At 34.4% G+C, this 54,431-nt stretch overlaps 4 protein-coding genes across 7 annotated transcripts; 2 read left to right on the top strand and 2 right to left on the bottom strand.

The window, feature by feature from the left end:
• The first annotated feature begins 8,131 nt into the window (after positions 1 to 8,131).
• On the top strand, positions 8,132 to 16,089 carry LOC122395658 (ER membrane protein complex subunit 1). 2 transcript variants are annotated; one of them, XM_043393467.1, is made up of 15 exons: positions 8,132 to 8,340; positions 8,480 to 8,595; positions 8,920 to 9,103; positions 9,822 to 9,977; positions 10,117 to 10,453; positions 10,542 to 10,845; positions 11,278 to 11,298; positions 12,349 to 12,521; positions 12,620 to 12,781; positions 12,864 to 13,145; positions 13,218 to 13,413; positions 13,513 to 13,710; positions 13,795 to 13,920; positions 14,044 to 14,271; positions 14,437 to 16,089. In XM_043393467.1, the coding sequence occupies exons 1-15, from the start codon at positions 8,198 to 8,200 to the stop codon at positions 14,595 to 14,597; spliced, it is 2,787 nt and encodes a 928-aa protein (XP_043249402.1). In that variant the 5' UTR covers positions 8,132 to 8,197; the 3' UTR covers positions 14,598 to 16,089. The 2 variants fall into 2 exon arrangements, with proteins under 2 accessions (XP_043249402.1, XP_043249487.1); XM_043393552.1 differs by lacking the exon at positions 11,278 to 11,298.
• A 176-nt stretch (positions 16,090 to 16,265) lies between these two features.
• LOC122404828 (TELO2-interacting protein 1 homolog) lies at positions 16,266 to 20,759 on the bottom strand. Of its 2 annotated transcripts, none has more exons than XM_043409088.1 (13): positions 20,432 to 20,759; positions 20,211 to 20,347; positions 19,947 to 20,124; positions 19,541 to 19,718; positions 19,151 to 19,473; positions 18,864 to 19,075; positions 18,362 to 18,760; positions 18,048 to 18,287; positions 17,422 to 17,961; positions 17,009 to 17,306; positions 16,710 to 16,938; positions 16,498 to 16,632; positions 16,266 to 16,406 (listed from the first exon to the last, which is right to left on the bottom strand). In XM_043409088.1, the coding sequence occupies exons 1-13, from the start codon at positions 20,623 to 20,625 to the stop codon at positions 16,320 to 16,322; spliced, it is 3,150 nt and encodes a 1,049-aa protein (XP_043265023.1). In that variant the 5' UTR covers positions 20,626 to 20,759; the 3' UTR covers positions 16,266 to 16,319. The 2 variants fall into 2 exon arrangements, with proteins under 2 accessions (XP_043265023.1, XP_043265031.1); XM_043409096.1 differs by having other exon boundaries at positions 18,048 to 18,281.
• Positions 20,760 to 21,544: 785 nt separating this feature from the next.
• Positions 21,545 to 50,723, top strand: LOC122395939 (cation-independent mannose-6-phosphate receptor). The gene is made up of 16 exons (XM_043394343.1): positions 21,545 to 21,843; positions 22,089 to 22,320; positions 22,403 to 22,557; positions 22,652 to 22,926; positions 23,024 to 23,177; positions 23,254 to 23,405; positions 23,631 to 23,746; positions 23,853 to 24,094; positions 24,205 to 24,408; positions 24,547 to 24,690; positions 24,795 to 24,968; positions 25,184 to 25,361; positions 25,434 to 25,504; positions 47,606 to 47,732; positions 49,047 to 49,195; positions 50,261 to 50,723. Exons 1-16 carry the CDS (start codon positions 21,787 to 21,789, stop codon positions 50,348 to 50,350), a joined length of 2,520 nt encoding a protein of 839 aa, XP_043250278.1. The 5' UTR covers positions 21,545 to 21,786; the 3' UTR covers positions 50,351 to 50,723.
• LOC122394735 (protein toll) lies at positions 26,450 to 44,183 on the bottom strand. 2 transcript variants are annotated; one of them, XM_043392235.1, is made up of 6 exons: positions 43,912 to 44,183; positions 33,527 to 33,737; positions 30,070 to 31,067; positions 29,400 to 29,718; positions 28,709 to 29,302; positions 26,450 to 28,194 (listed from the first exon to the last, which is right to left on the bottom strand). In XM_043392235.1, exons 2-6 carry the CDS (start codon positions 33,719 to 33,721, stop codon positions 27,067 to 27,069), a joined length of 3,234 nt encoding a protein of 1,077 aa, XP_043248170.1. In that variant the 5' UTR covers positions 33,722 to 33,737; positions 43,912 to 44,183; the 3' UTR covers positions 26,450 to 27,066. The 2 variants fall into 2 exon arrangements, with proteins under 2 accessions (XP_043248170.1, XP_043249023.1); XM_043393088.1 differs by lacking the exon at positions 43,912 to 44,183 and adding an exon at positions 34,243 to 34,738.
• Positions 50,724 to 54,431: the final 3,708 nt, after the last annotated feature.

Raw genomic sequence — 54,431 nt, 5'->3', positions numbered from 1 at the left:
GGGGTAAGTTCCACTTCGACTAATCGCAAGAAAACGAGTTTCTATGAAAATCTTAAAATAGATTAAATTAGGAGTGAAGAAAGTAACTACATTATTTCCTAGTCATTTTTTATGTTTTCTCAAAATCGGAACTTCCAGCCCCGGTCTCCCCTGCGAGTCCCAGGTCCCTCGAATAACATAATCCTCGCACTAAACTTCTTCCTCGACGTTCCACGCAACCGCGTCAGACACGTATTGTTCGACTGAGAAAACCGAGGGGTTAGGGGAAAGGGGACGAGGGTGGCAGGATCGCAGAGAAACGACGCGAGACTCTGGACATCCGAAGGCAATGGCCCTCTTCAGTAACGTAGCTCGAGAGCGAGCTACCCTCCTAGGCCACCGCCGCCTTTACCGACCTACGAACCTACCCACCGCCTTCCCTTTTCGCTCGTTGAATCTAATTACACCCGCCAAGACCCACCCGCTCGAGAGGGAGACACGTTAAAGCCGGCCGAGAGGGACGGAAGAAGAGGCTGGAGTACCGAGGGATGAACAGAGACGGGAACGTACGGTACCGAGGGTGGCGAGCACGATGGAGAAAGAAGGAGAGACACGGAGAAGAGCGTGGAGAAGCAGAGCGTTGCCAGGCGACGGGAGCCATCTTGGAGGGTTGCAGCCACTAATGGCCTAATGAATTTAATGGAGGCTTCCCGGTATAGAGTAGCAGGAGAACTGAGAACCGAGGCGGAGGACAAGAGGTACCGGTAGCGAGGAGAAGACGGAGAGAGAAGGAACGAGGGAAACTCGACGTCGTCGTCGACGTCGTTGTCGTTCTCCTCGTGCGTCTCTAATTCTCTACGACGGAGCGCGCCCCTGAACGAAGGGTTGTGACGAACCGGAAGAAGCGAGAAGCTACGACGGGGAAGAGAGACACCTGATAACCAAACGCCCCTCCGGCGCCCGAAAGACCGAGGTCTACCTTACGACTCTTGGATTCTCGCAATTAAGTAAAGGGTTGAGTGGCCGTCGGAACAAACGAACTTACGCTCCTTCCCGAACCACGGAAGACTTCTATGGTTCCCGAAGTTGGTTACGATTTTTGAGGACGTTGAAACGTATTACTGATTACTTTTATAGTCGTCCGAGGGGCTAATTAGAATTTAATGTTTCGAGAAAATTGAAGAAGACAAGAGCACTGTTGTAGGTATCGTGTTATTGATCCCCGAGTTAAGGGGACCAGGCAGTCAGAAAATCGATTTTTATACTCTACCGAATAAAAATTTGATTTTTTTGATTTAGTCAACCTTGAGAGCTGTTTACTGTGGGCGTAATAAAAACATGAAAAGTAAATAAAAATGATTGAAAAATTTGTTTTTTATTCCCAGAGGATAGTTAAGTAAATTATAGCATTAGATATAACATTTAATTTAAAAAAATTAATAAAAATTTTGCAACGTACACACGAGACTACCCCCTTGTTTGTAAGCAAAGCTACGTTTCCAAGAAGCACTTGGGTCTACCTGTAGTGGCAATATCCCCTCGGAATTAACAAGCTCGTAATTAAAATGCACACGTATTGATAAAAACTTGGATAACCACGAGCCGCACAAATAAGATAAATCTGAATTGGAATACGTGCGTTCGACCGACCCTCGAAAGGGTTGTTTACTCGTTGATAACGGGCTTATATGATGTGAGGTTATTGTAAAGATACCAAAGTTACAGAGCGACAGTTGTAACACATTTCGCCTATGCGTAGGGAACGTAACGAGAGACTCGATGTTTCTATCTCCTTAATTGGCCTGGTCGCCTATTTACGCAGCACTCACCTTTCGTGCAACCCCTGGCCAGAATTATGAGTAAAACGATTACTAATTTTTTTCATTTGCAACGCGCACATGGTCGAGTTTCGAGTAGTTTCGCCATAGTGTACTTTTATTATTTATTATTGAGACTCGATAAAATCCATGAACTACTCAATCCACTGAAATACCGACTAAATACGAGGGTCGTTCGACAAGTCCTTAGAAACTCCAAGACCTGGCGCTCGTTGCATCAGAAATGGTTTGTTTTTAGCAAGCATCATGACTCGCTAGACAACTGTTAAAGTTTCAGTTATATCCATCACATGGTTTCATTTTTATTGTCGATCGAAGCAAGGAACTTCCTCTTTCATCAAGACAATTTACAGATGCACGCCAAAATGCACCACATTCATCGGATTTAGCCTCCAATGACCATTTTTTATTTCTAATTTTAAAAAAATGGCTCGGCGGACAACGGTTCACGTCGAACGAGGAGGTCACCTATGAGGACCTTCCAAAATCTTACTTTTTAGATCGCTTAAAAAAGATGGAGTAACTCTTGGAAAAGTGTATAGAGCTAAAAGGAGATTACGTTGAAAAATAAAAAAACATCTACCTAAAATAATTTGTTCTATCTTTTTCTAAAGACTTATTGAACGACCCTCGTAATTACGAGACGTCTCCATTGCAATATTATAAGAAGACACGAGACCGTTATAAATATTAGAGTTCCTTGTAAAAGATGAACGCGGAGAATTCTTGAAACGTTCAACGTAAAAGCGGGGCAACGTCGCTCTGTTTCAGGGCGGTGATTCCTCGGACGCGGGCCGCGCAGTTTGTCCGGTTTCGTCAGGAAGACGAGCCGGGGCGGAGAAAAAAAGGAGTACGTAAAAGGATGACGAGTCCTCTCTGTTCCCAGGACAGGGGTGAGAGAGTCACGGTAAAGATGAGTCGGAAGAGGGAGGCATTGCATCCGAAAAATAAAGGAAAGTAGCGGCGGTAATCCAGAGCGCAGGCCAGGGTCTTACCGAGGCTTCTACGGATGTTTATTGAGTCGGTACGCGCACGCGCTACATGCAACACTATCATCTCATCTCATCTGGTCTCGTCTCATCGCCCGTGTACCTTGGCCCAACTCTTTCCCCGTCTCTGTCTCTTTGTCCCTGTTCCTCTGATTTCGTTTCCTCCCCGACTGCCATCTGCTATTCTCACTGGGTTTCCTTCCTGCCTCTACTTTCCTTCTTTCTCTCTATGCTCCTTCAATCTCGTTTACCGTCGTTTCTCCGGGGTTCCCTCCATTTTTCCTACCTTTCCTTACCCCAACTCTACGTAGTAGTGAATACGTATGTACATGCGTGTGTTTGTTTCTGCGCCATCCTCCCCGTCGACCCTCTTGCCTCTCTGCACCTTATCCCGCGTCTTCACGACGTCCATTCAATCCTATCTCATCTGCTGCAGGTTACCCGGGACCTCGCAACCCCCCGTCCCCTTTTTCTCGTCGACCAGCCATCCCCCATTCATTTCTGCCGCTTGGAAAAGAGAGAGAAATCGTAGCCAGCCGGCGGAGTCGATTACCAGCGTCATTTTTATATCGCCTCGGCCCTTCGGAAACCACTGGCCTCCCTGTAAACAATGCGAACAGTGGATATTAGATACGATTGGACGCAGCCCGGATTTCCGAATGACTGCCGGTTATTGCCTTCCACCGGCTCCAAATACGAAACCGTCTCTATGAATTTGGGCTGTTTTATCAACAACTCGTGGACACTGACTACCAATGTGTGTGTTCCTTTTTAGGGAGTTACTCGGATTCTCAAGATTCATTTCTTAATTTTTATCCTCTCAACGTTCGTACTAAAGAGATTTTTATTATTCTGTGGAATTCTGTTAAATGACCCGTTACTAAAATAATGCTAGCAGGCCCTGACTTAGACGATGGGACATTGGATAGTCGAGGAGCGTATGCAGGGTCACCCCTGGCAAAAATTTTAATAGGAGATTCAAGAGGCCAAAATAAGACGAAAATCAAGAATATCAATTTCTAGATTGAGGCTTCATTGTCGTCAAATCATTCTGGAAAAATTATTTTTGGTTACGAGGGTCAATTACAATCGTTTTTGATGAATAAACATACCCCTGAAATCCTACGCCCTTTCGAGAAAAAAATTCAAGTAGGTGCTGAAATTTATCAGCGAAAAAAAAATTTCAAATCGTTCTAAAAAAATTATTTTTGGCTGCGGGGGTCAATTACAATCATTTTTGGTCGGTAGACATACCCTCGAATTCCTACACACTTTCGAGAAAAAAATTCAAGAATGTGTGAAATTTTTTGACAAAATTTAAAAATTTCAAATTGTTCTGGAAAAATTATTTTCGGTTACGGGGGCCAATTACAATCGTTTTTGATGAATAAATATACCCCTGAAATCCTGCGCATTTTCGAAAAAAAAATTCAGTACGGACGGAACTTTAAATGTTAATAACTTTTTAACGAAGTCTCCATCAATAAATTGCCATTCTTGATTTTCGTCTTATTTTGGCCTCAAAAATTTTTCCCAGTAATGGTCAAACACCCTGTATATAGGAACGAAGGGTCAGTCGAGCGCTTGCGAGAGAGCGGTGTCCCTCTGGTGGCAAATACGGCAAGTGACGCTACATTCCTCAAATCGCTTAAAGAGGATTAACGCCATCAACTTGAAACAATGAAACATAATAGTACTCCATTAAACGGAGTAGTAGCACGCTAAAAGATAACGCAAGGGTTTACAAGGTGTTCGGGATTGAAAAATAATATCACGGTTTACGCTGCTTCGAACAGTTTGACGACTAGCGTCGTTGGCGATGAGGAAGTAATGTATTCACAGCAGTTGTTCCATCAGGGAGTCGCAACTGTCATTAAAATCTGGGAAAGCAGCGAGCGAAGTACCCAGTAAGGGCAGGTGAACGAGTAAATAAAACCGCTTTTACGGTTAGGAGATTAGTCGTCGGATTTTGGCGCAATCGCGGCGATTACGCGCCTTATAATATTTTAGTACAGGCGATTAAAGGATCCGCTTCACGACTGATTCGAGATTTCCCTCGCTGTTCATCCTACGCGCCTTACAAAGCATAGAATTTCCTTCGATTCCGTGCTTTTCGAAACATTATTTCTCACAACAAAGGGAGCGCGACTTGGTCGAAATGCTGTTGGTGATTTGGAACACCGAAGCATTTAAAAAAACAACTAGTAACGATAATTTGTAACAACGCAAATAATAGGGACTTTTCTCGTAAAAAAAAAGAAAAAATAAGAGCTGGGAGTGTCTGAATTTAAGAAGAGGTTCACGATGATGAGTGGCGCGAGAAGAGTAAAGAAGCAGAGAAGAATAGGTGCCCATGAATGCGAAGTAGGGGTGATTTCGTCGAGGCCTCTAAGTGGTGAGATTAAGTGCTACGTAAATTCTTCCGGCGGCCTGCTCTCTCTCCATTGGATAAAGAATCGCCGCTTGGTTAGACGCATTACCAACGAAGGAAAAGTGAAAGTCCCTCTTCGACGAGAAAAGACCACAAATCGTTTTCCACAACGAACAATATTTTCTAATTCGCGGTACTCTAAATCTATAAGTATTTGCAAATTTATATGTATACATTTTATTATAAAATGTAAGAGCCACGTTCGAAATCTCTAAAAAATCTCGTTCGTAATAAAATTATTACAATTACTGTAACAGTCACGTATACAGTATATAAAAAGGGGAGGAAACTTCGTGAGACTCGGAGTTTATTGTGAATGGCACAGCTGTAAATAGTATTCTGTCATTTAAAAACATACGTATCGGGTAAATTTAAATTTAAATATTTAAGTTTTTCTATAAAACTTATTCGAACATAATATAATGACATCTGTCAACGCAAACAGTAACCAGATACAGGGTACAAATAAATTTTGGTACCATCTGTGTACCTTTATAAATGTTTCAAAATAAAAAGAAACCATAGCTTAAATAACATTTAAACCGAAAATCGCGTGAAATTTTTCATAAACTAACTCCGAAGCTTATATTTATAATAAAACATAATGCTGTTTGTAAGATTACACCGCCATCTACGGCAGAACGTCCAAGTTTATCGAGAAACAGTTCGTTGTTCTTGACGCTAGATTGTGATGTCACAGTTCCAGGAATATCCGACATTTTGGATGGATGAGACGAAGGAGAAAAGCTAAAGTGAATAAGACCGGCAGTGTCTATGTATTTTTTGAATATAGAAACTATTATCTCAAAGGAATAAACACGATCAGAATATAGTTTAAACGAGGGAATAGCGATAATTACTGAAGTAGTCCCAGAAGTAGCAATGCCACTAGTAGAAGCAATTAATATAACGGCAATAGCAATAGCAGTACTTATTAACAGGTGTACATTCTATGAGATACAGGATAAGAAGTATCGTACATATCTTTAGGAATCTGTATGCTATCACGTTACGAAAGCGCAATAAAATCGAAGCTTTTGAAACTTGAACTGTTCTGACCTTAAGCCATAGACTACACTGAGCTACACAGAGTGTGTGCTTATGCGTAACAAATCAAACTAAGCACCATTCGTGACGTGCCTTACGAACAAGGTGTGATAACACATTTTATTGAGAGATGTCAGGTTTCGATTCGATCTTTCTATCTATAGTTTAAGATACTGTGTATAAATGAGATGTATTTCACGTGGGTAGCAGTGATGCCAGATTCAGCATCGAGTGCACTACTCACACATGCCAGATTACGCGTACGTGAGCTCGTGGAGTTTCGGAAAGTCGACAAAGGCAAACTGACACAAGCTCTCTTTCTCGCTTCTTCGAAGCTGCCCGAAGTAATTTCGGACCGCCTCGTGGGAGTCGAGAGAGGCAGGCTCACATTTGCCTTCGCGCTCTTGATCAACTGACATTCGACTTCACGTCGACGGCATACGATTCCAAGTCTCGACTGGCCAGGTATTTTTTACTTTCCGACCTATGTACTTATGTAGGCGCACATAAGCAAAGTACTATAATGAAAAAAAATTTTGTGACATTTTTTCTACGGAAATACACGTTTTAAGACCCCCTGATCATATTTGAATTATTGAAAAAAAATAAATTCTTTTTTATTATTCCTATATATGAGCGTACATATGTATATCACTTCAGATATCACTTCTGATACATCTGGCAACGTATAACCATTACTGCTGGCTACTGCTAGCCTCTCGCAGCCTCTGCTAGCTTCTGCTGGCCTCTGCTAACCTCTGCTGACCACTGCTGACCACACCTGATACTTCCGACAACGTATAACGATTACTACTGGTTACTGCCAGCCTCTCCCAGCCTCTGTTGGCCTCTCCTGACCTCCGCTTATATTTCTGACGACGTCTAACAATTACGACTGACTTCTGCCGACCTTCGCTGACCCCTGCTGACCACTGCTGGCCACTGCTGACCTTTGTTAACAACTTCTGACATGGTATATATGTATTAAAACATTGTATTATGTAAATCTATGGCAATAAATGATATAATTACAAAGAATTCTATGTGTTCTCATCATTTTTTACCTTTCTTTTCCTCTCCAAATCATTACCTTAGTTGTAAGATACGTGCCACCTCTTCCCATATCTAAAATGAACCTAAAACCGCCACCGCCATACCTACCGTCGATAAACGATACTTATTCATTTATTCAGTAACCGTCAGCTCTCGTACTTGCTGCCAGAATCAAAAATTAACTTTAAAATTTTTTTTCCTGTAACCGTCACTCTCGTACCTGCTGGCAAAATCGAAAATTCATTTTTTTCGTCAAAAAATTTTTGCTCGAAAATTTTCCAGAGCCCCAGAAAAATGGGTCGAAAAAATACATTGGATGAAAGGTCTACTCGTATACCTCGTCTGTGGTTTTACTATGTGATTGGCTGGCTAGAGACTTTGTACTCTTATAGACTATTATATCTCGTCATTACAATAATAATTCAGCGTTCTAGCGTGCAACACTATAAGCTTGTTAAAAAGAAGAAAGAATAATTATCGAATGACCTTCCCCTTTGACAACATGATTATTTCCGAGAAAGGGCCCCTATGATTTAAACTTCACTCCCCTTGTTCGATACATAACATTCTCTGCATTTCCCTTCGAGTCTGTAGGTCTAATTATCTTGCACCAAACATCGAAACGTTCTGTGTATGAAAAAGTCGAACAAATTCAAATGAAACGCAATCTGAATAATATTTAAATCATCCAATCAAAGTTGAGAACAACCTACACGAACTTTGACTCGATCGTCTAAAAGTTGCACATAAATTTTACTCGAAAGTGACTATACATTCGTTTCCATTATCGATGGTTGTGCAAGTCAGGTGCGAAGGAAATTTGTGTAAGTGGATGGATTGATACGTTCATAGGTATCGTCATGGCTCCGTTCGTATGGAGTTCTAGAGGGAATGTCAACCGGTTTTTAACTGATGTTCAAATATTACAATGCCTTATCGTGTTAGTCGGACTTTTTAATTTGTCTCTATGTCTTTACGAGGACCAAATTGGAAAATTTGACTGGTAAATTGTTTTGCATTCTTAAACGAGTGTTGATTATATCGTTCAACCTCTTAAATAATGCAATAGCATGCGCCCGTGATTGACAGAGTATTACTACTAGAACCATTCTAAATGAAACATTCATCATTTCACGTTTTAGGAAACAGAATTATGTCGGCAAAATTAAATTCGCCAGCTTTGACACTGTCTCGACCGCGAAAAAGATTATAGTCGCTACCGAGGAAAACGTTATTGCTGCGTTAAATCTTAAATCAGGTAAGCTGCAAATAATAATTAAAAATCATCTATGCGTAACGAATATGCATGATATTCTGAAATTTGCAATCATTAAATTATAATTTAGGAAGCAGCAAAAAACCAGTAAATATTCAATATTTGAGTTTTAGATTCTCAAAGTTCACACGTAATATTCGGTGGGACGATTAAAATATTGATAAAAGTTAATTAAATTTGAATATGGGTGGACAGTGTTGTTAATTTAATATTTGATCGTAAATTTACAACACAACTGATATATAGTATTGATATTAACTATATCTATATAACTCCAAGAATTGAGAAGAAACCTTATTTATTTAGGACAAATATTATGGAGGCGTGTATTAGAGAAAGGATCTGCAGGCCATATTCATGCATTAGGCGGAGTTGCGGATGGAGATCTTGTTTCTGTAAGCGGAGGTGTACCAGCTATCGTTCGCGCGTGGGATTTAGCCACCGGACATATTCTCCACGAATGGCCAATAGCAGAGCAAAATCCAGATAGGTCAATATTGTTAAAATAATTTATCACGAAAAAAATGATTTCTGTTATTTCAGTTATTAGATAAAATTCATTGTTTTTGAAAACAATCTGCAAAGTGTTTTATATTGTTTGAAAGATTTATGCAAAAGTTTAGAAACTAAGTAAATTAATAGCGTATACTATTGGTTTTCAGACGTTTCTCTCCGTTTATATCTTTTTCTACATTGGGATTGTACAGTGCTAACAGGTTTCTTTATCCTCATTTAATGCACAATGAATAATATATATTTTACACGTTAAGCAATCATAAACCTGTCGTGTGTACAAGTTTCTACACTTTGTGTTATTTTTGTGTTATGTTACACTTTTACCATTCATTTTCAATGTGATTTACAAAACTGAAGCAAAATATTACAGAGAACGAGAGACTCTTGAATCGGAAACAAGATGAATTGATTAAGTTAATTTACAAAAATAATTTAATTACTGTTTACGTAGTATAAACAATGAATTTAAAATTTATAAAGTATTTCATACAGTAAATACGATGAAACATTAAATAGTATCTTGTTCCATATTCAAAAGTGTTATATTTTTGTAATATGCTATATTTTATTAAATATGTTGTATGTAAATGTATAACACCATATTTTTCAAAATCGTCAATATATATTATATTTCAGCGAAAATATTTTATGTAATTTGTTTTGAAATTTGTGATTTTTTTTTTATCATACAGGATCAAAGATGTAAAGTGGCATATAAAAGATGGTACATTACATCATATTTTACCAATCTATAGTAGTGGTGTTGAAGTAACGTCTTACGACAGTAAAACAGGAGATAAATTAAAAACAAGAAGAGTCTCCGCACCATTTATAACACAAGAAACAGAGTAAGAAATTATTGTATCGCAAATTATATTTTAACCATATTGTACGATATCGATTCATTTAAAGATATCTTCTACGCTTTGTAAGAAGGTATTATTATTTCAATGCAATTCTAATCATTCTTTTGCTTTATCGTTTCAGTTGTGTTTTAGCAGCGCCGTATTTAGCATGTTTAAAAGGGGACAGTTCATTGGCTATACCGTTCCTGATACACTTGTTTGATGCAAATGCTCAACCACAATCGGTTACAATAAATACAATATTTGGTGCTGGTACACAAGGTCCGTATCACTTGGAGTCTGTACTTGGCGAAGAATCTGTTGTATCGATTAGTGCAGACGGTAATCAGAGAAAACGAATTCTTGTTGTTGGAGAGATACCTATTCCTATTCAAAGAGATATAGCTGGTGATGCTATGCTCTATATTGTCTCAATTGATAATGAAAAGGTGCTTCTAGAAACGACGTATAAATCTGGAGTAAGTATTTTAACTCGATTTATATTGTAAGAATCTTTCAAACATTATTTAATTCCAGTTTTGACCACATTGAACGATCTAATTCCAGACGACTGAAATTGTAGCTACAGAACTCTTAACATCAAATCCGTTGCCACATTTATCGATCAGTATAACGCACGCCTCTTTATTGTCGCCGGCGATCGTGGCTTCCGTTTGTCCACGGCAAGCAAAAGGTGTAACGTGTCGTCATTTATTATCTTCGCAAGACCATAGTGTTGCATTGCTACAACACAATAAATTAATATGGGCTAGGGAAGAGGCACTCGCCAGTATTGTAGCTGTGGAAATTATAGAATTACCTATGTCAGATAGAGATCAAGCAATTGAAACAGAATTCGATCAGAAAGAGAGTAAGTATAAAGTATCTATTTCTATTACATTCATTAAAGTACAGCTGAAACTTACGTAAACTGGTGTAGATAACATAAATATTAATAATTGCAATATTAAAAGTTCCACACGCATTGAAATTCTAGTAAAAATACATCCGTTACGAATAATTTAAATGAAGTCTTACAAAGTACATCTATATGTTTTTAAGTTTAATAAGATACGAAACATTTTTTAACGCGAGTTAGAAATACTAAAGTAACATTATTATTACTATTCTATATTTCCATGTTATCATTTAGAAAATACAACTGAAAAGCTTGCAGTCGCAATTTAATTGTAATAATGATAACCAAGTCACGTTCTACTTTTGCAATTTATTTCTTAACAAAAAAAAAAGATATTAGTTAAGTTGTATTAATTACCTTTCTTTTGTGAATGGCTGCTGGCAGGTATTGATGTAGACAGTTCATGTAAGTAGTGGAGCAGCAAGGGCTGGTTTGAAAATTACTTTGTCTTCCTGCTGTTGATTAGACTTGTTCGCATGTATTGATTTTCTTTAGATAATCGAGAAAATATAATACAAATAGTTTTGTAACCGCTAAATAGTTTTATCCTTGTCACTGGAAAAAGTTGCTATAATATTGTAATTAGTATTTGCATGAAAATATTAATTATTGGCAAATATATACAAGGTGTTCGGCCACCAGTGGGAAAAATTTTAATGGAGGATTCTAGAGGCCAAAATACGACGAAAATCAAGAATACCAATTTGTTGATGGAGGCTTCGTTAAAAAGTTATTAACAATTAAATTCAAAAATTTCAAATCGTTCTGGAAAAATTATTTTCGGTTGCGGGTGTCAATTACAATCATTTTTGGTCATTACACATACCCACGAAATCCTACGCACTTTTGAGAAAAAAATTCCTTACCGAAAATCTAATTAGGTGCCCAAATTTTTCGACGAAAAAAAAATTTTAAATCGTTTTGGAAAAAATTATTTTCGGTTGCGGGGGTCAATTACAATCATTTTTGGTGAATAGACATACCCCCGAAATCTTGCGCATTTTCGAGAAAAAAATTCAGTACGGGCGGAACTTTAAACGTTAATAACTTTTTAACGAAGCCTCCATCAACAAATTGGTATTCTTGATTTTCGTCTTATTTTTGCCTCTAGAATCTCCCATTAAAATTTTTCCCAACACCCTGTATATATATAGAAGTTGTAAACAATATATTGAAATTCAACTAATTAATATAATTTGTATTCTAATATCATGCATGAATAGCTAGAAAATATAACAAAATTATTGTATCTACAAATTTATCCAGCTTTCGTATAATATTTAATTAACACACTTCGTTAAAACTATAATTGTGCGCTATTTGCTAACGTTTCAATTTTACAATTGTATACTTCGTTGTTTTTCTTAATGACTACAGTATAAAAAAAAAAACAGTTTGCAGAATTCTTATTACATGTGTAATATATATAATTTCATAATTTTATGTTATATCTAGGGGATGTGCTGAGTATGATGTTTAGAAGAGTGAGTTCTCAATTTAAACAAGCAAAGGCGTTTGCCCAATCTGTGTTAAGTCTTACGCCTCAACAGTCTAATCAACGTACTGATTTAGTACGAGATAAATTCGGATTGCATAAAATGATTGTTCTCGTTACATCAGCGGGAAAAGTATGACGCTGTTTTATTTTGTATGGCTAACAGTCAGCAAACTACAAATGAGTAATTGGGATTACGTATTCAATATTAATACATGGTTTTATTTGCAGTTATATGGCATTGAAACTAGAAAAGGTGAAATTATTTGGCAACTCAGAGTGCCCAGCATTCAAGGTTTTACTAAAAAATCGAATGCAATAGTTTTGTACGTGCAACGGGGCAGCAGACATTTTCCTTATCCTCCTCAATGTACACTACTAGCAGAAGATAAAGTACGCTTCCTCCGTGTTAATATCTTAACAATCATTCCGAATTGAAATGTCTAGACTCAACAATTCACTTTCAATGTTTTAGAAAACAGGCGGAGTAATATATACATTTAATCCAATTACTGGTCAACCATTGGATGGTTTAATAAAATTAGGGTATAAGGTGAAGCAATCCATGTTGCTTCACGTCACGACAGATGATTTCTTACGAAGTATTCTTATTCTCGATACTCGGGACAAAGTGCACGTATATCCCGAAGGTGCAACAGCGATTGCTGCATCGCTTGGTAAAAATACGTATATATTCACCGCTGATCAAACGACTGGTGTATTGTCTGGATTTTCTCTTTCATACAGCACAACTCAAGTACGTAAAACTTTAAGCGTGTTATCCATTTAATATTTCACATTAGTCGCTGAACTTGATTTCATTTTGCAGGAACTTATCGCTAACAAAGTATGGGAGTTACTGCTTTCGCCGAAAAATCAAAGAATAACGCACGTTGTATCGAAAAACCCAATAGAACGTGTTCATTCCCAGGGTAGAGTCCTAAGCGATAGATCAGTTCTGTATAAATACATTAATCCCAACTTGGTCGCTATAGTAACAGAGGGTGTTGGATACACACATAAAAGTAAGTTAATTTAAAATATTACAAAAAGATTAATGTAATGTGTTACTGCATACATTTCAAAATCATTGTATTCTGCAATCGATTGTGTGTAACTTGCAGATACGCTTAATCTGTATCTGTTGGACGCCGTATCTGGAGCAATGATATTTTCCATTATACATAAAAGAGTACGAGGTCCGGTGCATGTTGTACATTCAGAAAATTGGATAGTGTACAGTTACTTTAATGAAAAGAGTCGTAGAACAGAAATTGCTAGTTTAGAACTTTACGAAGGAAAAATACAAAGTAATACCACAGGTACTGTACATTGTTTTGTAACATTTTTTTTTATATTTATTTCGCGTCGAACACTGTTAATTAAAAAATTTTGTACTGTTGCAGTGTTCTCGTCCTTAGCTACGACTAAATTGCCAATTGTAGAAAGGCAAGCCTTTATTTTCCCGGCAGCAATTGAATTTATGAGGGAGACTATTACAGAGAAGGGTATTACGAGCAAACATATTATAGGTATGTGAATTCGATTCATGTTACTACATCTGTAATTTTAAATATAGAATCTAACATCTGTCAAATTTACGACTGTCGTAAATCTAGTGTTAATACTTACAAATTCTTTTTGATATCTGACAGTGGCCCTTGCCAATGGTGGAGTATTGGAATTACCGTGGATGTTGGTAGATCCACGACGGCCTATTAATCCAGAAGTACGCGAAGAAGGTGTAATTCCATACATGCCAGAGATACCTATTCACATGGACACAATAATTAATTATAATCAAAGCGTCTTTAGGGTGTCCAACATTCATACTAGTCCTAGTGGCCTTGAAAGTACATGCTTAGTTTTTGTACACGGTCTTGGTAAGTATTATAAAACATAGTAAGCTCTTGGCTTACGCGATTAATTCGTTTTTGAAACTTTTTGCATTGGGTGAATTATATAAATAAGATATATTCGTTATTAAAATTAATACTCTAGAAAAACTGCATACATATTATAAATAATTACCTGTACAATATTCACAGACTTGTTCTACACGCGAGTGACGCCATCTAAAACATTTGACGTTTTAAAAGAAGATTTCAATTATTGTCTCATTATGATAGTATTAGCAGCGCTTGTAATTTCATCGTACGTCACAAAGAAATTAGCATCCCAGAAAGCTCAGAAGCAAGCATGGAAGTGATGTTTCCTTTCTTTAGAGAATCAGTGCGTAACTTTCTTAAGTATCTGTTCACTAAAGGTAAAACATTTTGCTAATAATAATTTGTAAAAAAAAAAGAACTACTGTTTTATAACAAGCCAATGTTATTGCAAAGTAAATATTAACGACTTATTATATTACCTGAAGTATCGTAATATACATGTATGTATATTATTTATCCTTTTATTGGTACAGAGCGCACACGCTAGATTACATATTTCTGAATCTTTTAAGACAAAGTGTGCTAGTCATATGACATGAGTGGACCATAATTGCTAAATATTAGATTATTAAAGTAACTGACAACATGCTCAAAATATGAATACTTTCCCATTTAAACTATGTGCATAATTCCTTTTATACATGTACAGACGTATTCAACGAAATGATTCCAAATTATCAAATACAAAACAAAAGTGAAACATAAATAATATTTAAGACGTTAAAACTTTTAATTTACTTTGATGTCGCATTTGACATACAAACTGTAGAGAAACTTAAATGTATACCAAATATGATTTTTAATGTTTCTTTTTTTTTTTTTTATTATTATTGTCTGTCTTAAAAGTGGCACTCATTTGGCAGTTTAATATCAACAAATAATATAACTTACATATGTTTTGTCGTACTAAAGTTATTAAAGATTTTTAGAGTAAAATCAACAAACATGTTATTTCAACGACTGTATTTTATAATCCCTTCTTCTTTGAAAAGATCAAATTTTATAACATTATCGCATAAATGTGTAATAAACAGTTCGCGTATAGATATGCTGCAAAATTGTTTTTAAAGAAACAGAAATAGGAAACGTAAAGATAGAATATATGTAAATTTCATTTATTTCTTATATACATATTAATTTATTGCCAACTGTAAAACTAGTGACATATGATAGAAGCAAATTTTAAAGCAAACTCCTATCGAGCAATCTTATATTTTTCAGAGACACTGTTCATAACTGCATTTACTGAAGAAACAGCTAAAAAACATATTATAAAAATGCAGAAATTATAAATTATAGATTTCAAATTCTCCGCATTTATAAGCATTTTTCTTTCACTTTTTCAAATGAAATTTATGACATTATTATTTAACTGTCGTTAATAAAATATCCTACAAATGCTGTCATTGTAATTTTTCTATTTAAAAACTTGAAAAAGACATGAATAACTAGTTTTAAAATGTTATTAATATTTATAATTGTGTTACGATCAAAAAGAGAACATTAAATTACTGTAGTATATCAGTATGTGGAAACTGTATGAAGCAAAGTGTGTCACAGTACAAACGGATGATTTTATTTATTATATATTTATAATTAAATAAAGATTAAACGAGTTATGTCATGTGTGAATAGGACACATAGGAACATTCTGTTGTATAGGATAATTATTTGCTTTGTAGATAAATGTAAAGTTTTAAATAGACATAAGTTATTGTACAAATAAGAATGTAAACAATAATATCACGAAAATATAAAATGTGGACTACCTTCATGGAATACAAGTTGTATACAAATAAAAATTTGAAAGATTATTATGATTTTGTTAATCTTAAACCTTAAATAGTAAATTTACGAGTGAAATTACATACATATACAGTATATTACAATACCCCCAACATATAATTGGAATAATATATTCAATTTACCTTGTTCGTTAATTATTTTATTCATTTAGTACAAAAATGTATATTCTGTCATATTTACAATTGTAAGTCCTTATCTTGAATATATTTTATAATAATTTGTATATTTCTATAGTACTCATTTGTTGAATTGTTTTCAGTTGCCTAAACAATCACGAAAGGGTATATAATCTCACAAAATTGCAATTATATAAATATTAATGTTACGTTCATTTATAAATCATATAAAAATTACCATTAAATCGTTCGTATCCAACGTTGCATCAGAAGCAATTTTTTGTATTTTAGAGTTATAAATACTAAGACACTTCGTCCAAACAATGTCTCCATTATAATCAGCAATTTCCTTATATAATTGTACGCAACACGACTAAAAAAAAAATAAAATAATTAACGGAGCATACATAAGCAGATGTATTTATAAATTTATTTTACGAGATCATTTACTTGTAACGAGGGATGTTGGTTTTTACTGAGATAGGGCTCTGCGATACCCAGGATATTCCATGTTTCTCTTTCAAGAATATGTAAATTTTTCGTGGTTTGACCCAACGTGGAAAGCAATTCCTTTTGTAATTTATAAGTTTGAGTAAATTTATAGATATTTTCGGAGCTCTTGTTATAACTTTCTTTAGCAGAGCTACTTAAGAACTTCGAAAGCGCTGGCAGCACTTGTCTAAAACAATCATTGAATTATAATTATTTAATTAATTATGTCCCATAGATCAAAAGCATAAGAAACTTACTTAAGCGTTCTAGACCGGATAAAATCTTTTGATAGATAAGCAAGAACATTTAATAGTTGCCATGCTCGGTTTATTATTAGTACATTCTCATCGTGAAATCTATCTACTAATGGACTCCAAAGCAAATATACAATCGGTAACAATCGATTTTCCCATTCCGCTAAAATTTTTAGACCCTCTTGCAACGTTGACATTGCAATTAGCGATTGTTTTATATCTTTCGATGGCAAAAAATGTAGACAGTGCTTCATTACGTCTTCAATCATTTTTACATAAGGTGGTATGTTTTGCTTTTGTTCTATAATTATAAACATTACTTTGAGTACGAAAAAAGGCGCTCAATTTACGATAAAAAAACGTGCCCGCCGGAGGGTAAAAGGTCGGGAACCACGCTGTGTGTATATGTGTTTTACCTTCTTGCTCCGTGAAATCTATTTGATCTTCATTTTCTTCCCCTGCTTCCAGTTTCTCTTCCTCTAGATTTACAGTAGAATCTTCTTCTATGTTTTCATCAATCTTTTTTGCTTCGTAATACTCCAACAGAGATTTAATAATTTTAGAAGATTTAGATTCAACAGTTTCATTTTGTTCACATATAATTGGCACATCTTTGGAATTTACTAACTTTTTTATACATATCGTGAACGTATAAAATACTTTTAAAAAGGCGTAGGAATTTTTCTTCTGAAAACTCTTATTTAGTTGCAAAAGTACATCCTCTACGATTTCTTTTAAACAAGGCAAGACATCCATGGTACTATATTTCATAACGACACCAACGACATCAAGAACGCCGGGATTTCGTTCCACTCTGCGTAATTTTATAGTCACATGGTATGAAAAATAATCAACATTTGCACGAAGAAGATCTCCCACTGAATTATATTTCAGAGATTCTGCGATCCGTTCGAGCGTTTGAGTTCCAACGAAACTAATTAAGGTATGCCCGCTGCCTAAACATATGTACATACAAAGGAAATTTATATTAATTTATAATGATTAATTGTTTGATTATCTATAAAGTAAATTGATAGATTACCTGCTCTTTCTATAATTAAATATAAAGTCTTAAGAAGAAATCTATCATAATCATGTCCCAAGGTTTGAGCTATTAATCCTAAACCTTCTATTAATAAGCAACATTGCACTACATTGCTTTGTGCAATACGTAAAGGTACATTTTCGGTAGTTTCAATCGCTGGATACCAAACTTCAGGATTTATATAAAACTCTACAACTTCTTCATAAATTGATAAAAATGAAGGGTCCTTGACTGAAACTAAAATGTTTAATTAATTGTTAATAATATTATATTTTATATATTATTTTACGAAAAGCTGTTGTTCTATATACCACATATAATCCAGTTTAATAACAAGAATAATTCTTTTTTATGTTGTGGAGCATCAAGTGTAAGTCCGAGAATGGTGTCAACTAAAATTCGAATATCTCCAAATTCTCCGAGATATTTACATATAGCTACAACTTTCTCTTCGCATGAATTGTTTTGAATGAATTTAAATCGTCTCCATAAGTGTGGTCCATAGGAATATGCTGGATCTTCAAGATCCTTAACATTTACAGTTTGCAGTAAGGAAATATTACTGCAATCTATCTCGGATACATATACAAGAGCTGATATCAATCTTCGAATATGTGGTGCAGACATCATAATCCGAGGCAATCTCTGTTCCCCGAGAAGTTTTAAATAACCAGCAATTTGATTTAAACAGGACAATTGATCACTATCATCTAAAAAATAAAGATATTTCATTTTTATATTTGTACAATTATCATAATATACAAATCAGAGAAACGAACTTGTTAATATGATATCAAAATATAATAACTATACCAGGTCTCCTGATAATCCTGGGTAAACTTGTAAGTAAATTGTAGAAGTTTTCTTCTAATAATTCCACCAAGGGTTTCATATTCTTATTTTGCATGTAGCTCATATTAATTACATTTAGTGTTTTTTCAGCTTCCTCTCGAATTTCTGTTATTTCGTCTTCAGATAGAGATATTAAATATTCTATTAGTAACATAACATTTGGTTTCATATTCCTGTTTAAAAAATATATACAATTTCGTTTTAAAAATTGTTTATTAGAAATGATCGGAAAATGGTAATAGTATTACCTAGAGCATGTTGTAAGTATCAAATGAATATTTTCAACTAATTCCATTCTAACTTTATAATGGGAATGCCTTTTTAATACACTCAACTGTCTCACAAGTATATTAAGCTTTGTTGCGCTAGCATTAAACCATTCTTTACTTCTTGTTTTACTTTTCAGATGTTTCTCTATGTTAATTTTATCTTCTGTATACGAAGGACTTTCTAATACATCAGTACATTTATCATTATTTAATTGGATAAGAGTACTTAACAATGGTGTATCATCTTCTTCTTTGTCTTTCATCACAAGAGATACTATTCTAGCCCAAGCTCTTAACGCTAACTGAAAGTTTATATTAAAATGAAACTTATCATTAAATAGTTACTATTACAAAATAATGTTATACTACCATTGTGAGTTTATGTCCTTGTATTTCGCTTCCCAAAGCTATTTCCTGTAAACCACTGACAATACCAGGTAAAAATAACATAATGCCATCGGCTATTTGGTCTTGCAATATAATATCAGATCTATCCGATTCGTCATCTACTTGACATAAAGCCATCACTGCCTCTATCGCTTTTAATCTAAAATTTAGTAAATTGATTAATATTTAAATAATTAAAAAATATGGGAAAATTTAACAATCTCTTGAAGCTAAGCTATGTATTTCTTATGAACTCTACATTTTTTATATGTTATAAAAATTAGTAAGAGATATAGATCTTTGCAATTAGTCGCTTCGATTATCCCTGTCCATTGTCATTTCACATTCAACGCTTAAGAAAATAAAGAACAATATTTTGTACAATTACCTAATTGAACGTGATTTTTCCATTCTACCTATTGATAGAGACAATAATATTCCTTGGCCTACCTTGAAGGCATTTTCACCAACATATAACGAGTCTAAAACTTCTGTAAAAGAAGAATGCATCAAAGTCTTAATGCATGAGAGTACTACTTCTTTCAATTCTTCGTGACCTGTAATTACTATAAAAATCATTACTTTTTAGTGTTTCATTTAGTAAACATATGTAAACATTATTGAAATACCTTTAAATAATATTTATACCTACCCAAACTTTCTTGAGTTCGATCATAAATTTGTATCAAAAGGCAAGAATACAATTTACTAAAATATTCGATTTTTGATATCTTTGCTCTTGATACGATTGCGTGTGTTGTCTTTACTAATTCCTCTTTCGTACCTTTGCTAAACAATTATAAAACATTTTAAGAAAGTTTATTACGTTAAATATAATAGGCACTTGGTTAAAGGAAAGTATAAAATAATAACCTCAAGCTTTTATCCTGTAAATGAAAAATTATGGGGAATAAAATATATTCCAACAAATCTTGTACAACTTTATTCGAAATTTTTGTTAGGGCATTAGCAACATTACGTGCAGTGTTTATATCTGGATTTCGTAATAAAGAATCGCAAAGTGGTTTTAACTCAGTAAAAGCTTCCTGTATTTGCAAACGTTCCATGTTTGTTTAATAAAGAACACGTACAAAATAATAAAAGTTCTTAATGAATTCAACAGCATGCATTTTTCGTTCAAAAACATTGAACATATGATTCAGCGTGAGGCAAGATGTGTATTGCGTCGACTTTCCCCATCGCTCCGTTAAACGCTAAGGAAGCTTCGCCGGTTCGGCGTTAGGAGCAGTGTGGGCCACATATCGTCCTCCACGAGAAGAAGGTACAGCGTGTTTACATCCCCACTCTTGCTGCAGTCCGCTGATTGGCTGTCACCGATCTTCCTCACCGTTTTCGACCAATACCTGTGAGTCGGCGGACTGCAACAGGAGTGGGGATGTAAACACGCTGTGCCTTCTTTTGGAAGCTCGGTACTATCGCCGTCGATACACTAAATTATTCCAAATCTGGCCATATTGCGCAATTTTGCAAAATCTGACCACTCCGACCCGTCTGCTATTTGCATACTTTTCTAATGTTTGCCATCTACTATATTGTATATTAATTTTTCCATATTTAGGTTTAATTCCAAACACCAAGAGTTTTGAAATCGTATTCTACTACAAATCGATAACATTGGACGTGATATGAAAATTGAAGCGAATAAAACCATTATAAAATAATTCGTTTAATTCATTTTAATGTTAAACGCGCCAACATGCACTCTTACATGATTTCCAGGGGCACTTGCCTTTCTGCCCCTACCTTATCACGGTCCTGCTATAGATAATTTTTTTTTCTGATTCTGCCGTTTTCTCGACTCTATGTAATATGACCAATTATCAATTTAAATTAATAAATGACGATTTATCAAATGTTAGGACGGCAGAGAAATAAAAAAGTGAAAAATTCTATATCAATGATTAGTTGACGTCTGGTCTGAATGAGACATACATGTAACTGTCTTATCAGCAGCCAATAGGCTTTTCAACTGTTACTGTTATTTTTCACCTGTCATACATTTGAAGATATATCCAACCTAAACTAACAGTTAATTTCATAAAATTCGTATCTGGAAAGATAAAACGATTTTTAGTCGTTTTTGGGTAGTATCATTAAACAGCAATCGTTCGGTTTCGTCGATATTTAAAAACGAACGATATTGTTATGCATATTACTATATCAAATATTTACAATGTGATTAATCTACGATCAAACAAAGAAAAGAAATGTACAAGTTAAACATTTTTGTATTATTTTACTATTTTGCAACTGCTGTTTTCGCTGTACGTACCACTTTTCTTGTTATTATTCTAAAAATTTTCTGTAAACATTACATACATACATTTTCAAAGAATTATAAAGCATGTTGTTATAAAAGAGATCTTTTTTTGTTAATCATTTTATGACATATGCGGTAGACATATGATTTCTTAAATATAAGGTATAATTTTGTAAGGTAGCTCAGTCTCTTTAATTCACCAGTAATTTTTTGAAAACACATTACAATTATTTTCATTTCTTCAAACAGGACACGTCAGTAGTAAATGACAATTCCTTTTGCATAATTCCTGAACCTGTTCTCAAAGTTTTCACTTATAATTTTACAAGTCTTTCGGATCCTACAAAAGACATTATTTTAAATAATGATTATCCGAATGGAACTTTAAGACTACAGCTATGCATTCCATTAAGGCAAAAATGTAATGGAAAGGATGGATATGGAATTTGTTTAATAAGAAACAAAGAAGAAAAAGGCATAGGTACAGATTTTCTGTAATCTGTTGAAAATGTTAACGTTCATTTTTTTTTTATTAAAATAATTTTATTGTTATTGTGTTTTAGGAATGATGCCTCCAAAAGTGAGTGCAGAAAATGGAAAAATACTATTTGTATTTACAGGCGATGATTGTACACAATATGAAAAATATACTGTAAATATGACCATGAAGTGTGATTATAAAGCTGGAAATAATTCTTACCCCGAATTAATTTCTCATGTGCGTGACTATTTTTCAACATATTTCACAATATTTGTGTTAAGGCATAAACGTAAATAAATATTTAATTTCTATCCTATTATTAATATTTTAGACAGAAGAGCAATGTAATTTACGTTTTACATGGAGGACTGTTCTTGCATGTGTACCTCCAAAAGTACAAGACTGTACAGTAACAGATAATAAGTTGCATTATGATCTGTCTCCTTTAACGAGATATTCACAAAATTATGTTATTCATACTGGTAATAGAATGTCGCCAAAAATTATATTGAATGTTTGTCATTCTGTTATATTCGAAAATGATGCTTTGTGTCAAATGAGTTCAGGAGTCTGTTTACAAAAAGAGCCCATTAGTTCAGGAAAAGGGTACGAATATTTCTGTTAAAAAAAATGTTTTCTGTACATAATTTACAATGTTTTATTATTGATAAGCAAGTGTTTTATCGACAAAATTTTGATATAGATATATAAATTTGGGCGATGTAACACACCCACCATCCTTAGAGGATGGAAAACTGAAACTTGAATATCAAGATGGAAATATATGTACAGAAAGAAATAGAACAGAACAACACATCAAAACCACTATTTCTTTCATATGTGATTTTAAAGCTATAGTAAGTTTTTATCTTCCAACTATTTATTACATTTAATGTTTTTAATTGCTATAACTGTTCGTTTCGCATTTATCAGGAAACAATTCCAGAATATATTGGGGGAAAGGAGGAGTGTCATTATCAGATAATATGGAAAACAGCAGCAGCTTGTAGCGTAGAATCTTTACGTAACCATAGTGTAACAACTGCTGGAAGATGTACAGTAACTAATCCTCTTACAAACTTCACGTAAGATTAATTTCAACATTCTAACAAGGGAATTCTACGTAGGGACGAGCGCTTTTTGGGTGGGATTTAACTGATTACATAAATTTTGAATGCTGTTATCTTAGGATTTGTTTATATACATCTTCCCTTTGAAAAACGCTCATTGTTTTAGTAATATGGTTCCTTTGTAAGTTTGAATCAATACGTACTAAGTTGATAAAATTTACAATAAATGATACATTACAGGTATGATTTAAATTCCTTTATGGACATTGGCTTTCATACTATAGCACAAAATGGCTTACAATACGAATTTGGAGTGTGTAAATCACCTGCTGATATGCAATGTGCACCGGGAACAGGTTATTTAACAAATTTTTTATATAATATTTGTTCAATTTCTATAACAATAATTCAGCTATAGTATATTGAAAATTGCATTCTAACTATTTTTATTTCAAAACATAGGAGTTTGCCTTACCAATAATGGCACATCTGTAGGAAAGTATAATACAAATTTAATATGGCAAGAGGGTGGGCCATATTTAAATTATACAGATGGAGATTTATGTGAAAATGGGCGACGTCGTTATACAATTATTGCGTTTGTATGTGGAGCAGAGGGAGTATCCAATACACCGGTTGTTATGGAACAGAGTCCTTGTCAGTTGATTATACATTGGAGCACCAACGTAGTTTGCGAAAAAAGGGTTAAATATTATTTAATATTAGATAAATATGCAATCTTTACTTTGCGATTGCGTGTAATTAATATTTACAAAATAGAACGCAGTAAAAATAAAAATCTTCATTTTTACAGATAAAATGTGCAACAGTGGATGATGAGATAAATTTAAGTTCGCTGATTAAATCTACTAGTAACTACATTGTAAAAATGAATAAAACAGAGTTTCATATAAATATATGTAGACCGTTAGTATCTGTCCCAGGATTAACATGTTCGCATGGCAGTGCAGTGTGCAAAACATCCTTAAATATAAATAACGAGTATGTAAATGAAACTGTGAGTAACAATAATAATATGTAGTAATTATAATATGACGTAAAAATAGTAAACGAAACACTTATTTAAAAGTAATTATTTTCTTAAAAAACAAGTAATGATATAATTACAGCATATAATTTGTATATTTGTTGACAGAGTTTAGGGTTTCCAAAAGAAAGTCCCATATTAAATACAAATCATGAAACAGTGTTACGTTATATAAGCGGATCACCTTGTCCTGAGAATCCAACAAAATTAATTTCTTCAAATTTTACATTTCCATGTCGTTATAATAATAAGGTAATGATTAATTTACATTTATATGTAACAATTTTATAATAATCTATTGACAAAATTGTTACAAGACATTAATTATGTAATTACTTTATGATTGTTTCTTTAAGGGATTTCCAGAATTTAAAGAATACAAAGATTGTACTTATATTTTCGAATGGAAAACAAGTATAACGTGTGGAGCTGTAATGGGAAATTGGTCTTCTCCTTGCATTATAAAAGATCAATTACTTTCACAAGAATGTAATCTATCCTTGTTATACACACATCAAAATATATACCATGTAAGTCGTTAACATTTAACAATCTCATTGATATTTTAAGTTGACAAAGGGAATATTTATTTACGGTATAGATTTCACAGAGTAAATTAGAAATAAATAATTGCAAGACAGTTTTCATTAATGAAATTATAAATTATATTATTTTATTAAACAATAACATATTATCAAATATGCTTGTTAGCATTTTAAAAACGTTATCGGGCATGAAACTACAGGTGAAAACCAAGCAAGGAAAAGAGTATAGTATAAGTATATGTGGAGGACAAAAATTCTGTAATGGTTCTGCTGTATGTCAAGGCAGCATTGGTTATGGCTCGTTGGCCAACGTAATTTTTGATTATGGCAGGGATGTTATAAAACTTCAATACTCCAATGGTGATAAATGTGTAAATAGTGAGTAATGTGTATAATATATCTTGAATAGTCCTAAACCATGTTGTAAATTAACTTTCTTTTTCATATCAGATTCCTATACATCGGAAGTGCGATTTATATGTAATGGGTCTATGGGGATTGGCGAACCAAAACTATTGTGGGTAAGTAACAGAATTCTTGTCTCAATAAAATAAATCATTTCATTTGTTTATTATTTCTTATATTTTTAGTATTTAAATATGTTAAAAATTTATTATTGAAAAAGAGAATAAGTGATTTTTAGCCACCTTTAGTAACAAATAAAAAGTAATTATGATGATATCCGAAATCGCCAAAATTTCTAGTCGAAAAAGTTTCCATATTTTTTATTTTTTATATTCATCTATGTAGGTAAAATAAGACAGTTATGAAATTAATATTTGTTAGTTTATGTGTTGTATCAGTAAAATCAGGAAGTATGTTATTATAAAAGTTTTTATAGTATTTGTCAAGCTTTACTTGAAGTTTTATTTCTCAGGTACGCGTTTAGTATCAATCATATAATAAACTAATCTTAACGTTAAAATACAATACAGCTACTAGTATTTAATGCAAAATTGACAATTCATTATGAGATTCTTTATTTAATTTACCAGTCGATATTCCTAAATGTTATCATTATAATTCTCTGTTAAAATACAGTAGATAAAACTTACTATAGTATGTATAACAAGATTATAACGCTCAGAAAATAGAGCAATTAGTTTATAAATGTATGGTAATACATGCCTATGTACACCATACATTTATCTATGACGGTAACGTGAAATGAATATTACATTACAATGATAAACTATTAATGTTTAAATTTGATATGTATGTATACTTGTTTACATTTTATCAATTTTATATAATACTATTGTTTTAAACGTTGAAAAACCTATTTAACAAAGCATAAGATATATTTGTGATTATAAGATATTCCAAGTTATTGTGTATAAAAAAAATGAACATTAGTGCTCAAACACTATACAAAATTATATAGTATACATACATAAAATACATAGTATACATACATAAAATACATAGTAAATGATACTAATTTATACTAATTTCTATAGCCCAAAAATTATCCTGCAAATGCTTGATGGAATATTTATACTATATCTATGATGATTAAATGATAATGATAACATTTTTCAAATTCATATGCATACAAAATTATAAAAAGATACATATTTACAGTGGTCTAGCATTTTTCTAAGACTTTTCTTCAGTCGTTGGGTACCATTTTTCTTAAACATTAATTCTATACTATTACTTAAAAACTAATTAAGGCGAATTTAAAAAATAGATAAGTCAGATGTGTCATTTTTTATAAAATAAATATAACAATAAATTTTTGGCATTGCACTACATACCAACACGCGTTAACACTTGCTCAAAGAAGTACATAAACACATACTAATAAGAATTTCAAGATTGAAATTATTTAAACAGAAATATCTCATATTATTCCCTAGGCAAACATAATTTCTGATATCTTAGACAAATCTGAAATATTTTACAACTATAATATTACATCTTACCTTCTTTTTTAAATCTTCTCTTTTATAAGTAAAATGTTACTATTTTCAAGCAATGAAATATGTAAACAGCGACTGTTGTGTAACAATTTATGAGGTTCCTCTTTAAATAAGATTAATCCTAAACATCGTGTATCAGTCCTTATCTGTGTGTTTTATCATACAGTGGTACATTGTATTTTATTAATTAAATTATTCTTTTTCAATTCTTCAGGCGAAAAAATTAACTTAGCATTGCCGTTCGATTCGGCCAGCTTTTTAGGATCGTCTTTTTTAACATCGTTTTTCTCGTCGTCCATAAATATTTTTAGGGTATCCGCCGGCGGAGTACTCGCCGCAGGTGGCGTCTCCGGGGCACCGACAGGATAAATTAGTTCTTTTTTGTCGTCATTAATTTGTATACTCGGTTGATGTTCTTCAAAAATTTTTCTTCTTGTATTTTTCGTCAGTTCTGGGGAGTGTGGTAGCGCGTACCGCAATTTATCCCAGAACCAAGGATCCCCCCATTTTACGTACGTGTTCATGCTTAAGTAAGCTTTAAGTTCTGGATCTAAATCATCAGTGGGACCGATTTCACCGTACAAAATCAGAATAACCCTCGCTCTGCCTTCGCTAAGAGCCTGGCTGTGCGCGGCTCTGAATTCCATTCGTCCCCAAACGCTTTCCAAAAAGTTGGGCGACAATATTACTATCGTCCTCTTTGAAACATCCACGGAACGAGCGATTTGCGTTGGTATCCACTCTCCCGCCACCCAGTCACGAAAATGAAGGCACAATTTGAACGGTCTCGGACCGCTTTCCAGCTTCGATACCAGCTCGTTTACAACAAAGTCTTCGTCCTTATGGGAGTAACTTATGAACGCATCGTACAATTTATCCTTGTCCAATTCGTCCTCGGTTACCAACCATAAGCACAGCTGATGCGCGTACAGCCAAACTTTAATTTCCCGTTGGTATCGATAGTACAATGCTGCTAGCAAACCAATTATCAATCCTGTAAGGGCTATGGCCAGACTAATTCCTATGATCATTATTATGTCCGTTGGACAGAAATCTGTCGCTGTCATTTTCAACATTGGAATGTTCATATCCTTGCATGTGATCAACGAAGGATCCAGAATATCCTCGACTTTCGTTTGCACGAAGTTTAGAAAATCTCTAGCATTGCAATCACAGATCCATGGATTTCCATGCAGCGTAAGTGTCTTTAGTGTACTCGAGTTGCTCATGAATTGCAATACCTTGGAATCCATTTTGCTAATATTATTGTTATGTAATTCTAAAACCTGGAATATGTAAAATAAAATCACTTATATTCGCTTATATTCAAAGCTAAGTTTTTAAATACATTGTTGTTTTTGTAATAAATTAAACTACTTGAAAACTGTTATGTAGAAAAAGGTTTCAAGTAAATGTATAAAATGTAATTCTGCTACCAAAAAGAGCACGTAAGACTGAATATAAAACTATGAGGATAAATGGGCCTGAAAACTAATATTTACGTATGCAGTCTATGAACAAATACCAATGATACATAGTTTCTGTTTTGTAATTTATAGTACTACACACTGTAATAATACGGTTTCTCATATCAAATGCCTCCAAAGAAAGTAATTCATGGGCATTAAGTCTGGAAAATATGGCGGTCACAAAATTATCTCGTTAAAAAAAAACAGTAAAGTGAGGAAGAAGCATCGTAGCAAAACATTTTTCTACGTAACAAACGGTTTTCAAGTAAAGACCATTCTGTACAATGCAAATTATAATATATTATAAGGATATCAAAGTCATTGTACTCACCTCTACATGTAATGGCAATTCATTCAAAGATATGCTAGATATATTGGTATTTGACAAGAGCAATTTGGATATCGATGCATTTTTCAGGCCGATCTCTGCCAAAGGTAACATTCTATTTAACTCATTGCCCGTTAAGTTTAATTCAACTTTATAAGTAGGCAAGGTCTTGATATTACTTGGTACATTTGTTAAATTCTTGTAGGAACAATCGATCGAGAATGCTTTCTCATATGGTTTCACCCAACATGTACACAGTTTTGGACATGGATGAAGTACTTCGCATTTCAATGATTTTGATTTCAAGTTTGCCACAGGCACGTTTTCTATCCATTTCGGACTTTGGCAAACCAAGTTTCCTGGCACTATGTGAAAATAGTTTTGCACACTAGGATTCATGTCTCCTTCCAAATAACGTAGAAAATTGTACATGTCGCAATCGCAAGCTATGGGATTATCCTCAACTAGTATTATTACATCACGGGTGAGAGTTTGAAAGCCAGCTACCTTCTCAGCTGTGTTCAGGTTGATGTGCTTTATATTATTATGCGTTAGATCCACTTTGATATTGTTGGATATAAATTGTAGATCTTCGGTCTGAAATGTTTTATGTAACGTATCGTTAAGCGTGAACAGAATGGACACTGATTGTTCCGTGTATGGCGTTCACTGTATATTTTTCTCATGTACTTACCGATATGTAAGATATCCGATTGTACTTGAGATCCAACAATCGCAGATTCAAGCTGCTTATAATCCAATCTCCAAATATTTCGGTAATATTATTATTTGCTAGATGCAATTCTTTTAAGGACGTGCAAGCTTGAAAAGGTGATTTTTTCCCATATTCGTCGTGGTACAAAGCTAACGAATTGTTAAACGAGAGCTGATTGTTAGAAAATATTGCGATCTTTAGGTGCTCCAGATTATTAAAACTTGTATCTTCTATTACTTGCAACTGATTCTCCTTCATATTTAAGACTTGCAGCGATTTTAAGCGTTTAAATAAGTGCCTATAATGTTCGAAACAGTTTCTTAGAAAATACCGCCGTGTTATGATTTTTAAAGTTGATATATAAAGTTAGCTCATTACTGGTGCTAGTTTCTTCATCTGATAAGGCTGTGTTGTGTAAATTCAGGCATTCGTTTAAAAATTGTACAAAATTAAAACTGTAACCGAGTCAGTTATGTTAAGTCGCATTAGAAATATCTAATCGGAATAAAGTTAATTCATAATTTTAATTAAACCCACAAAATATTTTAACGAACAGTGTTAAAGCACGACACAAAACTATCATAGAGGTTCGTAATTGTTTGCAATTGAACTCGTTGTTCCATTGAGTTATTAGTAGGCGCGAACGTACCTGGATATCGATCTAATATGATTTTTTGACAAATCCAATTTGATCAAGCTGGTCGTGTGCGAGAAAACGTCGTCGGGCAACGACGTCAGTTCGTTGTAACTAAGTTCCAGCCTCAATAACTTGTTCAAGCCTTTGAATATGTCTTTTGGAAGCGACTCGAGATAGTTCCTCTCTAAGCTGATATTGTTCAACGAAACGGAGCCCCAAAACAGATTTTCCGGCAGTATCTTCAGACCGTTGCTTCTAAGCTGCACCGCCATAAGCTCCGTCAGATTCGCGAACAATCCTTCCGGGAAGGTCGTCATGTTCTTTTTATTGCCATACAAAAGCACGGTTTTCAACTTGTTATTGTGTCGCAGCAGATCCCCCGGCAACGACGTAAAGTTATTCCCAAACAAGTTCAGCACCTCCAGGTTCTCCAGCTTCGCGAATATATCCTTAGGCAGTGTGATCAATTCGTTCGTGTTGATGTCCAGAGACTTCAAAGAAACGAGCTTGTCGAAAGTACCCGGTTCGATCTCCGTGAACTTGTTCTGCCACAAGTTCAGCAATCGCAGATCCGACAACTGGTCGAATATACCTGGCTCGATGGTCCTCATCATGTTGCGACCCAGCTCGAGAACCTTGAGCTTCGATATGTTTCTGAAGATGCCAGGAGGCAGATGGACATTGTTATCACGCAGATCGAGCCAAATCAGCATAGGCATGTCCGCGAACAAGTCATCGCTGACGACGCCGATGTTGTTCGTCGACAGAATCAGATTCTTCAACTTCGGGAATCCCTTTAGGTGCTCTCTGGTTAGGTTCGTGTTCAAATTATCAAACTTCTGGAATATTAGTCGCTCCACGTTCGTCGCGCCAAGCCTGTTAGCGATTTCTCCCAGGCTGGTGTTCGATGGTAAATCGCACATCCGGAAGTGTACGGACTGTATATCGTGGGCAGGAAATAAGTTCGACAAGTGGAAGTCGGACCACTCTGGAGAGTTCCGGCATTGTATCTAAACAAATAATTTTTCTCTTTTGTCCAAGGCGTGACATCGTTTCCCTCTGTTTCATGGCTACAATATACAGGGTGTTCGGCCAACCCCGGGAAAAATTTTAATGGGAGATTCTAGAGGCCAAAATAAGACGAAAACCAAGAATACCAATTTGTTGATGAAGGCTTCGTTAAAAAGTTAATAACATTTAAAGTTTCACTCGTACTGAATTTTTTTCTCGAAAATGCGCAGGATTTCCGGGGTATGTGTAATGACCAAAAATGATTGTAATTAGCCCCCGCAACCGAAAATAATTTTTCCAGAACGATTTGAAATTTTTTGTTTTTCGTCGAAAAATTTCACACCTTCTCGAATTTTTTTCTAGAAAATGGGTAGGATTTCGGGGATATGTATATTCACCAAAAATTATTGTAATTGACTCCCGCAATTGAAAATAATTTTTCCAAAACGATTTGAAATTTCTTTTTGAGTCGAAAAATTTCACACCTCGAATTTTTTTCTAGAAAGTGAGTAGGATTTCGGGGGTATGTGTAATGACAAAAAATGATTGTAATTGACCCCCGAAACCGAAAATAATTTTTCCAAAACGATTTGAAATTTCTTTTTGAGTCGAAAAATTTCACATATTCTCGAATTTTTTTCTCGAAAGTGCGTAAGATTTCGGCGATATGTGTAATGACCAAAAATGATTGTAATTGCCTCCTGCAACCGAAAATAATTTTTTCAGAAAGATTTGAAAAATTTAAGCACCTACCCTGTCGATTTTTCTTAAAAATTCGTTTCTCATTTTTAATAAATTTGTTTGACGCCCTATGGAAAAGTTGTCTAATACTTTTTTGTAGGCGTCCATGAGCTCTACTTCAAAAAAAAGTTTCATTGAAATATATTCGCCATTGTAGGCGTTATGACTGTTTGAAAATTGGACAACTTTTATGGGATTTTTCTCACTTTACGGGGTCATGGAACAACTTTTTCAATATTGTTAGAATTTCTAGATATGCTTCACTAAAATACGCGTTAATTGCATTTTGAAAAATTAAAATCCTTCAATCCGTTCATAAGTTATGACGTTTTAAAGATACGCACGAAATTAGAGAGAGAAATTCTGGCCTGAATTTATATTTTCAGTAAGCATTTCTTTTCTCGGAAATGGTTAGGATTTCAGGGGTATATCTATTGATAAAAAATGATTATAATTGATTCCCACCATCGAAAATAAATTTTCCAGGACGATTTGATATTTTTTAACTTTGTCGAAAAACTTCACACCTTCTCGAATTTTTTTCTCGAAAATGCGCAGGATTTCGGGCGTATGTCTATTCACCAAAAATGATTGTAATTGATCCCCACAACCGAAAATAATTTTTCCCCAACGATTTGAAATTTTTGAATTTAATTGTTAATAACTTTTTAACGAAGCCTCCATTAACAAATTGGTATTCTTGATTTTCGTCTTATTTTGGTCTCTAGAATCCTCTATTAAATTTTTTCCCAGGGGTAGCCGAACACCTTGTATCAAGGATTCCACGCAAACCTTGTGGAAAATGGATTCCAGTCGAATCGATTGAAGTTTTAATATGTACAGAAGCGAGCTAGAATTATAGATACTATATAGCCAATTAGCAGTTGGTCTTGCAATTACGCCTTAATAACTCCTACAATATAAACAGTATGGCGGCGTAAAGACAGTAAAACCTTCGATGCTCTATTTGCTGTGGACACTGATTTATAAGATAATACTTTTTGGAGTAATAGTAACCAGTTTTTTAAAATTAATTACCTTCTTTTTTAAATTTCAACCAATTTGACTACAATCAATTTTCTGCTATGTTTATGCAAGGTCCTTTACCTTGTGTGTGTGTTTTTTACTTAATAGTTTTGTTAGATATACCAAAGGAATATATTTACGGTTTTCCTCGAAAATTATTACGACAATCTTTTCTGCGTAAATTATTAGCATGTTACGTAAAGGAAAGAGAAAGTGCGGACTCATAAGATCGAAGAAAATATAATACTCCTATAAGAAAGTTTCATTCTAACAAATAAACGACGATACTTTTTCACAATATTATACTAGTTAATTAGGGTGTTTCTCAATTATACTACATCTATTTTATTATTACATTTTTATACATACTTTTACTTTACCAAAAAACTCTCACTTTTATATTATTACAATATTTGTAAATTTTTACTTTCATTTTTGAAATATACTGACAAAGAGAATGTTAGGAAGAAGCCCTAGAGTTGTTTACGCGAATTAAAAACATATTGTGCACGAAAAGTTTAATCCTCGTGAAACATTAAAACAAATTAAGTCAGCAATTAACACTCTATTTGAACCACGAGTTATGATCAAGTTGATTGAGAATTACAATTGGTTGCATTCCGTATTGTTTGACTTCCACGTGGCTCCGTAGATTCTGTTTAAGAAGCATCAATGAGTCACTCGTGCTTACCTGGATATATTCGTACGCATCAACGTTCACAATGAAGGCCGAATCGTTTCCAGTCGGACAGTGTAACTCAGTATCGCGGTTATGGCTAGGATAACAGCTACATGACCTTTCCGGGCACTGAATCTCGAAAGCGTTGCTCGCGAGAATTACTATTGGGAGAATGATCCACCATTGATCGACCTTTCCACGGACCATCGCGCGTACCCGTTCGCTGTAAAAGAAAATTCATACACCTGAATACTTTGCGTGTTTTGCTCGTTGTCGTTTACGCGCGAAATCTCGCGAAGAAAACATAAATCGGAAATAGCAGTATGACGAATCAGATAAACGCAGTGACTTCCTCGGGCAAAGATAAGAATGCTACGCTTCGCATCTCGATTTCTATATTGAGTTGATAAACTATTCGTGTACGCCATTAATTCAACGTAGGAGGAACGATTTTGGAAATTTTTAATACAAAGGAAAAGCAGGAAACAAAATTTCATTTCGTTTTTCACGCGTCAGTTTAATTTATGAACCATCGCCCTTTTCGTTGAAAGAATAAGACGTGGCTTTAGGTGGCCAAACTGGATTCCAGCCTGAACGCTTCCTTACACGATGAACATGTTTTATTTGTAAATTTCTCGCCAAGTATTTACTTTTCACCGTACGTAGCTCACACTTTAACGCGCTGCACGACAAAGAGGAAGACGCGTTTAATCGTTTATTTTCGATACCTGCAAATTGACGTTGATTTTTTAACTTTTTATACTATTGAAATTCTACAATCGTTCTCGATTGTACACTCGTAGCTACGATACGAGAATGGTTTCGCTCGAATAACCGCAAACATGTATATCGTTACCGATTTATCAAACTTAACAGTTCCCTCCCTCTCCTTCTTCCAACTTTTTATCTGAATAATCGTCGTTTTGCTGTTTTTGTTCCATTTTTTTGTCTTATCTAACTCGTTTAATTTTTCTACATTCTTTTCCTTATCCTATTCTGGGAAACTCAAACGCACACTTCGTTCTACCAAAAGAATATAATTACAATTTCCGAACAATTGGTTTCTCTGATTTTCTTGGGGCGTTGATTTTATAAAATGTTACGTTTAATAACGAAAATATCCACGCGCCATCGAAAGTGTCAAGACACGTACGAAGATTGATCACTTGTTAAAAGGTGAATGTGTTTTACAATATGATCCTTCATTCTGTCCGCGATTTAACCCTGTCGCTTCTTCGAACAGGTCATTTCGAATGAGCGTGGGGGTTCGTCGAGGAGAACAGAAGACGAATACCAATCAAAATTATACAGTTGCAGTTTTCAGATGCACATAAAAACGAATAAAATTCCATTCAGTTTGCGCATGATTCGATACCGTGTAATATTGCCTTGTGCCATTTCTTTGCATTCCTAACCGTTTTAGAGATACGGCTTTTCTCGTGCAAAATGGTAAAACGAGAAGTGATATTTGACAATTTTTTTTACAACATAAGGGTTTGATGAAACTTTAGTAACGTAGTACTATTATGAACAAAATGTTCGATTTTATTATTCTAGATCAAAGGAAAACAATGCTACACTTTCGACGCCGATCAACGCCATCGACATAAGGAATAACATTTATTATTTCATCCAAAGTCGATAAAACGTAACGAAAAAATAGTATTTGTATCTTGAGATGTTAAAGAATATACGTGAAAAGTGGCGAAAAATTTCATCAGTTCCTTATGCTGTAAAAAAAATTGTTGAATATCACTTCTCGTTTTACCATTTTACATGAGACTTCTCCCTTAAGAATATAAATTTATTCCTCAGTGTTTTGATTTTGATTACGTATATTTGATTACACCGTATCATGCCATACCACTAATCTGGTGTTCGATAAAAGAACAAAATTCAAAACATTGAGTGCACAACGATCGAATGGGAATTGCGCTGGGTTGGGCCTAGTTGGTTCGAACTTCACGAGACTCGTTCGTAATTGTACGTACAAATGAACAAAAAAAAATTGAGTCCCGTGACCGTTCCAGTCGAAAGAATGTTGAAAGACCATGCTCATCACGTATCAAATCCCTTCGCAATTCTATTCTACTCGACGCAGATCCGGGCTAACGACCTGTACGCATGTCTGCTTATAACGAGACACGCCTCTTTCTGCGACTCATTGCGAGGTGCGTAATGTACATGGGGCATGCATGTGAACGAGCTTTCGCGAAGGTCGAACGTGAATTGAAAAAATGATAATTTCAAACAATGGAATTATGCAAATACACTATTCCGTTGAACTGAGTTTACCGTCACCAATTAGGCTGTTGATCAATAAGTCGTTCGCTTTATCTGCTTTCAATAGTATACCAAGCTCACTTTTAAGGGGGGTACTCTAGTCTTGACTGCAATTTTGAATATGTATTCTTTAGAATAATAAAAAAAAAAAAAAAAAACAATCTAACACACTTATACAGGGTGTTCGACTAGCCATGGGAAAAATTATAATGGAAGATTCTAGAGGCCAAAATAAGACGAAAATCAAGAATACCAATTTGTTGATGGAGGCTTCGTTAAAAAGTTATTAACGTTTAAAATTTCGCCCGTACTGAATTTTTTTCAAGAAAGCGCATAGGATTTCGGGGGTAATTGTAATGACCAAAAATGATTATAATTGACTCTCGCAAACGGAAATAATTTTTTTAGAACGATTTGGAAAACATTTTTCGCCGAAAAATTTCAACACCTACTCCATTTTTTTTCTCGAAAGTGGATAGGATTTCGGAGATATGCGTATTCACCAAAAATCATTCTAATTGACACCCGCAATCGAAAATAATTTTTCCAGGACGATTTGTAATTTTTTTTTTCGCCAGAAAAATTTAGGCATCTACCCCCTTGTCGATTTTTCTTAGAACTCCGTTTCTCATTTTTAATAAATTTGATTAACGTTGTACAGAAAAGTTGTCTAATACTTTTTCGTAGATATTCATAGGCTCTACTTCGGGGGAAAATTTCATTGAAATATATTCACTATTCTAGGAGTTATGGACGTTTGATAATTGGACCCAGTTTTATGGGGGTTTTCTCAGTTTACGGTGTCAAAGAATAACTTTTCCAACATTGTTATAATTTCTACATATTCTCCACTAAAATACGCGTTGTTTGCATTTTGAAAAATTAAAATCGTCCAATCCGTTGAGAAGTTATGACGTTTGAAAGATACGCATGAAATTTTGAAGAGACATTTCTGGCCTGAACTTATATTTTCGGTAAGGAATTTTTTTCTCGAAAATGGTTAGGATTTCGGGGGTATGTCTGTTGACCAAAAATTATTGTAATTGACCCCCACCATCGAAAATAATTTTTCCAGGACGATTTGAAAATTTTTAATTTTGTCGAAAAATTTCATACCTTTTCGAATTTTTTCCTAGAAGGTTGGTCGTAATTCGAGGGTATGTCTATTCACCTAAAATGCTTGTAATCGACCCCTGTAAATTAATATAATTTTTTTAGTATGATTTGAAATTTTTTAATTTCGTCTAAAACTTTCAGTGCCTACTCGAATTTTTTTCTCGAAAGTGCGTAGGATTTCGGGGTTATGTGTAATGACCAAAAATGATCGTAACTGATCCCCGTAACCGAAAATAATTTTTCCAGAACGATATGAAATTTTTGAATTTAATTGTTAATAACTTTTCAACGAAGCCTCTATCAACAAATTTGTATTTTTGATTTTCGTTTTATTTTGGCTTCTGGAATCTTCTATTAAAATTTTTCCCAGGGGTGGCCGAACTCCATGTATATTACATTTTAAATATAATAATATTTAAAATTGTTAAAGATAAGACCACACGCCAGAGAACAACTCATACTTCACGAAGAAGTTCTCTGTTTACTGCACTTATCACGAAAAACATATATCCACTCGTCAAGATATCAGACGAAGAGCAAAAGCGTCATATAAACTTTGATATTCAAGCTTTTTAAATTTATTTCTCCTTTTAATCGAGAAAAATTAGTGTATCTGTATTTCCAGCCGTAGAATACTCTTTGAAAATTAAAAATCTACATATTTTGCTAATTTTTCCAGGGAAAGAAACTTGCCCTCGTTTCATTTCCATCATTTTATCCGTGTTTGTAACCCCGATAATCAACCGATGATAAGATGTATTATATTGCCGTAAAAAGAACACACTTCAATAATTTTTAACTCATTTTTCACACAGTACTGCTATTCAGTAAGTAATAAACGTTCGATTTTTGCGCGTAACTAAAGAATTAAGCTAAACAAATTGATAACACGAAGTATCAGGAACAAATTGTATCTCCACATTATTTTATCCTTTATAAATGACACACTTACTGGCATATAGAGAGATTTTGTTCATGCATTGTAGATACAGTGTATTCCTTTCAATTGTTATGACTTTTTCATGAGTTGTGTAATCAACTCGTTGTCACAGAGACGATCTAAAATCCTAACTTGAAAAGTAAAACATTTATGGCACAGATTATATTCCTAACGGTTTCCAACATAACGCCATACTTAAGTGATTAGATCTCCTTAATGGCCCGGTTTTATGAGTTTCAAGTACTCCGATAAATACTTTTCAAATGTATATCTCGGCATCTTTATCGATACTTTCAGTCTCTAACTATACTGCATATACATATATGGATTATAGAAATAAAAAAATTGCTCTAAAATTGTATAAATGTTTCACTATCTTCTGTAAATTACGCAGCGAAATATAATAGCTTAACTATGACCTTAGATTAACATATTTCTGTGCTACTTTGTCAGTTGCTGATATCGCTAAACGCGATTAGATAGAACAATATCTGCAACATGTGTGCATATTTGAATCTAATGCAAAACAATAACAGTGGTAAAATAACGTTTGCAATTATCTAAGCAAACGTTTGTGAAATATATAATTGAATATTCTTTTGTAAATTAATGTTATCTAGACTGGTCGAAAATTTGTTTAACCCAAGGGAACTGACGCTGTGAAATTGCTTGGTTTACTTAAGAAATACGCTAAGTACTGGTTTCTAATTAACGTAACATGTACCGATATAAATGTTTAGCAGAATTAGGCTGCATGACGAGGAATAGTTGTATCGCGAAATAATTTTCAATGGTATCATAGATGATCGTTTTTATTCGACGATAATATCGTTTTAAAATTATCTTCTAAACTCCCTCTTCGGGGGCAATGTTTAGATTTCGATTCGTCTGACCGGGATTATCTTTTCGCGACGCGACGAAATCATCCATGTACAGTACTCTTAATAATTATTCGAACGACTCTACGAGGAAAACAAGTACTATACTATTGTCGCGAAAAAAAAATTTATTAATTCGACGAGTTTTTAAGTGGTTTTTAATTCGCATCTAAATAAACATTAGTTCCTTTGTTGGCAATTCCAAGCAGCATTTTCAATGTCTTCAGTCTATCATCAAAAATTGTAATTTACAAAACAATTTAAAAATTTTTAGTCGTGCAATAAGTCCGTGTTTTTTTTATAAGAATATTAAATACTGCCAATTTTATATAAAACTTAGTTTATTAATGATATTATGTATCGCTTTATTCTATGATCTTCTGCCATCTTTTGGATAATTTAAACATTTCTTTACAATAAAACTTATCGCATTAAATAATCCAGATCGTTTGTATTCAAGTACACATAGAAGTTTTGATTTTATGGCGAGTTTATCGGTGAAACAAGAAGCAAAGTTGCGTGAAAAATAATTACAATAAAAAATTTGAGAAATCCACGGCAAACTGGCCAAGCGTTTAACGTTTCTTTTATCGTGGCCGCATCGCGCGAGCAGTCGTGGCGATGACTGATTTCTGAGGGTGTTCGAACTCAATTGCTTCGTAATTCTCTTCAATGATAACCGAGATAATTTCAGTAGAATCATTGCAACGTGAAATTACACACGCTACAGGTTTCTTCGTTCCAGGCGTGACGTAAAGACAGTGACGATTTAGCGAAACCAAGGACGCTTGGCGTTCTCTTTGCTTTTACACGATCTTCCGTGAAACCTGTTGTCATTTGCTTACGTCCACGCGTAACAAAAATATAAAAGAAGATTTATCCAACAGAACGGATAGATCCTCTCTTTCCCACGTATCGTGAATACATTCGATTCGTGAGCATGGTTAAAAATATCGACACTTTCTACGCCCTTCGCGATTGAATTTTAAAATATGCGAACTCCAAATGTCAACTCTGCTGATTATTTATTCCAGGACTCGTTTTTAGTTTGATAATTCATACTAAACGAAAGTATATTAGGTCTTATTAATGCTGTAACTAAAACCGGAACTTCTATTGGTAAATCATCTTTTTAAAAGTTTAATATTATTTACAATTTATCGCCTTCAAAATACAGGGCGAGGAAAATTAATCTGTGAACTGATTCTATATTTAGATAGTCTTATAGTAACAAAGGTGGTTATGTTGATCATGCTCTCATTAAATGGAAATGTCTAGTTTGGACTGAATGTTTAGAATATTACAATTTTTTAGATCATAACAAGTATAAATATAATCGAATGTACGAAACCTAACCCGGGCACGTTGTATCTCTTGTTAGCAGCGTCTGCAGTTAGTCATTCGTCAACAATCTATCAATACACGTATCGATTGTGTTTTTCCACGTAACGACCGTGTTTATTTAATTTTACCGCGTTCACCGTAAAAGAAGTTCCATTTTTACGTTTGACCATATGTGTCTGATCCCTTTGTTTATAACCATACATTCTACTTCGTTTATACACATTGTTTTAAGCTTCCACAAATTTTTAAACAATGTGTTCTGAGAACTGTTGTCGCTAACTATTCTAAGTATCGTAAACGACCAAAATAATGTGTTACTGAACTATTACTTCAAGGAAATTAGAATTACTGTGTAAATATCGAAGTGCTAAGGAATACTATACTATGGGCCATTAATTCTATTTTGCATATTAACAATGTTCTTTCAAAATTAATTGGTATTGATTACTATAATTATTATAAAAAGCAACATTATAATAGTGAATACTGAAATATCGACATTTGATAAAACTAACGTCGCTATAAATAAAACATTCCAACGGTGAATATCACATAACTCAGTTATTGCACACTTGAAGAAATCGGGATTACGAATATAATCCGGCTTAAATTTGATACGATGGACATCGATGATAATGGCTACCGGTTGTTACGTTCCATCGCCACTTGAATATAAGTTTCTCATATTTTTGGCAATCGCGCGAAGTTCTATAAATCAACAACATTTAAGACGGCTCGGTATCTCTGCCACGCTGATCTTCACTTTTCGTCATCGAACGAATGCGCAGTAAGATTAATTTATTTTTGATACGGGTTATCAGTCAACTTAAGAAGCGTTTATCAACACGGAAATTATCATTTACGTAGAAAAATACAGATAATTAAGTAATAGGACATTTATCTTTCAATACGCGTTTATCTAATAATTTTCGTCTAACTTTTCGTACTTGTTGTACTTGTTTAAAATTATCTGGTAGTCGAATTGTAAATAATTCAAACAGATTAAAATCGAATGATTGTAAATAGTACATCATACTATCAACGAAATTTCAATAATAATTATCTTTATTCTCGAACGAGCAACGACTGTTACCATTTGCAATATTTGAATCACAGAAGAATAACATTTATTTAATTATTCTAAAGATGACCCACATAAAGTGGGTTACTACAGTTCTGTGTACAAGAAAGGATTTTTAATTAAATATAATATTGCATCAGTTGGAAGTAATTAACTCGTGAAGATTATTTTGCTTATACGTTTATATCGATTATAATATACGAGGTGTTCGGCCACTCATGGGGGAAAATTTTAATGGGGTATTCTAGGGGCCAAAATAAGACGAAAATCAAGAATACCAATTTGTTGACGGAGGCTTCGTTAAAAAGTTATTAACGTTTAAAGTTCCATCTGTGTTGAATTTTTTTCTCGAAAATTCGCAGGATTTCGGTGGTATGTCTATTCACCTAAAATGATTGTAATTGACCCCCGCAACCGAACATAATTTTTCCAGAACGATTTGAAATTTTTTTTTTTCGTCGAAAAATTTAGGCATTTAATTAGATTTTCGGTAAAGAATTTATTTCTCGAAAGTGCGTAGGATTTCGGGGATATGTCTATTGACCAAAAATAATTGTAACTGACCCCCGCAACTGAAAATATTTTTTCCAGAACCATTTGAAGTTTTTTAACTTCACCGAAAAATTTCAATACCTACTCGAATTTTTTTCTCGAAACTGAGCAGAATTTCGGGGATATGTCTATTGACCAAAAACAATTGTAATTAATCCCCGCAACAAAAAATTATTTTTCCAGAATGATTTGATACTTTTCAATTTCGCCGAAAAATTTAGGCACCTACTCAAATTTTTTTCTTGGAAATGGTTAGAATTTCGGGGATATGTCTATTGACCAAAAATAATTGTAACTGACCCCCGCAACCGAAAATAATTTTTCTAGAACGATTTGAAATTTTTGAATTTAATTGTTAATAACTTTTTAACGAAGCCTCCATCAACAAATTGGTATTCTTAATTTTCGTCTTATTTTGGCCTCTAGAATCCCTCATTAAAATTTTTCCCAGGGTTGGCTGAACACCCTGTATACATATATTATTATATTTAGCGATAATTTGATTTTCTGGGTGAAAAAATGGTGAAGATTCACTTTTTGATGAAACGCAATAGATAAACCTAATGTATAATAAAAAATCCTGAATTTCGAGAGTTTCGAGTTTTTAACCGAAAAAGCATTCATAACACTTGGTTTACAATTCGCAACGATCATATAATCTGTTTATTTAACTGTAATGTTCATTTCTCGAACGATAACGCTTGACGCGTACGAGACATGAATTTAAAGTCTCTCGTCACCAACATTTCAAAAACAAAATACACCGAATCACGTCTCTCATCTTCAATGTGTCAAGGGGATTTATGTATACGTTCTTATAATTTTTACCAATTTTTGCGTAATTAAAGAAATGTAACACAAACATATCGTCGAAATGTGATACGAGTGTTTATTTAACACTTGTGTCGAAAATATTAGGTTTATTCTGGGAATCCTCTTCGATTTGTAATTAACAGGATAATATAATTGCATTGCAAAAGATCGCTTCTGCGAACTCTTCCGGTATATTAGTTGCACCTTTTTTATACTACAACCGATACAACTTGTATGTACAATAATTATACCTCCTTCGACTATGGAAATATGTTCTTTGAAGAGGATAAATTCGCGCAAAATATGATAATGTCACATGCTGAAATACAACCATCGAAGCGGATCCGTATTTAGTACTTTATCGATACAAACAGCGCAAAAACATATTATTAAAATCATTAACATATTTTCACTATTAAAAAAGTATGTCTCCATTATACTACACCCTAGAATCGTTGTTGTATATACACTAAATTTATCATACTACAACAAATCGATTTAAATATTTACGTCAACACGGTTATACGAAGCAGTAAAATTTATTCTGAAATGTATCGTCGTGCATAAAAATCAGCATGTTGTGTTTACTTTATCTCGAATGATTTATACACGTGGTGGTCCCGATGAGTAAAAATGTTTCAGCAGTGATAGCAGTATGACGATATCAAACGTCCCTCTCTGCGGAATATTTATTTATCAAATACCAGAAAAAAAGTTCCAAGTACCATGTTAATCTCTCGGAAGCTCTACTGATCGTTCTAAGAAATAAAAAGTAGAGACGATTTATGTTATTAACATTGGCTTGATATCTTTCCCAAAATTTAGCTAAAACTTCGAAATTCACGAAAAGAATAATACTTTTGTTTACCTTCCGAGAAATTCATGCGATCGAACTGTCGACTTCTCATTCTCACTCTCCTACCTACCCAATCGCTATTATCTGAACTGTCAACAGTTTGCCTGACTTTCGATCGATAAATCGTGTAAAGAGCGTGAAGCTAGTTCTATAAACTTCGCAAAGGTTAACCATTTCCCGGAAAACACATCATAGGAAACTTGAACTTAGAACGTGTCTTTCTAAGTAATTGTGGAAAATGTCGAAACTTATCAGGAAAATATACATAACCTCAAAATCAAATAAGCGATGGCGATCGTAAACATTGAATTCTGTTCGAACAATAGAAGCTTCTGTTTTTACTATATCGATCGGTAAAGACCGTCTAACGACGTTGGAAAATTTCGCGGTCTCGCTTATAACGCATGCGATCTTTATTCTCGTAGCTCACGAAATCCCCATTCGGTTGTTGGTATTTCAATCGATAATTGCAAATCGATAACCGTCGCGATTGCTGCCCGTGGAAAAAGTAACTTTACAGAATATTTCGCTCACCAGATTTAAAACGTAGACCAGTTACGTAGCGATCGTTCGTTGTCACTGTTTTTGTTTTTTTTCTTTTGTCTGATCACAAGGTTGCATCAAGTAAACACACTGCGTATGTTATTTTATAATCGCGTTCCTTTCTATCGCGCGATCCATTCGGTGCCGATCATCTACCGTGTCACACTACGTAGAAGAAAGGAAAAGGATTTTGATCGTGCTGAAGCGAATTGAGATTCATAAACGAAACACCGAGTAACACGGCTCGACACGAACTGACGGACGGTTCTCCACGCACTGATGTTCGCTGCGTGTTCGGACTTGGTATGACGGAACGGAACCACGTGATCGACGCGCCGCGCCGATCCGCCAGTGAACCAGTGACGATGTGACTGGCCCAGATAAATCCATGGTGGGGGAAGACCCTTTGGAATTTCATTGAACTAACGGAATCCCGCCAGATATTTTCGTTTTATCCAGTAACTATACGATATGAGAATGTTTACTTTGGCACAACATCGTGTTCGAATATTTTAACATGTTCATCGCTATTCATATTGATATTTGTTCATCTTTAACTGATGACGTCTTGTCAATTTCACATAACGTAGAAGTAACATTGTTCTAAATTATGAACAACCACTATGTAGCACAAACTGATTTTTACAGCGTTCTTTTACCGAATTAAAGTTTCATTCCTTTCTTCTTTATTTCCATAATCATTACCATTGCTGGATATATTTGAATCGTCTTCCGAACTGAAAAGATTATAACTCTTCTTTTTATAGGTGATTAGCACATTTTTAATCAAAACATGTTATGAATGTAAGAGGAAAGTATTACAAATTTCATAAAATTCGATATTTTAGTGGGCGATAGAACTTTGTCAAGGAGAGTTAAACGATGACGTGCGTCGTGTATAAAAAATAGTCGCGTTTCTGGGTTTACCCGCGTAAATAAGCACAATAAGATAATATAATCTGTTCAAGAGTCAGAGCAGTAGCTTCTTCTTTTACAGACAACCAGAAGCCCAACTCTCTAAAGGGTTTTCAGATATTTTAGTCTACGCGTGCCCCTTCTAGTACCTTCTGTTAGATAAATATTTCCCGAAGCAAAATTGTGTCTGCTTTCTCTCGTACAAGGCCCTCGAAAGCTCAGTTTTCTCCTTTCTTTCTCAACAGAAATGAACGAAGATAAACTAAACTGATTTCGTAAACTATAAAGTGTTATAGCACTTGAACTATTAGGTTTATAACATTTGTTGGTATGCCTGACCGTTTGAAAGATATAGCTTTTACGCGCTACAGATCGAATGACAATAAAAGCACGATAGTATTCGAAGGAAGGTTTTCCTTCTTTTCTCTTCCGGTGGTGCAGCGAGCATTCTCGAGTGCCCAGATGTGACGGACCATTTTCGATCCTGAAAAGTTCTGTTCGCCACATGGCCCACAATGACATACTTCCGTGCAGTCGGTTTTTTTTCACGGCAGTTCTTTGTCGAGAAAAGTATCCCCATTTAGAATGCCGTGCCCCTTGAAAAATCTCGTAAGATGATTTCATAAGGGTAAGCAGATGCGTAGAACGGTGCTGCATTACTATTTCCGTTTCCGTTCTTTTCACCACCGTTTGCCACGTGCCCGGGCATAAGAATTCAAACGTTTTTTTTACTTCATCTACATAACAAGAAAAGTACCTTCTCATTACTATTTCCATTCGCCTTGGACAATTTGCTAAAATCAATTATTTCACAATACCTTTATCTTTCTTATTATTTACTCAGTCGATGCCCTCCACGATAGATAAAGGACGATATTGAAACTTGAACTTTGTCTCCGAGTATTCGATAAAACTAATTTTCCGTAATGAAATCTGTAAAGATAAAGTTATAATATTCTTAAGATCCAGCTTTTGACCGATTTTTAATATGATGGGATTAACGTCGCATCAACAGATAAGTTATTAGCGACGGTATCATCGAATTATATTGTTTGATCGATGAATTATTATTTGAATCTTGGCAACTTGATCTTTCCTATCTTGAGGAAATTGTATATTTTTCGAAAAAGGAATCACTAATGTTCCTGATGTATGCTGAATTCCATTGATGTATTTGGTGATCTTTTTCGTCACTGATACACTTTCTTTCCTTGAACGTTTAATAGTTAACCGAGTATCGGCGTCCCGCAGAACAGGTTTATCATTCTGGATGTTTCTTGTGGAACTTGTACTCAGGATTTCCCTTAGTTTCCGGAATTTCCAATCCGATCGGTAATATTGGGATTCGACGCTTCATCGCCTTATGGACACAAGAAAGGTCGATGGTAAAATCTGTGAATTTCCCTGTACAGGTATACGGAGTATTCCGTAACTATGTAGTTACTATACTAATGGTGTTCCTGCGAAAAATCTCAATTATCGATACATTATTTAACAATCGATGCTTCGAAAACATTACCATTTTTTTTGTTTTAATTCTCTTAAGTGAAAATGAATATGACGAGTATTCGATACTATTGAATCATGCGATATTATTTGCTATTATTTGATTGTCTGTACAGGTATACGGAGTATTCCGTAACTAGTTACTATACTAATGGTGTTCCTGCGAAAAATCTCAATTATCGATACATTATTTGACAATCGATGCTTCGAAAACATTACCATTTTTTTTATTTTATTTCCCTACATTAAGTGGAAATGAATGTGACGAGTATTCGATACTATTGAATCATGCGATATTATTTGCTATTATTTGATTGTCTGAAAGTAATTGTTAACTTCAGAAATTAAGAAATTCCTAAAAGTCCTTTAATGAAACCATTCGTATACATTTAATGCGTTTAACGTGGCTTAATTAGACTGCCATTACGTACCTTTTGCGAATGTTTTGTAACCGAAAGGTTTCGTGGGGCTTAAGAAATCTTGATAAGATAAGAGAAACTAATTAACACTGAAATTGCGCGACGTCTATGATATTTATAAGCCTATATAAATTTGGTCATCAACAGTGATTTGCGTCATCGTTGTAACGCGCAGTTTCTCTTAAATTTGATATTTATGTATTTCGTTCTTTTCAATGGAACCCGCGAAGAAATAAATAGAGTCATATGGATCAGAATGATCGATAAAGGACGCGAGCATACAATCTTTAGAAGCGAGAATCTTTTACCAACATACAGATAAAATGTATCGATTATTAAGCTATATTAACTGTTGTCTTGATACATAATTAATTATTTTTACATAGTGTCATAAGCTGACTATATACGCACAAATTTTTTCATATAAGTTATATAATGTTTAGATTGAAAATTCCAGATTTATCAGCAATACTTGTAGTAAGTCTATCGTAGTGTTTTTTATCTACAAATCTGACAGAAATGTGTTGTCCAGTCTCCGTTCAATTTCTATATCATTTCGAGTATTCCCCAAAGTATAGTTAAATTATTCGTTATTATCACGAGTAATTTAATTTATACATTTTCCAGTGTATATAACGTGTAACATAAAACTGATATTTCTTCTTCGCCTGTTTACATCATTCAACGATACATTAATACAAATTCATTTACAGTTAACTGCCAGAAATATTTAGTATTTTATAACAATGATCGATACATTTTATATCTCTGGGATTATTAATTCTTCGCGTAAACATTTTCGCGTGTTATATTACTGACCACCGACTTTTGTTTGTTAAACATAGGAGTCGCAGTGCAGCGTAGAATTCGAATGGCAAACGAATGTTACTTGCACTTGCAAATCGAGTCCTCAAGAGCCAACCGCTTCATCGGATACACATGAAAGCGTACAAGACTTTTCTCCTAGTCATAGTAAGTATTAACATGACACGAAGAACTATTTACAATTTGTGATTGATTGCAATATACATACTCAACACGAATTCACAAGAAAAATGCCTAGTCATAAGATCTTGGCGGCTGGTTGACAGTTGCATTTCTTAAAATAATTTTATCATTGAACTACGATCTTAATAAAACGATAGATTCAGTACACATGTAGCATGTGGCACATCTCGGACAAATCAATGATTCATGAAAGTTCTATGAAGAGAACTGAAAGTATTATACAGGGTGTTCGGCCACCCCCGGGAAAAATTTTATTGGAGGATTCCAGAGGCCAAAATAAGACGAAAATCGAGAATACCAATTTGTTGATGGAGGCTTTGTTAAAAAGTTATTAACGTTTAAAGTTACGCTCGTACTGAATTTTTTTCTCGAAAATGCGCAAGATATCGGGGATATGTCTATTCACCAAAAATTATTGTAATTGACCCCCCCCCCCGAAACCGAAAATAATTTTTCCAAAACAATTTGAAATTTTTTTTTTCCGTCGAAAAGTTTCACACATTCTCGAATTTTTTTCTAGAAAGTGGATAGGATTTCGAGAATATGTCTATTCATAAAAAATGATTCTAATTAACCCCCCTAACCGAAAATAATTTTTCCAGAATGATTTGAAATTTTTTTTTCGTCGAAAAATTTAGGTACCTACTATAATTAGATTTTCGGTAAGGAATTTTTTTCTCGAAAGTGCGTTGGATTTCGGGGGTACGTGTAATGACCAAAAATGATTGTGATTTACCCCCGCAACCGAAAATAATTTTTCCAAAACAATTTAAAATTTTTTTTCCCGTCTAAAAATTTCACACCTCGAATTTTTTTCTAGAAAGTGGGTAGGATTTCGGGGGTAATTGTAATGACCAAAAATGATTGTAATTGACCCCCGCAACCGAAAATAATTTTTCCAAAACAATTTGAAATTTTTGAATTTAATTGTTAATAACTTTTTAACGAAGCCTCCATCAACAAATTGGTATTCTTGATTTTCGTCTTATTTTGGCCTCTAGAATCTCCCATTAAAATTTTTCCCTGGGTTGGCCGAACACCCTGTATGTACAAACGGGTTCAAGGTATAGGATTATTATACTTTATCGTAATCACTTAATTGAGCATTCGTATAGTAAGATATTAAAGACCATAGGACGAAATTGAAGAAGTAATTAACAAATAATATCGAAGAAGATGAAAATAATTTCTCGACATTTTGTATTTTTTTAATGTTTTGCGTTGATTAATGATATTTATACGAGTCTGTTTTTCTAATGTCGTGCTCGTCTATTTCAGCTGGCACGGTCGCAGGTATCGTGCTGGCCGTTATCGCCCTGGTAGGAGTGCTACTTTATTTCCGAGATCCGGATAAGAGGGCATGCTTTCGCTCCTGCTGGAATCCATTTTCCTCGAGAAGAGGTAACGGACGCGTTCAATACTGCAGGGTGAGCTAAACAATTAATCTTTTCAATTAGTCTTCCCATTCAATTTTAAATAAGATTGAATTTCTCTGTTCGAAACTTACGGACGGAATTCCCGTTACGTTTAATGTAATTAATTCAGATTTAAGCGGTTTTTCATTGATTTTACACAAGGTCGTATAAAAAAAGCTAAAATGAATGCTCGAGAACATTCTCTCGCTGGTAAGTAGATAATATCTGCTGTACAAATAACAATTACAAAAAGAAATTAACAAACCAGGAGGTAAATTAATGGATATAGAAACAAAAGATGTTAGGAAAATAAACTCTGTGCCATAAATTTTATCCTGCACAATTTTAAGGCTGTCTTCGGTTCTTTTTGCCACCCATCTGTTAATCAGAAGCATGCAAGGTTAAACGACGGAAGAGCTGGGGCCTTACCCATTGTAAATCCATCAGCTTACTTTACCCTGCGAAGGCAGCCTACGTCTGGAAACTTTCACATTTTAAGCCTCCTTCTCTTTATGACAAATTAGTCACGAATCTACGAAGAAAGGCGAGAACGTAATCTAATTGTTGCAGCCAAAATTTCAATCGTTTTTGAATTTATACGAGTCAATGTACGATAGAGTAAACCGGAGTCGAAAGTACCAATTTTAGCCTGGAACACGATTTTGTAAAGATCATTACAGTTGTAAAAAAAAAGTCGTTTATACTCCAAATTAACCGATTTATCTTACACTATTGAAATGATAATATTTTTGATTTGTGATAAATAAAATCAATATTCTCGATAAAATATGAACACAGAGAGAAATATCAAACAGAAGCATTTCACTCTTTTCATGTTTTGCATCTTTCGAGATATAAAGGCGACCTTGAATCTTTAAAATAGTACTATCTCATAACAGATAAAAATTTGTGTTCCGTGACGTATAGTAAAGTTACCTTGACTTCATTAAATTAGAATAAACGATAAACAAGTGGAGCTAACGGTCATTGAAACGACCTTTGCGCACGAAACATGAATTATTTAATAAAACTAAAATAAAATTAAGTAATTGCTGATTCATATATTCTGTAACTTAGGTCGACACTACAGAGGAGGCATGTCTTCTGCTTGACGTTGACCCCACGCAGTGTCAAACGGACAGCGACGATGATCTACTGAACGCATAGTCGCACCCCGTTTTATCGTCTTTCTACACCTTACTTTATATAAGTCCATAAATTATATAAGAAAAATTTATTGAACGTGTAAAACATTTTCATGCGTACAGTCTGCGTTTCGTTTCCTACGATCATCATCTGGATCGATTGGCGTTAATTCCAGCTTTCTTATCGCGGTTCCGTGCCATGAAATATCATAAACGTTTATAAGTACCCTCAGAAATTACTTTAGTCAACAGTTTGCTTGATGTTTCACAAGCTGACGTTTGTACAGGAAAATCTATCGACAGATTTTATTTTACAAAGTTCCTATGCTGCACTATTCAATAATTTATGCAAAACAGTTAGAAAAATATACATTTAAGGGGCCATTCTACCTTGTAGGCATGAAAAATACGTGTTTCTTTGTGATTTTTTTTTGCGGGTTATTAAAGAGCGATTAATTCCGGATTTTGTAGATACATTTATTATATATTTAGCTATATTTACGAATTTTTGCAACGCATAATATCTATTGATTACGCTGTTTTTGTTGATCATCAAACAACAGTTTTTACGAACGGCACCCGACTGCGTGCGTGATATCTTGCGAACAAGTTATTCGAAATCCTAAAACCAACGATATTCTTAATATAGATGAGTGTGGTTATAGCATGAACTAGGATCTTTTCAAAAAAACAAAAGATGGCAAAATGGCAGCTATTTTACGAAAAAATACTGAATATTTTCATATATTTGGTTGCTTTTTTGTTAATAAAAGAAAAAGTATTGCATATATCGCAATTATCCTAGTTCATGCTATAGGGAGACCAGTTCTGAAGATACTGTATAAATTTGATGTTGATATCTTGAATAGTTTTTTAGTTATCACGCACGCAGTGCCGAAAAATGTAGTTTCGAGAAAAACAGCTTTAAAGTTTCACGTCCAGTTGTTATACCTGCGCGCGGTACATTTCAGCAGGCTATAACTTCGTTAGTTTTTCAAATTTCAATTCAATATTTGGTAGACATATTTTCGAGACTACATACTAAAGGAAAATGCAAAAAAAAAAATATCGATTTTTTTAATCCCACAAGGTAGAAAGGCCCCTTAATACGGGCTAATTAAAGCTATGAGAATGAAAGCAATCGAGTTACGTTGATGTATTAAGTCTTCCGCTAAATCAGAGCGTGCATTTAAATCTTAATTAATTTGCATTTACTGAAATTACCGGTTCGACATATTGTACATACCTTTGAAATCTTCTTCCAATGTTCTGATAAATAAATAAATTTTGTTTTTCGAGTTTCACCGTATTCGTTTGTACGGTACAGACATACACATACACACAGAGTTAATTATGGTACTTTACACAATCGTTTTGATGTCAAATTAAACGAAATTAAAATAGCAAAGAATTTCCGAGTCAATGTTTTGAAACTGAGCGTATTGTAATTTTTATAGACTTTCCATCGATTTTCCTTTTGCGATTCTCTGTAAAAATAACAAATAGATATCTATATTTTAACGTATATTAGCATTCCAATGTATTTTTGTTCTTTAGGTGAATAAATAAAAGAAAATATTGTCCAGTGTATAAAATTAAATATTTATACGGTTAATGTGGTTAATTCTGGACACGATCCACTACTTTTATATTGTCCATCTCTATTTTATTAATCCACGTAATTGCAAATAAATTTGAATCACCTAATCTTTACTATAAATAAAATTATATTCTTATTTCGTTTAAGAATTATCGTAGCAATTATGTTAATACTAATTCAATATTATAATCACCCTTTGTAAGAATACAGAAGATTTATGCTTTGTACGAAGCTTCGAGCACCACTGTATGCTTTGTGAAATAGGGCAGATATAAGATAATTTGTATGTAACTATTTAGCTTGTAAATTATTTCATGGCAGGATTTGGATGTCTTACTGTATCCTTGCAGCTATATAAATATGTAATTATAAGAAACTATTTAACAGGGATACTTAACCGGTTAACTCCCTGGTATTTAACGTGTATATGAAATAAATTAAAGTTTTTAAAAGTTGCATCTATAAATAAGGCGCTTGTTACCTGTACCTCCTTTAGTTATGAATTTTCTTTTCCCGTCTTCGAAAAGCGTATGGAATTTTTAATGTTAAATACCGCTTGATCAATGATACACATGCCATTTCGTTCAACGATCTTCTGCCATCTTTCGAGGAACTAAAAGTATAAAAGTAAATAAAAGTTTCTTTCCACGAAGTTATAATAAGGGAACAAGGGAAACGGTGAATGTAATTTTGTAATGCATAAAGTCCACAAGTAATGTGTACATTAATTTATGTAATATTTAAATCTTTCCGTAATACACGCCAAGACATGATTTAAAGGAAAACCTCATCGTTCCGCGGTACAGTAACGTGTTGCGCGTCGAAACAATGGTGGAACGAAACCGAGAATTCATAATGACAATTCATTTGTACGACGGTACTACTATATTGATATAATACAACAAATTTATTTTCACATAGTATGTTGTTATAATATGTATATAATCTGGACATTAAAATTAAGATACTCGAAGGAAAATCATTCCTAAACGTGTCACATCCGATCCCATAATTACAATGCTTTCTTTCGCTCTCGCTTTCTCTCTCTCTCTCTTTCTTTCTAATTGATAGAACGTAATACGGATCCGCGGTATCGGGAAGTCTATATCTACAAAATGCAATGCGAACGTTTAAACCCGAGGAAAAAGATGTTCGTCGAGTTCGTTGGTGAAAAATGAAAATAAAGAAAAGAAAAGAAAAAAAGATAAAATCGAACTCACGGCGAGCGTAAAAGTGTCTGCGTGTGTGTGTGTGTTTTTTTTGTGTTACAATAGTGTGTCGTCGACAGGACAGGAAACGAATTCAGTCGTAACAGCTAGCTTTTGTCTTTTTTTTTCCGTTTACAGCACATACATCCATTATACGTAAATGGTTCGTAGCTTATTATGGTTTCTCTATCTTTTTATAGCAACGCTAGAGCTTCTTCGGCCAGATTAACAAACAAACGCGCTCTCCAATCTGCCGCCGATGCGTCATCCATACTCTGATACCGGATGCCGAGGATGAACGACTGAGCCCGTGCATCATTGGCAGGTTGTGACCAATGGGGAGGCCGGATCAATCATCCGGAAATGACGGTCTCCCGTGATGAATTTTCTTTTACTAGCAAAACCGTGTTCCCCCCCGCCGATAAATTTCTCGCGGGGGAACACGCACGGTAGAGATTCACGAAGTAACTAGAGGTGCACTGGAGCGTTAAATCTACAAGCGTCTCGTAACGCAAAAACCAAAAAACCATCGCGCGCATACCTATTCCACTCCCCCCCGCCCACCATTTTGACACGTTTTCTCTTCTCTGTTCGCGCGTTAAAGGCATCCAATCCCTCCTATCGGTCGATCGAAACGCACGCGACACGTTTTCGTTTTCTAGATCGAATACCCCCTTTGGTATCCCTACGAGGACGATTGTTCAATGTCCGGCATGCAACGGTAACTCGTTCCATTATTTTTTTTTTTCTTTTTTTTTTTTTTTTTTTTTGTTGCCGCTCGAATAACGATTTTTGTTTTATCTCCTACATTTACAGTATTATGTACAACTGTTTGGCACCGAAATTGTCTCTTAATCGAATGATGCCAACGAAGGGTCCAAATATGAACACGATCCACGATGTTTCTCAGCCGTGACGATGCAGTTGCACTTGGCCGGCCCCGACAACTTCCTCGGCGCCACCTGTCGTTCGTACAAATCGCTGCTTCGCAAGGCTTCACGTCCGTTTCTCTCTCTCTGTCAGAACCAGCCCGTGTGTCGAGAGGTGTCCAAACAGCGTGAAAGTGTTAGCACGTTAGAAGTTCCTTTGGCATAGTTTAGAAATGTACATGTCCGTATGTCCTTTACCACGTTACAGCGGAATGTGTTGCCTTAGCGTATTTTAGCTCCGGGCAATGCTCCCCTTCGTACGGAAGGACGTTGCTAGAGCCGAATGGAGAAGCGGACATTGCCAAGTCGCCTCTGATTTTTACACCACGACGTTATTATTCGTATCATCGAGACGAGTTGGCAAAG

The sequence above is a fragment of the Colletes gigas genome, unplaced genomic scaffold (genome assembly GCF_013123115.1).
Source record: "Colletes gigas isolate AHSC1104 unplaced genomic scaffold, ASM1312311v1 Colletes_gigas_Sc00001, whole genome shotgun sequence".
Classification (NCBI taxonomy): Eukaryota; Metazoa; Arthropoda; class Insecta; order Hymenoptera; family Colletidae; genus Colletes; species Colletes gigas.
This window is presented reverse-complemented; position numbering and strand designations above follow the sequence as displayed.

Bases quoted from the DNA above. Each gene is read 5' to 3' on its own strand.
- LOC122404828 (XM_043409088.1), bottom strand. From the start codon at position 20,625: ATGGAACGTTTGCAAATACAGGAAGCTTTTACTGAGTTAAAACCACTT. The intron at 20,125-20,210 runs GTAGGTATAAAT...TGATTTTTATAG, and splicing joins TCGAACTCAAGAAAGTTTGG to TAATTACAGGTCACGAAGAA. The intron at 16,633-16,709 runs GTAAATGATCTC...TTTTTTTTTTAG, and splicing joins ACCAACATCCCTCGTTACAA to TCGTGTTGCGTACAATTATA.
- LOC122395939 (XM_043394343.1), top strand. From the start codon at position 21,787: ATGTACAAGTTAAACATTTTTGTATTATTTTACTATTTTGCAACTGCT. The intron at 22,558-22,651 runs GTGCGTGACTAT...TTAATATTTTAG, and splicing joins ACCCCGAATTAATTTCTCAT to ACAGAAGAGCAATGTAATTT. The intron at 24,691-24,794 runs GTAATGATTAAT...TGTTTCTTTAAG, and splicing joins CATGTCGTTATAATAATAAG to GGATTTCCAGAATTTAAAGA.
- LOC122394735 (XM_043392235.1), bottom strand. From the start codon at position 33,721: ATGGTCCGTGGAAAGGTCGATCAATGGTGGATCATTCTCCCAATAGTA. The intron at 31,068-33,526 runs GTAAGCACGAGT...TTATTTGTTTAG, and splicing joins ATGCGTACGAATATATCCAG to ATACAATGCCGGAACTCTCC. The intron at 28,195-28,708 runs GTGAGTACAATG...TACATATTCCAG, and splicing joins AATTGCCATTACATGTAGAG to GTTTTAGAATTACATAACAA.
- LOC122395658 (XM_043393467.1), top strand. From the start codon at position 8,198: ATGGCTCCGTTCGTATGGAGTTCTAGAGGGAATGTCAACCGGTTTTTA. The intron at 9,978-10,116 runs GTAAGAAATTAT...TTATCGTTTCAG, and splicing joins TTTATAACACAAGAAACAGA to TTGTGTTTTAGCAGCGCCGT. The intron at 13,711-13,794 runs GTACTGTACATT...GTACTGTTGCAG, and splicing joins AATACAAAGTAATACCACAG to TGTTCTCGTCCTTAGCTACG.